The 72,089-nt window shown below is 35.7% G+C and overlaps 1 protein-coding gene across 1 annotated transcript; it reads right to left on the bottom strand.

The window, feature by feature from the left end:
- Nucleotides 1–36,588: 36,588 nt before the first annotated feature.
- LOC125825098 (expansin-B4-like) lies at nucleotides 36,589–39,051 on the bottom strand. Its single transcript, XM_049504444.1, has 4 exons — nucleotides 38,896–39,051; nucleotides 37,906–38,021; nucleotides 37,567–37,763; nucleotides 36,589–36,919 (listed from the first exon to the last, which is right to left on the bottom strand). Exons 1-4 carry the CDS (start codon nucleotides 39,047–39,049, stop codon nucleotides 36,589–36,591), a joined length of 798 nt encoding a protein of 265 aa, XP_049360401.1. The 5' UTR covers nucleotides 39,050–39,051.
- Between the last annotated feature and the right edge of the window lie 33,038 nt (nucleotides 39,052–72,089).

The raw sequence follows: 72,089 nt of genomic DNA, 5'->3' as shown, positions 1-72,089 counted from the left end.
TCGTTTTTTGCATTCGGAACCATAGTCACCCCACCTTTCTTGGGCACACATTTAACAGGAAAAACCTAACTACTATCTGCAATGAGATAAATAACTCCAGCATCCAGCCACTTGATGATTTCCTTTTTCATTAACTCTTGCATAGGTGGATTTAGTCTTCTCTGATGCTCAATACTAGGTTTGTGATTCAGCATGAGTTGGATTTTATGAGAACGAATGCCAAGAGGGATCCCAATAATGTCCGCAATAGTCCACCCAATAGCCCGCTTGAACCTCTTCAACACGGAAACCAGTGCCTCAACTTGTGTCACATTGAAATCTGTCGTAATGATGATCAGTAAACTACCATCTCTCCCCAAGAATACATACCTCAAATGTGATGGTAGAGCCTTAAGCTCCAATTTCGGAGCCTTTCGTCTTACAGGTGGAGAGGCGCGATTCTTCATGTCTAACTCTAATATCTTTGGTTTTGAACGAAATTCGAACCTATCAAGCGCGGTGACCAATTCATCATAGTCTTCAATACCATCACCCTCAAAATTCATCATTATCGCTGCTAGTGTATCAACACCCAATCTCTCTTCAATAGGAACCTTAGAACCACTCTCTACAATATGATTCACCACTAATACCTACTTGAGCTCACTACTCTGCTTCATGGATCTGCAAATGTTGAAAGTTACCTCTTTATTATTCAATCGAAACTTTATCTGCCATTTCTCCATATCGACCAATGCGCGCCCAGTTGCAAGGAATGGTCTCTAAGGGATGATGGGAACCTCAAAATCAACCTCACAATCAAGTATCACAAAATCCGCCGGAAAGATAAAAGACGCCACCTTCACTAGTACATCTTGGAGCACACCAATGGGCGTCTTCACAGTTCTATCGGCTATGAGCAATCGCATCGCAGACGATTTTGGATCTCCCAAATCCAACTTTTTGTAAATGGACAATGGCATCAGATTAATACTAGCACCCAAATCACACAGTGCCTTAGAAAAATGCAACAACCCGATGGTACATGTAATAGTAAAGGCACCAGGATCTTCCTTTTTCTGCACAAGGGACCTTGTAGCAATAGCACTACAATGTTGCAACCTATCATCATCTTCAAAATTCACGGCCCGCTTCTTAGTCATAAAATCTTTCATAAACTTCGCATACCCAGGCATTTGCTTCAAGGCTTCTATCAACGGAACATTGATGCAAAGTTGTTTCAATATACTAATAAACCTGCGGTATTTCCCTTCTTCAGTCTTCTTCAATAACCTCTATGGGAATGGAGGTGGAGGTCTAGGAATGGGAACAACTTTCTGGGTTATCTCCACTTCCTTCTCTGTAGCATTCTCGAACTCTCCAATAACCTCTATCTTATGATCATCTTTACTAACCTCAACTTCAACCTCAAACGGCATGGGTGGATCAATGGTCTGCTTACCCCCTCAAGTAGTGACTGTCATACAATGCCTATCATTCTTTGGATTTTTGATGGTGTTGCTAGGAAGTGTGCTAGGCTGACATGGATTGACTATAGTGGAAAACTGAATCATCTGCTTCTCAAGTTGCTTGATCGACACTTCATCAATACGGTGGTTTGGCACACTTCTTATGAAATCAATGAATCTGTCCCACGAACTACTCACAGATTCTCCAAGTAGTGCTACGAAGTTGTAGAGTTTATCTTTGTGGTTCAGTTCCCATGAACACTTTACGTATTGATCCCATGTGTGAATTGAGTAATAAGGAAGCTTAGAAAACCATACAGCAACATCTCCGGTCAATGATAGAGGGAAGACTCTCAACCCAATGACATCCATGTCAAAATCCAGTCGACCCATGCAATTCTTGCAAAAACTCCTCAACTTGCCATATGCCCATGCAGATCCTTCGATGCCATACCAAAGAACAAACCCCTCGATGTAAGCATCTGCAACAGACTGCTCGTCACCACGAATTATACGCTCAAATTACACCTCCCTAAAGAAGTATAAGCGATCGTTATCAAGTAAAGAACCCAACTTGGAGGTTGGGGTCGATCGCACGAGGAATATGATTTAGACTTAAACTTAACTTACGATTATATTCGTTCAGTCAACTTATTTCCAAGACAAGTAAGTAAAAGGGGCAGGGGGTTGTGTAATAAATAACTAATGGTAGTTTAAAGAACAAGTAAATAGGATTCAAACTTTGTTGTTATCAATCAGAGTGAGAAACTAGGGTGTACGTGTTCCATATAAGCTCATAACGCGGTAATCCTAGTAATAGTAATCATTTCCTATTGTATTACATGCAAAGTGATAAGTTATGTATCTCTAAGAAGATTAAGAACCCAATTTGATATGAAAGATTTGGGAGACTCAAAGTCCCAAATCCTTGGTCCGGTAAATAGAGAATTTCACCCCGCGCCTTGGTCTGGCTACGTGTGTATAATTTACTAACCCATACCTTTACCTCATATTAGACATCACATCAATGTATGACTTAGTTTTCACCCTCGCACCAATTGACATTAGACTATTAGATAGCATCACACTAAATCTATGTTGATAATTCTTTTCTTATTAACAACCTCCTTGGTCCGGCAAGTAGCAACAAGGCGATTTCTAACGTTTCCAACCGCTAAAAAGGCTTTTAAACGAAAAAATTATCAATGCATGCAATAACACTATTCAAGAATTACTTAGTTACTATTCATACTTGGTTAATCGCTCATGGTTCCCACAACCCTAGTTATGGATTTAGTTACCCATAGTAGCAAGAATACAATTCATATTTGTAGAAAAGAATTCATGAAGTTAAATAATGAGAAGAAGAAATCCAAAACCCAACTTGAATCTCAAAGTTAAAATCTTCAAAACGAATTTAGGAAATCAAGAATTGCTAGAATTGCAAGTTAATCTCCAAATCCAAAAACTAGAACTAAAGTAATAGTGTCTAACCACCAAAAACGAGGTTTACATGCCCTATATATAGAAAAATATGTCCCCAATAAAAAGGAAAAGAATTAAGGAAAAAAGTTTATGGAAACGATTTTGATCTACGACACTGACCAACAGACCGTGGAATGACCTACGATCCATGGTTTGGGACTTAGGTAATTTTCCAAAACTCAAAATCTCCAACTCTTAGTAACAATCGACGAATCAGCAGGACGGACCATGGTTCAATCCATGGTCCGTAGATCCTCCTCCGTAGCTCCATACTTAAACTTTCGAAATCAGGTACTGGAACCCCCTTCTCTGAATAATTTGACGGAGCTGCAGGACACCCCGTAGGTCGACCTACGATCCATCATTCGTAATCGTTGTTCCACATTTGGTCAAGAATTCCCTGATTTTCCATCAAGTATTGCCTGTCCATCTACGCCTACCACCTACGGAACGTGACTGGACCTACGGTCCGTAGATCACGTCCGTAAATGTCTTTTTCTGCACAATTCTTCAGTTGTGTCTCTCCACTTCCACTTCTGAACTTATTTCCTGCAAACATGATAAAAACACATTAATACCAATACAAAATGGCTCTAGACACACACAACTCTTAAGTGAAATGTATTAAAAATACCGTAAATTCACGGTATATCAATATCTCTAAATCCTTGGTCCGAAAAATAGAGAATTTTACCCCGCACCTTGGTCCGGCTACAGTGTGTATAATTTACTAACCCTTACATTTACCTCATATTAGACATCACATCAATGTATGTCTTAGTTTTCACCCTCACACCTATTGACATTAGACTATTAGATAGTAATCACACTTAATCTATGTTGATAACTTTTTTCTTATTAACTACCTCCTTGGTTCGGGAAGTAGCAACAAGGCAAGTTCTAACGTTTGCAACCGTTAAAAAGACTTCTAAACGAAAGAATTATCAATGGATGCAACAACACTATTCAAGAATTACTTAGTTACTATTCATACTTTGTTAATCGATCATGGTTCCCACAACCCTAGTTGTGGATTTAGTTACCCATACTAGCAAGAACACAATTCATATTGTTAGGAGAAGAATTCATAAACTTACGTAATGAATAGAAGAAATCCATAATCTCCAATTTAAATTCAAAGCAACAATCTTTATAAACCGAAATTAGGAAATCAAATTGCTAATGTTTGCAAGTTAATTTTCAAGAACTAGAATTAAAGTGGCTAACCCCAAAATAAGAAGAAGAAAAGAATCCTAAAAAGTATCCCCCTTAAAATAATTATTTCTATAAACTATTTATATATATAGAAAAAAAAACCCTAAATAAAATAAATGAGTCCAAATAAAATTAGGAATCCAAAACCAAAAGGAATTGGATTCCTCTTTTTTTTTTCCTCGCGTGAATTATTTGCTATTTCTGTTGCCCCGCCTTCATAATAATAAGAACCCTCCAACTGCTGACACGTGGCAGCTGCAGGCTGTTTGAATTGCACATTACAGCCGTCTATTTCTCTTGGCTGCCAAAAAGTGCCACGTGGCAATGGTTGATTGGCAGATTTTTTATTCTACCGCAATTTAGCATCTTACAACCTTTATATATAAATATATTATTATATGAAATTTAATTAATTAATTTGTCTGCTTGATTTCCTTCTTCAACCTTCCATCTTTAATTCATTTTAGCTACAAACTTCTTCATTTTTCCAACAATTTAATCCTACAAATAAAAATATACTATTTAGCACAATCCATAAAATTCACGCTCAAAAAGGACAAATGTAAATAATAAATGGGAGGCAACTAATGATTAAAAATATGTATTTTGGCCTCACATCAATTACCCCAGGCATGATATTCCTATTCTTACTTCATTCCCAGATTTCCTTTGTTTCAGATAAGGTAACTTCAGAGACAGTGTGACTATGTTCACGACAACATCATTCTTGATTTAGGTGCTATAGATGGTACGCACCAACTCTTGGTATGAATCAGTAGAGCATGTGTTAGTAGGCAAGTTCATGAGTCGGAAGAGATAGTGCGAGTAACCCAGTACCATATCCAGTCTAGCTATCATTCGAGGACGAATGATCCCAAGGGGGAGATAATGTAACACCCTAGAAATTTTTTTAGCTGAGACTCGAACCCTTCTTCGTTGTGAGTGGGATTTTACCAAGGAATTTAAAATTTCTTAAGTGTTAATGTTAGGGAACTAGATATAGCACCTTGAGTTCCAAAAAGAATTAAAGAGAATTCATTCAAGTCATTCCTTAGTTCTTTTAAGTTTTGGGTCAACTTTAAATGACCATAACTTTCAGTACAGTATGCGTTAGGAGACCAATAAGATATTAAATGAAAGATCTCTGAGTCCTCTTTCCAACACAACCAAGTTTGCTAATTTTCGAGCCTGTATAAGGGAGATATGCTCTTTTGAAGTCAGGTTGTCCATTTAAGAAAAGTTATCTGAAATAGGAGGGCTATTTTAGTCTTTTCCATACCCCCCCCCCCACTTATTCAAAACGTGAATTACACCCAATTAAGGGTCTAAACTGATTAGAATCAGTTTCATTCATCCCTAAAGTTTTTACGGTTTTAGAGAAATGATTCAAGAGGAGAAAAAGTTCAATGTTTCAAGCGTTCGTTAAAGAAATTCAAGATTTCGCCAAGAACCTAGTTCTTTGAGGTATGTAAGCTTCCATAGTGTTGGGTTTGTTCGCCCTCACACCAATCATGAGTTTCTTTTATGAATATCATCCATTAGATTAAGTATGTTGATAATATTGTTGAGTTCTTAAGGTTTTGTGCTTCGTTCTTTGATAATGATGTTCTTGTTGAGTTCTTGAGGTGAGAGTTGCGAATGAGTGATTGTTTTAGTAGGTCTTGATTGGGATTTCGACCTAAGTGTGTTTAGTATATGAATCTAAAATATTTTGGAGGAAATTATCAGAGTTTAGATGAGGTACGGCTGGAAAATTGAAGAGGAAATCCGCCGAGATTTTCTTCTGGAACATGGTTGGGACGGCGCACCCTTGTTGCGCCTGAAGTCCTGGTGCCATGTGCCTGCAGTGCACCCTAGACCAGCCTCAATCAACTGAGGGATGGCGCGGCACGCCCCTGCTCGCCAGAGGCGTCAGCTCCTTTTTGCCTCTGTTCTTCGTTCCGTATTCGTTCTTTCAAAACATGTATTCATTCTCTTATTGATTTTTACTATCCAAACTATATCTAATCATCAAGAAATCCTATATATCAAGTCATGATCCTTGAATTCATAATTCAAATTCAAGGAAGAGATAAGAGTAAAGTTTGAGAAAGTCCCTTTGAGTCTATTTAAAGAGTCTTCTACAATAACTTATAAATTGTTTCAAGACTCAAGTAAGTGAGTATGAGAATGAGGAGAATGTATTCATGAGTCTATATTATCATTGAGATCCTTGAGTCGAGTTAATTCATTCCCATAATTCTGCATGAACTCCATAAATAGAGTATCTCTAAGAGGAGTAGTATCTTCAAGTTCTAAGTTCTAGAGTATTGAGTTCCTAATCCTTTATAAACTATATTTCATAATTTTGGATTACTATATGTTATGCAAGGAGATCCTTGAGTTGAGTGGGTCATGCACATAATCCCGCATGAACCCCATGACTCGAGTATTCATGAGATGAATAGTATCATTGAGTTCTTGATTTCTGGATTCATTGAGTTTTGAGTGTTGAGTTCTATATATGGTTATTGAAAACCTTGAATTGAGTTGTTCACGTCCATAATTTGGATGAACCCTATTTTGAGAAGTCTTTTACAATTATTCATAATTTGTTTAAAGGCTTGAGTAAATGAGTATGAGGAAGAGTAGAGTCAAGTTTCATTTTCTTTAAAATGAATATATGGGAACTAAGTTCCCAAGAGTAATATTTTCACATTTAAAAGAGGAGGAAATTGAGATTTCCAAAGGACTTTTAAGCAGTTTGAGTACCACATCTTTTAAGAGAAATATTTTTGAGTAATAATCTCAAAACACATAAATAGTTATTTTTCTTTAAAACATATGAGCTAAGTATATTTTTGGGAGTAGTATTGAGCACCAATATGGGAGAGATTCCTAACTCACAGCCACCATAAACCATGTAGCCAACGTGGGTAGAAAGGGTCATCCTCTTTAGATGAATCCTTGTTGATTTTTAGCATAGACTAGTTGATCCACTTAGTTAGTAGGTTCTATACCCCGACAAAGTATACGATTGTTCTGGCATTGTGGGCTAGATGTTGTATCATCACATAGCTCATAGTGATGGTTGTCGGTTGGAGAATACCCCAAACAGAGTTATTTTGTATCTTTACATACAAATAAGAGTTATTATTGTATTTTCATAAAATTGAGTTATTATTGTATTTTTGCATACAACTGAGTTATTATCTATTGTTTTAAAAAGCTTTCCAGATATTTCATATTTTATTGTTGTTTTATCCTTAAGTATCCAGAGTTGAACTATGTTTCACAGAGTTGAGTATCTTATTGTTGAGTTAAGCCTTATTTCACTGAGTTTATTTGAAATATTTATCATGGAGTTGAGTATTTTATTATTGAGTTGAGCCCTATTTTCTCTAAGTTGAGTTGAACTATGTTTCACTGAGTTGTGTATGTTACTATTGAGTTGAGCCCTATTTTCTCTGAGTTGAGTTGAACTATGTTTCTTTGAGTTGATTTGAGTCAGTTGAGAAGAGGTAAGTATGTTTCTTTTCCATCAGTTCAAGCTTATGTTTATACTTTCGAATTCCCCTTACATGCTAGTATATTCCATGTACTGAGCCATTTGGCCTGCTTCATTTCATGATGCAAATACAAGTATTCAGGATCATTAATAGGCATTTCGTTGAGGTCATGTAATATTTCATTCAACTTTGGTGAGCCATCTTATATTTTGGAGGACTTCACCTTTATCTTATAGTTAGTAGTTTTAAGATGTCGTGGGTTTTTTACTGATATCCTTCTGTGATAGTAGAGGCTTCATAGATAGACAAAGTTGGGGAGTTTCTGTATTTACTTTTATTTTGAGTATTGTACAAACTTTTAAAAAGGTTGAGTATTTCAGTTCAATGATATTTAATTCAGTTTTTATTCTTGAGTTAGTTTTTCGATGTAGTCAGCCAGGATGAGGGTTCGCTTGGCGACCAACAATGGTTCTCGAGTGTCGGTCATGTCTAGGGTGTAGGCTCGAGTCGTGACAAACTTGGTATCAGAGTTCAAGTGTCCTTGGTTGTCTATGAAGCCGTGTCAAGTAGGATCTTATTTATGGTTGTGAGGGCCCCACTTCTATAAATAAGGGACTACAGACATTTAGGAAAAGTTTCCCTTCTTTCATACTCTTAATCATGCAATAGAGGTATGTCATATAGACTCATTCTAACTCATTCATTCTCATATCTATTCGACTACCCCTCACACTAGAATTGGTTTAAAAGAAAAATTAGTTCTTTATCGATGAGTTGCTCTTAGCAAAATCCTGAGGAAGTCATGAGACTCCAGAGAGGCTTGCGAGAAGCCCATGAGTGAGTTAAGTGTTAAATTTCAAGGGAATGCGCTTGTGTTCATATCAATCGTGCGTTCAAGCTGAAAGTGATTTGTACTCTCTTCTCTAAGCCATGTTTCAGTTGGCATCCTTGTGAGGAAGTATGTTTAGAGCTTGGGGTAGTATTTTCATCCCAAAAAGATAGCATGAGTTACAAAATTATGAGCAGTAGTAGTGAAACGACCCAGAGTTAGAGGAAAGTATGCAGAGGTTCAGTAATCAATGAAAAGGAAATAGTGATGGGGCAGATTATGTTATTTCAATCATGCACTCAGTCAGTTATAAGTGACGAGTTCCTTGATTGATTTAAGGAAAATTATCTCCTAAACCTTGTATTATATTAGAATTTGGTACTTTATTTGGTTCTTGTGTGTTGGGAGTAATGGGAATGAGGTGAAAGATTTAATTGTCCACTTGATACATTTAAATGAATAAAATGGGTTTGAAATGAAAAAGGTTATGTGATGAACATGATGATGTGAATTGTCTTATTGTGACCCTTGTTGATTGATTAATGTAATGCTTGAAAATATGAATGTGGACTTGAAATATATGATTGGTTGTCTCTTTCGTGTGGTGTGATATTTCTTGTGTGCATTGATTGTTAAACACCATGATGAGACATGTGATGAATTATGATGTCGAGGTCTTTGTTGGCGAGTACAATTACGTCGAGGTCATTTCTGAAAAGTATTTATAATGTCTATGGGAAATGGTTTCGGCTAGTGATTTGATATAAAGCCAATGGAAAATGGTTCCGCTATTGATTTGATATAAAGCCAAAGGAAAATGGTTCCGACTAGTGATTTTATTTAAAGTCGATGGAAAATAGTTCCGGCTAGTGATATTGTGCCAATGGAAAATGGTTTCGACAAGAGATTGATTATTGTGATTTGATGCATTTGATGCTTATGCTTGATTTGCTTGCTAATTGTGATTGATGTACTTGTTGCATGTGAATGAACTACTTGACTTTGCGATTGACTTATTTGATTCGTTTGATTGTTGATTTGTGACTACGGATTTAGGGATGTTGAGCCTTGTCAGATATGTATTATAAGCCTCCAGGAGAAGTGAAACAACTTTCTAGAATGATTTATAGCCTCTAGGAGATTAAACGTGGATATCAACACACTAATCCTCATGACTCTATTTGACATTTTCTCTTGTATTTAGAGATGAATAATCTAGGCTCTGATACCAAATCGTCACGACCCCAATCACCGTGTTGTATGGTAACACACTATAACACCAAGATAGAAAAATCCTTACACTTATTTAAAATATGAAATGTGAAAATAAATAACTTTGCAATATATTAACTTTTTTAATTTTGAAAACAAATTGTCAAATTTGATGAAATACATTGTCTTGGAAAAATACCCAACTCTCTCTCCCTAGGAATTAGTCTAAACAATTACACGATCTTCTAAAGAGTACAGTTTATGAAAGAATTAAGACACAACTCCCACCATAAGGAAAGAGGAATAGAAGTTGTCGGAAATTGTCTTCGTCTTCTCCTATGAATATCACTCATGCAACCAAACTATGTCAAGTGGAATAACAAGAGTAGTGCCAGTACAAACAATACGTGCTGGTAGGCATCCTCGGCCGGCCCAAAATCACTACATAACATCATGTAATTAATCAGAAGAAACATGTGATTTGAAAATAAATTAGGACTCCAATCCGTTCATTCACCACTCATACTACAAGTACCATTACCTTGAAATACATCACTCTATCTCAAATCACCCCACCTCCTTCCACTATCAACTCCACATCTAGGCCATTCCACCCTCATAAGTGATCATAGCCTAATATTTGCTATCATATAGAAATTCCTTGAATACAAGTTCATTGCTAACTTTGTTAACTAGTCTACTATTCTCTCTCAAGTTATCATGCCAACACCCTAGCCCTAGACCAATTTAGTAAACCAGTGTAAGACACTTACTAAACCATCTTGACTCAAATCCCCCTTATCAGATATGTCTCTGAACACCTAGAGTGACAAAACCATACAAGCCTTGGAATAAGCCAAACTCTCTGTCAACATCATAATTTAGCAATGCTACAATTACACAAAATATGAATAGGTAACCATAACTTAGTAAAACTGATAATATACAATTATAACCCCCGTAAGAAATATAACCCTGACTCCTAGTCCTACACTGGACTTAACATTCACAAATCACATGATTCCTTACATTACAATAAGTTATATTTGATTCACCACACTTTACAATTATCTGAACATTTAAGGATATCTTAAACATTAATACAATATTTAGCATGTAATCCTGGTCCACACAAGGACCATCACAACATTTAAATACAATAATACTGCAACTTAAGGACCAATATGTGTTAAATATAACACAATAAATACACTATGTTCTTTCATGGAATCCACACACAAATTCTTAGTGTACCAGTGTGGTACCCGAGCCAACTATTGTTAGTGTACTAGCGTGGTACCCGAGCCAACCACATGATATCCCATACCATACATGGCATATGAGTCAACCGTTAGTAAATATGTACCGTGTGGTACCTAAGCAAACCAACAATCACAAACATCATACACAATCACAAGTATAACCACACTTGAAGCCACATGTAAATTAAACAGGTTCAATGCATGAGACATTGAGACTTATCAACGTGATGTCATTTCACATTCCTTCCTTACATTTTTCCACATGCATTGTACAAGGAATACTACAAAGAAGTTAACATGCACACATTACATAACTTGGAAAATAAACATCCATCACATATTCGAACGAATTAATTCCTGAACATTCCCTACTCATAACCCAAAATATCCACAATTACCTTTTTTCGGGAATAACACCCAACAGTCACTAGAAGATCAACAATAACTACATAATTTCATCATAGGCCTAAACCACAATTAACCACACATTCAACCTTCTAGACTCTGTGCCCGAAGGCGTAAACATGCATTCTCTAACCACCAACAAGATATAGTGTAAGTAACGGTAGATATACTAATAAGTTTTTAAAAAAAAACTAGTCTACCTGAATGCCAAGTAACTTCTGGCAGTGGCGGAACTAGAATTTCGGCTATGAGGTATCAAAATATAAAAAGTAAAATTGCATAGAAGCAGAGGAGTGTCAATATATATATATATATATATATATATATATACAAAAAAAATTATTCTAGCCTAACTGTCTGACGAAGGAGTGTCGGTCGAAACCGCTCAACAACATGTGGCTCTGCCATTTGTTGTTGGAGAATTTTGGTCATGAGCTTTTGGCTCCATGGGGTGAATCTAGATAGACACAAATTGAAATTCCATGGTGTTGGCCCCCTTTACGCTAAAATTCCTCCCATCCATTCGTCTCAAGCTTTGAGTGGTCTAATAGAGTTCTTAGAATATCACCCATCTATTTTACCACTAAAAGAGGGGAGGTCGATTAAAACAACTCACGTGTTTCCCAAGTTCTGCCTCCGTTGGCTGTAACGACCGATCCCGTTGTTATGTGTAAACTAACTTTGAAAAAAAAAAGTAGTCAATTCAAGTCACTATAGTGGCCTGGAGGCTTTTATAGCAGAATTGCCCAAGAACATTTTGGAGAAGTAAGAGGGTTATCTAGGAAAATTTTAAGTAGTTTTTCATAAGGAATCTTTGTAAAGGTGATAAATTTGATCTCCTAGTTTTTTCGATTCCGAGAACAATTTTGTACTAAAAAAGGAGTTCAATATTGGGCTATATATATATATATATAAATATATATCTTTGTGTGTGTGTATATATATATATGTATGTGTGTTCATGTTAAGTGTTCTATGTGAAATTCTTGTGTAATGCATGTTCAGGAAATAAAAGGTGAATGTGAAATGACGTCATGTTGATAATCTCATGCAATGAACCTCTTTAATTTACTTGTGATTTCAAGTGTGGTTATTAATTATGATTTTGCATCACATTTGTGATTGTTGGTGGGCTCGGGTATCACACTGCTATACTAACATTTTGGGTGTGGGTTCCATGAGAGAACCGATTTAATTCTTTGTAATTTGATGGTTACATGTTGGTCTATGAGTATCTGAGCTTGAGTTTAAATGTTGGGATGGTTCTTCTATAGTACAAGTTTACATGTTAAATCCTTTGGATGATGTTTAGGGATCCTTGATGGTCTGGTTATATTACTTGAAAGTTTTGATGAATTATATATGATTTGTTGTGCTAAGGTTGTTCAAGTTTAGTGTGCATATCAACTCAGGGTCAGGAATGATTCCAAACTATGTTATACTTGTGATTATAATTGTATGTTATCTATTTTGCTAAGTTGCGGTTACTAGGTTAGGCTAATGACTGGGGTTTGGGGAATAGTTTAAATGTTTGGACTAGTCATGGTTCAGTGTTAAGAATATATTCATAAGGGGGATTTTAGGCAATGTGGTTTAGTAAGACTTTTGTACATGGTCTTCTAAAATTGGTCAAGGTTCGGTGTGTTGGCATGAGAACTTGAGGGAGACTAGTAGGTTGGTTAAAAAAGTAGTAACAATGTGTTTTGTGAGGGACCTCTATGTGATAGAAGGGGTTTTTTCTGATCTGATATGAGGGTGAAATGACCTAGATGGTGGAGTTGGCAGCGGAAAGAGGTGGAGTGACTTGAGACAGAATGTATGTGTCCCAAGGAATATTGATTTTGGTAAGAGTGGTGATTGAAGGGTCGAAGTCCTAATTTATTTTCAAATTGCATAGCTCTCCTAATTAATTACATGATTTTATGTGGTGAAATTTGAGTCGACCGATGATACCTATCAGTACGCGTTGTTTGTACAGATACTACTCTTGTTATGTCACTTGACATAGTGTAGTTGCAGGATTAAGTGATGTTTCAAATACAGGTGAAGACGAAAATGATCTCTGACAACTTCTACTTTTCTTTCCTTATGGTGAGAATCATGTCTTATTACAATCATAAACTGTACTTTTTTAGAATCTCTTGTACTTGTTTAGACTGGGGAGGGGGGGAGGGGGCGAGGGGGGTCAATGTATTTTCTTTACAAATGTATTTTGATTTGACAAGTTGTGAGTATTTCAATATATAAATAGGTTATTTAGTTTATTTTAGATTATTTCCCCATGGCCTAATTTAAATTGACTGAAAGGGTTTCCCTATTTAGGTGTTAGAGTAGTTACCCGCACGACCCAATCAGTTGGGTCCTTACCCTAGCCCCCTATAGCATCTTCCTTGCCTCCATAGAAGAAATAACCTTGCTATGGCTGAGGACGTCAGTCTGGCTCAAATTTAAAATTTCACAATTTTTTTGTGTACCTCAATTTTTAAACGGGTGACATATTCCAAAAGATTTTGAAACTCTACACGAGATGCTTTTGAATAACGGCGAATCAGGTCGTTACATTCAAAGAATTGGAGAAATGTTCATGGGCATGAGATGTCCCACAATTATTAGCTCAATTTTAGGAATATTATTTTGGACTTAATTTTGACCAGTTATCTATTTAATCTCATCACTTTTCATATTTCAAAATTATTCTATCAATTTTATACAAATTAATCTTAAATATCTCTCTTTTTCCACACAAATCCAACTAAAGTATCCTTAAAATTTAGCACCATATGTTTCTCCGAATCAATTCTATATTGGTGTGAAGCGTGTGTGCATATAATCTTAATTAAACTTTTCTCAAGAAAAAGAAGACCATGGATTTTGTGGTGAAGTAGGCAGCACTTCGTCAATATGCTTGCTTGTATACCAGGGGTAATATGATAATTTTAATGTTTTCTTCTTTAAGTTTTTTTGCTTTATTACTTTATATAGATAAAAAATATTGTGTAAAAAGTATTATAACTCATAATAATTAATAGCTTAAAATATTTGAAACACATAAAAGTTCCGTTAACTTTCAAAATTCCATTTATACCACATAAATTGGACTAAAGGGAGAAATATATATTATGTAAAATACATTAAATATACTATAATTCACAATAATTACAAGTTAAATATTTAAAAAAATACTATAAATCATAATAATTAGCAATTCAAAATATCTAAAATATAAAAATATATATAAAAAAAATTTGGTTGACTCTCAAGTTCACCCGTGTCACTTAAATTGAGACAAAAAGAGTAACATATATCATGTGAAAATAACGTAAAACGTACTATAAATGGTAATAATTATGTAATAATTAAAAAATTAATTGACTTCAAATTTCATGTATATCACATAAATTGAAACCAAAAAAATAATATATATTGGGCTCGTGCTGGCAAGGGGTCCCGTATCTAGTAATATGATAAGTTCACTTTTTCGAACATTTAATTATCTGTAGTCTAAATCTGGGGCATAAATACGGTATACTTTAAGTATTTTCATGTAAAAAATGGTTAAACAAATTGGTTTAATTAATTTTTATACCAAGTTATATACAAACATATTTTAGTATATATGAATTATGTAATAAATATGAAAAATACAAATTGATTTAACTAATCTTTTTTATATCAAATTAAATACAAACATGTTTTTGTGTATAGATTGTATATATAATAGTATAACTTACATAAATCCATGATATAAAGAGTAAATTACATCTTATCCCATTTTTTTTCTAATTACAATGATCCCTTAAAATTTGTACCTTCTGGATACATAAGTCACCATCCGGATACATTAATTCATCATCCGGATACATTAATTCTAATACAAGAAGAATCATTCTGTTGCGCTAAAAAGGGAATGAAATCTGAAAATATAATTAAATTCCATAAATTACGCTTACGTTTCTTCTTACTCTCAATCATACAGAGGCAAATCCAGAAAGAAGAAATTCAAAATTTCAAATTGTCCCCCCCCCCCCCCCCCCCGTTCAGCGAAGAAACCTTTCAAATTTAATTCAGAAACTTTTGTCAAAATTGGGTTAGCGAGGTGAGTTATGAAGGATACAAAAGTGATGAAATTGTTCTTAGACAATCCTTTTGAATCTTCAAGTTCATCAAAGATCCTTTCACTTTTGATTCAAGTTGTTTGGATTTGCTATGTATACCCTCTATTGTTTTATTTTTTTATTTGTGTATTGATATATAAGTCGTGATACACTACTAATCACAATTGATACAATAATCGTTTGATGTATATGTAATGTGTTTTTAGATCCAAAATTCTTCTTTCTATTCTTCCAAAAAAAATTCTCAATTTTTAAATTAAACTTGTCAACGTATTGTACTAATACTATCACGCCCCAAGCTATCCCCAAGATGCGGACACGGGACCTAGGACCACAAGTGATCCCAAGCTAACCCTGATGGCATGATCATGAGCATACTAAATATAAACTGAATAATAGAAACTGTGCGGAAGCTATAATCATAAACAAAATGAAAAGATGGGGAATACCCATATACTATAACAGATATATATATATATATATATATATATATATATATATATATATATATATGAAAACTGATGAGTTTAATACAAGGAAGATATTAACTCAATCCTAAGGTGAATCTATCTATGTCTGAAAATAGCCTCTAACTGACTAGAAATGTTGGGACAGGCCTCAGCTAAGTCTAGGAAAACTGAAACTGAAGGACAAAAAATTATTGAAAAGAAACTCATGACTATTGTCCTCGGAGGATGAGGACTCACCACTGATTCTGCTGAACTGGAAATTGGAAATTGATCTAAGCGTGATTTTGATGCTGAGAACCTGAACCTACATCACGAGAAGATATAGCACATAATATGCGTCAGTACTTGAAAGGTACTGAGCATACAGGATAGAATACAACTGAAATAACATATAACTAAACAAAGGAAATAAGCAATGATATAATATGAACATGATATAGATACTGAATGTTGAAATAACTGAATGTTGTGACCAATTTATAACATGCTAAAACTGAATACTAGATATACTGATAAATGGTCAATGCAATAGAATTTGACTGAACTATGGAAGCTACTAATAACCAATAATAAAACCACATGAGCTAAATGTGGAGTCCGAAATATACGCCCCATCGAGAGGACCCAATATATCCTGCCAGAGGTATAGAGGCATGCTGGCGTGATCACTGAAATGATGCCCACAGAGGAGACTTACAATCTACGTGGCTAGTAGTTCTGGGACTATTTTGGTATGCTGAACCCTAGTCCAACTCGGTATTATGCTACTACCAATGGATTAAGTAATGAACACATTATGACTGAATTTCTATAAGTTACTGGATAGCTCAAACTAAGCGTGGCAACGGAACCAGGAGGTGTTAGTTTCGATTCTGGTTCGTCCCGATCCATTATCGGTTCCTTCTTGGTTCCGGCTTGTACCGGTTAGGTCTGGATAGTAGCGGGTCGGGAGGGGTAATGGCATGGAAATCGGGATTTATCGATTAGTGTCGGTTCTGGTCCCGGTCTGTCCCGGTCCGGTCCAATTAAATTATTTTTTTTAAAAAAATCTTAATTATTATTATAGCCGGTGAGATTCGTTGGGCAACAGGTTTTGGGCCCCACCAACGGCTCTTTCACCCCCATAACTCCCTTTACACCTCCCTACCCCCCAAACTCTTTTTAATACCCCAACCTTCTAAAAACTACATTTTCATCCTTTTTTTTAACTATATATACCCCCAATTTTTAATTCTTTTCACTCACAATTCAGAAAAATATTATCTTCTAATCTCTACTCTCTAATATCTTATTCTCGTTAAAATTACGAATTTGGATTTTGGTCTTTGGAAATTGGAGCTTCAAAATTCAACTTTCATTTTTCGGCTTTCGGTCATACACGTCTACTTTTTTAAGTAGACGTTTGGTACATTCATTCCAACTCACTTTTCATTTAGTTATTTATTTGTTTGCATTTTATTATTTCTTTTGTGAGTAATTAGTCTCTAGTCTCTACTTATTTAGTTATTTATTTATTTATTTAAAACTTTGCATTACATTTTCTTATTATATATAATTTACTACTTTTTATATTTGAATATGGATTTCGGTAAAAACAATGTTGACAAGGGTAAAACAACCATAGTTGATTCGATCACTAATTTATGGAGCTCAAAATCCAAGAAAAATAAAAAAACCGGTAGTACTTCTAAATCTAAAACTAAAAAAATTTATCAATTAAGAATAAATACGGATGATTATACGCATGGTGATGAAACTGTTTTTAATATTTATAGTAATAGTGGATTAGATCCTTATCATGAACATTTACAAAGAAGGTTTGGTAATTTTGATAAGGAATTACCTGAAGATGATGAAGATGATGATGTTAATTATTATATTGATAGTTTTGATAATAATGTTGATGAATTTGATGATGATGAAACTGAGCCAGCTACTCCCACTCCCAATCCCTCTTCCCCTCCAGCTCTCTTTCGTTGTCATGCTCCCGTTCCCCCCGTGCATCCTAGGACTAAAGTAGAACGCGCTAAAAAATCAATTGTGTGGCAATTTATGACTTAGAAAGAAGATACAACATAAGTTATTTGTAATAAATGTAAACATAGAATGAATCATAAAACTGTAGGAAAATAGGATGGGACGGGACATTTGAATAATCATTTAATGTCATATTGTAAAAATGAAGTTTTGCATGCTAAAGCTGTAGCCGAAGCTAAAAAGAATGGTACCACCCTTCCTGAAAATGTAGGAGTAGAGGGCTCTAATATGGTCCAAACACAATTAAATCCTTCTAATGTTTCTAGCTCTAGTATACCACGGTTATATAGTAGAGAAAAAGATCTTGAAGAATTAGCTAAAATGATTGTTGTTATGGGTTTGCCATTTAGTTTTGCTGAAAATCCCGGTTTTATTCATTATATTCAAATTGCATATAATCCACATTTTAAAGGTTTTACTAGAAATACAATTAAAAAGGCTATCTTTGATTATCAAGCTCAACATTTTCAATATCTTCGTTGTTTATTTTATTATAATAATTGTAAAATAGTTATTACTTCTGATATGGGCCGTAGTGTAAATGGGAATGATTATTGAATTTTAGGTTATAAATGTTGTGAAATGCATAAAACCGGTAGTTATATAGCTCAAATAATTATAGATGTTTTACAAAACTATGGAATTTGGGATAAAATAAGTAGTGTCACCTTAGATAATGCTTCTAATAATAAAACTGTTGTTGAAATACTAAAACCATCTCTTTACCCTATTTATATTGATGGTTTTCATATTAGGTGTGTTGCACACATATATAATTTGATTGTTAGAGATGGTATAGCAATGTATAATGATGGTTGCAGAAAAGTTGAAACTGCATATCATTTTATTTTTAAATGTCAAGTTAAGTCTAGATGCAGAGATTTTGAAAATCGTTGTCGTTAATTTAATCTTTCACCTAGGAAAAATTAATCTTTCACCTAGAAAAAATCCAAAATCAGTGTGTACTAGATGAAATTCTTTATATGAAATGCTTGAAGTCGCTCATGAATATAGGAAACCTTTATAAATGGTTTGGAATGCTCATAATTCAAATATGACATATAGACTTGATGATAATGATTGGAATGACATTAAAGAACTTATAGAATTCTTAAAAGTTTTTTATTTAACCACAAAAAAAATATCTGCACTTTATTATCCAACTATTTTCTCTATTTTACCTAATATTTGTGTTATTTCTAGAAAATTTTTTAAATTAAAAAATAAACCAAGATTTGAAGGATCTGTTAAGAAAATGATTGAAAAAATTTAAAAATATTTTATTCCTATTCCTGAAATTTATTTAACCGCTTGTTTGTTAAACCCACATTATAAAGATGAAGGTGCATCAAAAATGGTTGATAAAAAATAATTTAATTCGGGTATTGATAGTGAAGATGATGAAATACCTAGTTGTCAAGATGTTAAAGATAGTATAAAAATTGAAGCTAGAAAATTGTATGACTTGTATAATTCTAATATAATGAATGTAGTACGTAATGAAGAGCCTCAAAGTTATAGGTGTAGATATAATAATGAAGATGATATTGATGATATGATAGATTGTTCTCTTGAACTTTCTTATAATGATAGAAATGATTTTGATGCATATATTAATCAAAATACAGAACCTACTACTATTGATCTTCTAGAATAGTGGAGCAATCGCGGCCAGGGATTTCCAAAACTTCAACCGGTTGCTCGAGATGTGTTAGCTATTCAAGCATCTTCAGTAGCTTCGGAAGGCACTTTTAGTGCAGCAAGATTTCAAATTGGAGAGCATAGATATTCATTAGCAGCAGATAGCTTGGATATATCGGTACTATTTAGAGATTGGATTAATGGCGAGAGAAGGATTTATGGTCGTCCACCCTTACCGACCAAATTTGAAAATGACGTTGATGAAATAATGCTAGATTTTAGTGACGATGGCATTGATGCAATAGAAGAACTAGCTAATCAACCAATTCCAGAGCATGTTACTAGAGAAATGTTAAATGATTTAAAAAAAGATTTCCTTGGTAGCATGAACAATTAAATTTAAATGTCTATTAGTATGAGTATAATAATTCGAGGTCTAATTCAAACAGAACCCTTCCTAGAAGGTGGCTGTATAGATTAGATTTTTTAATACTCTACTAATATTTTGTAACTCAACTTGTGCTATTTAATTAATATTAATAAAAGTATAGGCTATTCGCCTTAATTTTTTTTTATTATTGTCTTGAATTTAAATTTTCAAACTTTTAAAGTGTAAAATTTATACTTTTATAATTTTATAGTTTTAAAGTTTGAATTTAAATTTTCAAACTTTTAAAGGGTGAAATTTAAACTTTTATAGTTTTAAAGTTTGAATTTCAATTTTCAAACTTTTAAAGGGTGAAATTTAAACTTTTATAGTTCAAAGTTTGAATTTAAATTTTCAAACTTTTAATGTGTGAAATTTAAACTTTTACAGTTTTATAGTTTTATAGTTTTAAAGTTTGAATTTAAATTTTCAAACATTTAAAGTGTGAAATTTAAACTTTTATACTTTTAAAGTTTAAATATTTGTATTTAAAAGTTTAAAGGTATAATTTTTTAACTTTAAAATTATAAAAGTTTTATTATTATTTGAGTAATGTTCCTAACTTTTTAATTTGAATAAATCTTTTTTTAAATATAGCCGTTGGGACCCGGTTTCCGGTCCGGTCCGGGACGGGTATACAATTCTTTTCCAGAATTACCGATTCCGGTACGGTTTCGGCCATGGTGCCCGGTTCCGTTCTAGTTCCGATCCGTCCCAGTCCGGTAGTCCCTGTTCCGGTTCCATTGCCACGCTTAGCTCAAACTGAACATGCAAACTAAGAATGAAACAATTTAAACTGATATTGATGCATTAATAAATGAGGCATGTATAACTGAATAACTGAAATATCTGACCTAGCATGTGTAATTCAAGAACTAAAGAAATACATAGCTAGGGTTCTGGAAATCATGCATTAAACTGAATATTAACGTACTAATCTGATTTGGATCATTCTAACAGCTAAGAACCCAACAATTTCTAACGTTCAAGAAACCCTAGGTCTAGTCATAATAAGGGAATCAAGAAACTGACTGAAAACTAGGGACCTAATGGGTGAAAGGAACCCACTAGTGAAATCCCACATACATGGTGAAGAATTCCACGGAGAAATCCTTTGGTTTCGGGGCTGGAACTGAAGAAAATTTGTTGCGTTCTTGGAGTTAGGTCTGGTCGACTTTTACTCCTCTCTTGCTTCTAATTTTCTAAGTTTTGATTAATGAATTGACTTAGGTAGGTTCTAGTTATGTTTCTAGGCTAAAACTAATTAAAACCACGTAGTTTAGGGTTAAAACGATGTAGTTTAGGAGTCCAACAAAATAAGAAAATACCAAAAGACTCATGACTTAAACTGCTGATGGGGCTGACCACGGCCACCTTCATGGACCGTGAAGGGGACCACGGACTGTGACGTGGGTCGTGGTCTTCACTGGGTGACTACTGAGCTAAGGGTCTGTCTCACGAACCTTACCACGGCCTATGTGAGGGACCACAGACCGTGAAGGGCCTCGTGGTCCTCACTTGGGTTGAGGTCTGGTGGCTCAGGATTTAGGGGGCAACTGATTAGGCTTCACAGACGCCCCCACGAGCCGTCTTTAGGACCACAGACCATGAAGGTCCCCGTGGTCCTCACTTGGGAGATGGGTGTCTGAGGGCTAGGCTATGGAGTCTACTGCCTAGACGTCACGAATGCCACCTGGGCCCGTCGTCAAGGCACAAACCTTGAAGGTGCTTGTAGTCTGACGTCTGGGCCTGGTGACTTCCAAGTCATGACCACGGGCAGGTCAACGGACTGTGGACCCTATCACGGTCCGTGAACCCTGTCGTGGTTCACTGCTTCAGGTAAGTTTTGCAAATATTTTTCCTAGGTCTAGTTTTCGAGGTGTTACAATATCTCCCCCTTTGGATCATTCATCCTCGAATGAAGACTAAACTAGCTGAAATTGAGGGAATTAGATGCAACCCTTCCACTAAACACTGAAGACTAATTTCTGACTGAACTAAGTTCGAAGAACATGCAAATACGCTGAAAATGCAAGTACAAATTGAAGGAACATGATATTAAGACTGAATTCATGCATGAATGACTGAAAAACTAAAGAGGAACTAATACCTCAAGCTGGAGTGGAATCGGAAGGAAAGAGGTGACGATACTTGGACTTCATGGCTGCTTCTGCTTCCCAAGTAGCTCCCTCTACGGACTGACTCCTCCACAAAACCTTGACTGACGTGACTTCCTTTTTTCTCAACCTTCTAACCTGACGATCAAGAATCTCAACTGGCACATCCTCAAATGAGAGATTATATTTCACGGCCAAATTCTCTAATGGCACTATAGATGCTGGATCACCCACAGACTTCTTCAAAAGTGAAATGTGGAAGACTGGATGCACTGCTGCCAAATCTGCTGGCAACTCTAACTCATAAGCCACTTTACCAATCCTTTTCAAGATTCGGTAAGGGCCTACATATCTGGGACTAAGCTTCCCTTTCTTGCCAAATCTCATCACCCCCTTCATAGGTGACACTTTCAGGAACCCACATCAGGAACACATAATCGACCCTGGTAGCGAAGCACACCATCTTCCCCTTGGGAGAAAACCTCAACTCTCTGTTGATGGACTACACCCTTGAGTTCGAGCAATATCGGATCACTGTCTTGCTTTTCCTTAACTTTCACTGCCAAAGAAGATTCTGCCCCATTCTAAACTGTAACACCACCATCTGATATGTTCATAAGACGGACTCCTAGGCGAGCTAGTCTGTGAACATCCTTTGCTAGCTCTTTTCTTTCTTCCTCAACATGTGCTACACTACCCATAGATAATCTGCTAAGAGCATATGCTACTACATTTGCCTTACCTGGATGGTAATGCACGCTCATATCATAATCTTTGAGGAACTCAAGCCACCTTCTCTGGAGAAGATTCAGCTCTTTCTGGGTGATTACATACTGGAGGCTCTTATGGTCTGTGAACACATCTACATGAACACCATACAAGTAGTGTCTCCAAATCTTGAATGCAAACACCACTGTTGCAAGCTCAAGGTCATGAGTCGGTTAATTCTTCTCATGTACCTTAAGTTGTCTAGAAGCATAAGCTATAACTTTACCTCACTGCATCAACACACAACCTAGGCCGACTTTGGATGCATCACAATAGATCACATAACCATCCGAACTCTTTGGTAGAGTCAAGACAAGATTTGTAGTCAACCTAGTTTTCAATTCTGCGAACCTTTTCTCACAATCATCTGACCATCGAAACTTGACCATCTTCTTAGTCAACCTAGTTAATGGTGAGGCTATGGACAAAAATCCTTCCACGAACCTCCTGTAATAACCTGCTAGACCTAAGAAACTTCTAATATCTGTAGCAGAGGTAGGTCTGGGCCATTGTTTCACTGCTTCTATCTTCTGGGAATCTACTCGAATTTCTTCACTAGACACAATATGCCCAAGGAAAGCAACTGATTGTAACCAAAACTCGCACTTGTTAAATTTTGCAAATAACTATCGATCTTTGAGAGTTTGCAGAACAACTCTCAAATGACTCGCATGTTCTTCCTCATTCCTAGAGTAAATGAGGATATCAACAAGACAGAATGGTCTGATGGACCCTTATACTTGTATCAGATTGTAAAGTGAACCCTTTTACTTATGACTTTGTCAAGTGAACACTTAAACTTAATGGAACACAATATTTTTAACCTTTTTTTCATTCAGAGATAGTGCGTGTAATGCACCCAAGTACACATATAGTCCACGTCGTTTTTTAATTACAAGTCAGAAATTAAATATTAAAAAATAAATAATATTTTTTTAAAAAGCTAATTTTCCTGACTAGTTACATGTGCACCTCCTTTCCCGTCTCTTTCATTCTCATCTGTAAACCCTAGCCCCCCCCCCCCCAAAATCGAAACCCACCTCCCACTCCCATCCTTTACCATCTGCCTTAAGCACAAAATATACACTTGTTGCCATAGCTATAGCTTGAGAAGTGGGTGTTCTCGTTTGGCAAGTTTCTAAAAAAGATGAAATTTCTCTTCTTGACCCTTGCTTGTAAAGTTATAAATGAATTTTGCTTCCCCAAAACAATTCGAGATTCAAGAATCCATAGAAAATTGTTGTGAATACATAAATCTCCAGCAACCAAGAAAGTTGCAAGGAGCAGCCGTGGAGATTTTAGCAGTGACTATGACAATTTTCTTCCTGATCTCCAGGCTCCAGCAAAGAGTTGATCGAAATCGAGTAAATGGACCAGCATCAGAATGATTCCTTGAGCTACTGCAATCAATATATTCCTGTCATCTTCGTGTAACAACCCAGGCGACGAGTCCAACAATGAGTTATTTGACTCGGTCGTCTTGATCTAAAGTTGAGTTATCAGATTCCTCAATTCAACTCGTATAATCTTGTTATTTGAGCTTTCATTTTATAGCGAAGTTTTCAATTTAAACATTCAAATTAAAAGCTCAAATTATGTAACCCATTTTAAATTTGAAGACAAATAAATCATCCCAAAGAATCATTCAAATAAAAAAGTTCTTGTTTCTTCTTTCCAATTTGTATGTTTGTTGTGGGATGTTTGAAGGAGAGTATTTTCTTTTAGAAATAGAGAGAGATTACAAAAAGAATTAATGGTGAAAAATATGGGCGGGACCTAATTTTTTCTCTACAGAAAAAGAGAGAAGAAGAAGGATATTTTTTTGTTTTTCCTATTTTTGAATATATATTTTTTTTCCTGATTAATTGTGTCTTTTTAATGAAAAGCATTAATTTCACACTCTTAAATCGCGTGTGCCTCACACATTTTTCCAACTCAACAATTATACTGCCACATAAGCTTGGTCAATGGTCAGAGGTGTTTAAAATGTTGTGTTTCATTGAGTTTAAGGGTTCACTTGACAAAGTCATAAATAAAAGGGTCCACTTTACAATCCGATACAAGTATAAAGACCTATTAGACCATTCTGCCTATCAATAATAAAGACGATAATGAACAAGTCCATGTACTGCTTGAACACTCTGTTTATCAAATCCAAGAAAGTTGTAGGAGCATTGGTTAGTCCAAATGACATAACTATGAATTCATAATGACCATATCGAGTTCTAAAGGTTGTCTTCGGAATGTCACTATCTCTGACTCTAAGCTGATGATAATCTGATCTGAGGTCTATCTTTGAGAAATGACTAGCACCCTGAAGTTGGTCGATCAAGTCATCAATCCTGGGGGATGGGATACTTATTCTTGATTGTGACTTTATTCAACTACCTATAGTCAATGCACATTCTGAGAGAACCATTTTTCTTCTTTACGAACAACACGGGTGCACCCCATGGCGAAATACTAGGTCTAATGAAGCCCTTATCTAGAAGGTCTTTCAACTGCTCCTTCAATTCCTTAAGCTCAGCTAGAGCCATTTCGTAAGGAGGAATAGAGATAGGCTGGGTATCTGGAAGGAGATCAATTTCAAAGTCGATTTCCCTTTCGGGAGGAACTCTAGGAAGATCATCTGAAAACACTTTTGGAAACTCATTGACTACAGGGACTGACTCAAGAGTTGGCGATTCGGAACTAGAATCCTTAACTCAAACTAGATGATAGAGATAACCCTTAGAGATCATCTTTCTAGCCTTAAGGTAAGAAATGAATCGACCCATAGGCACTAAGCTACTACCCTTCCATTTTAAGATTGGCTCATCTGGAAACTGAAAATGAACCATCCTAGTTCTACAATTGACTGAGGCATAACAAGAATGTAACAAATCCATGCCTAGAATAATATCGAAGTCTACCATTTCTAACTCTACAAGATCTATTGAGGTGACTTTTTGAGAGACTGTGACAGGGCAATTTCTGTATACCCGTCTAGCTATAACTGGGCCACCGACTGGAGTAGAGACTGAGAAGGGTTCTGAAAGAGTTTCTGGGCTAACACTGAATTTGACTGCTATATAAGGAGTTACAAAAGACAACGTAGCTCCTGGATATAATAATGCATAAACATCAAGGTCAAAGACTCGTAACATACCAGTGACTACATCAGGAGAATCTTCCTGATCTTGGCGAGCCTGAAGAGCATAGAGCATGTTTTGGCGTTGTTCACCACCTATACCAGACGAGTTACCCTGCTGAGTCGGGCGACCTTTTGGTGCTGCTGAAGTTGTAGACTGAGCTCTACCATTATTTCTTCATTGACTATGTCTAGAAGGACAATCCTTCAATCTATGACCAGACTGACCACACCTAAAGCATCCTTCCTTACCTGCAAGGCACTTGCTCGGATGGTTCTTACTACATTTTGGGCAAGTTGGGTAGGTTTTGGTACCTGTAACACTCCCTTGACACTTAGAGCCTGACGCCCTACCATTCTGATCGTTACAAAGCCTGTGGGGTGGAACACTAGCTGATGAAGGTGCTGAAGTCGAATACTTCTGCTGAAACTGCGAGCAATTTCCATCACCCAATTTATGTTGGGAATACTCGTAGTTACCTATTCTTGCTTTCTTAGTCTCCTTAGCTTGTTCCCTAAGCTTATCACCCTCAACCTGCTGAGCATAAGTCATGAACCTAGAGATGTTCATGTCTCTTAACAACATAGCATTTTTGCACTCTGTTTTCACTAAGTCTGACACTTCATACAGAAACATATTCATCTGAGCCCTGGAATCAACAACCATGTGAGGAGCATACCTGGAGAGTTGGTTAAACTTGAGCCCATACTCTTAGAACTTCATGTTACCCTGCCTTAAGTTCATAAATTCTTGGGCCCTTGCTTCTCTCAACTTTATGGGGGAAAACAAGTCCAGAAAGGTTTCATTGAAACAATCCCAAGTAATAGGAGTTGCATCTGTACCCCTGTTCTCCTTCCACTGAGTATACCATAGATGAGCAACATCTTTCAGTTGGTAAGATGCTAACTCAACCCGATCATTCCCAGTTACCTGCATCACTTCAAAGATCTTCTTGACCTCATCAATGAAGTTTTGGGGATCTTCTCCAACTTGCGATCCTAAGAACTCTGGTGGATTCATCCTAATAAAGTCTCACACCCTGGCTGCAGCTGACCTAACATTGGCATTTACCAGAACTGGAGCCCACTGATTGTTCTGGTTGGCCACACTCTGAGCCAACATCTGAGTGGCGTTCCTAAACTTTGCATTCGACACTTCTTGATCAGGGACTGAAGGAGCTGCATTTGCGTTCCTGGCATTCGCATTACCAGTGTTAGCTCTACGAAGAGGCATAATCACTGAAACATAGAACGTCGAGTTATAATGGAATTAGATCATACATTACGCATGATAAGATTAACAAGAAAATGAAAAATTTTCCTAAGACACTTTGTAGCATCACTCTCATTAGATATGGTGCGCACTACATATCCATGAAAAGGACCCTACCTAGTGCGGCTTTTCAGACATCCTTAAACTTAGTGCTCTGATACCAAGTTTTTCACGCCCCGAGCTATCTCCGAAAGCGGACACAGGACCTAGGACCACAAGTGATACCAAGCTAACCTTATTGGCATGATCATGAGCATACTAAATATAAACTGAATAATAGAAACTGTGTGGAAGCGATAATCATAAACAAAATAAAAAGATGGGGAATACCCATATACTATAACTGAGATATATGAAAACTGATGAGTTTAATACAAGGAAGATATTAACTCAATACTAAGCTGAATCTATCTATATCTGAAAATAGCCTCTAACTAACTAGAAATGTTGGGACAGACCCCAACTAAGTCTAGAAAAACTGAAACTGAAAGACAAAAAAATACTGAAAAAGAAACTCATGACTATTGTCCTCGGAGAATGAGGACTCACCACTAATTCTGCTGAACTGGAGATCGAGAACCGATCTAAGCGTGATCTGGATGCTGAGAACCTAAATCTACATCACGAGAAGATGTAGCGCAGATTATGCGTCAGTACTTGAAAGGTACTGAACATACAGGATAGAATACAACTGAAATAACATATAACTAAACAAAGAAAATAAGCAATGATATAATTTGAACATGACATAGATACTGAATGCTGAGATAACTGAATGCAGTGACCAATTTATAACATGCTGAAACTGAATACTGGATATACTGATAAATGGTCAATGCAATAGAATCTTACTGAACTATGGGAGCTACTAATAATCGATAATAAAACCACATAGGCTAAATGTAGAGTCCGATGTATATTCTCCATCGAGAGGACCCAATATACCCTGCCAGAGGTAATGAGTCATGCTGGCGTGATCACTGAAATGATGCCCACATAGAGGACTTACAACCTACGTGGCTAGTAGTTCTGGGACTATTTGTGTACGTTGAACCCTAGTCCAACTCGGTATTATGCTACTCCAAATGGATTAAGTAAAGAACACATTATGACTGGATTTCTATAAATTACTCGATAGCTCAAACTGAACATGCAAACTGAGAATGCAACAATTTGAATTGATATTGATGCATTAATAATTGAGGCATGTATAACTGAATAACTGAAATATCTGACCTAGCATGTGTAATTGAAGAACTAAAGAAATATATAACTAGGGTTCTGGAATTCATGCATTAAACTGAATATTAATGTACTAATCTGATTTGGATCATTCTAACAGCTAAGAACCCAACAATTCTAACGTTCAAGAAACCCTAGGTCTAGTCATAATAAGGGAATCAAGAAACTGACTGAAAACTAGAGACATAATGGGTGAAAGGAACCCACTAGTGAAATCCCACATACCTGGTGACGAATTCCATGGAGCAATCCTTTGATTTCTGGGCTAGAACTGAAGAAAACTTGTTGTGTTCTTGGAGTTAGGTCTGGTCGACTTTTACTCCTCTCTTGCTTCTAATTTTCTAAGTTTTGATTAATGAATTGACTTAGGTAAGTTCTAGTTATGTTTCTAGGCTAAAACTAATCAAAACCACATAGTTTAGGGTTAAAACGATGTAGTTTAGGGGTCCAACAAAATAAGAAAAGACCAAAAGACCCCTGACTTAAACTGCTGACGGGGCTGACCACAGCCACCTTCATGGACCATGAAGGGGACCACGGACCGTGATGTGGGTCGTGGTCTTCTCTGGGTGACTACTGAGCTGAGGGTCTGTCTCACGAGCCTGACCACGGCCCGTGTGAGGGACCACAGACCGTGAAGGTCCTCGTGATCCTCACTTGGGTTGAGGTCTGGCGGCTCAGGATTTAGGCGACTACTGATTAGGCTTCACAGACGCAGCCACGAGCCGTCTTCAGGACCACGGACCGTGAAGGTCCCCGTGGTCCTCACTTGGGCGAGTGGTGTCTGAGGGCCAGGCTAGGGAGGCTATTGCCTAGATGTCACGGACGCCACCACGGCCCGTCGTCAAGGCCACAGACCGTAAAGGTGCCCGTGGTCTGACGTCTGGGCCTGGTGACTTCCAAGTCATGACCACGGGCAGGTCAACGGATCGTGGATTCTATCACGGTCCGTGAGCCCTGTCGTGGTTCACTGCTTCAAGTAAGTTTTGCAAAAAAAAATTCCTAGGTCTAGTTTTCGAGGTGTTACAAATACAACATGAACATTTCAATCTTGTTGAGACATTCAAGAATCTGAGAAAGTTAGGTGGGTAGGAACGATATAAAAGTGGTGGAATTGTTGTTTGTCAAAATATTAGTCTGTCAATCTCAAATCAGTCATTGCAACTGAATTAGAGATCGATAAGTGTTATATTTCTACTAGATACATTAAATAAGAAATTATTACCCATAAGATGTTATGTTTGAGATCGATACATTATTGTTTTGTAATTGTTATTTATCAAATACATTTATTATAAATTCAAATTTACGTATCATGCCTAAAAAATTAGTGCATGATACATTATTATTTATGTAACTTATTTTGTTTGAGAGCAGAATTCATATGTAGCAGAAATTTGTAGATAAAAGGTTGATACATGATAAATGATACATTTGGCAGAATGTTTGTATCGAGTATCAATACTAATTTAGGTTATGTATCAAAATTAATATTTGAACACGATACATTGTGCATTATAAATTATAATGTATCATAATGTTGAAACGAAGGCAGTATACATTAGTTTAAGAAACAAAATCAATTAGATACATTAAAATTTTGAACATATATGTATCAGAAAGATGAACAACCAAAAAATAAAAAAAAAGTCAACAATCTAATCAACGAAAAACAACGACGATGTATCCTTCTCGGACTAATTGGGTAAGCCCAATACTGAAAGATAGAACTAATGAAATGAAGTATTTCAAGACCGCCTATAGAAATTTTTGGAACAATTCCAAATGCACTCCAAGATGAGCTCTCTGCATTAGCAACGTTTTCCACCCCTCTTCCAGTAAAGAGACCGGGAGTAACAAATTCAATAATTTTTTAAGATTAAAAACTAAAAAAATAAATTAAAAGAAGTTGAAAATTGAAGTGATGGAAAGAAATCCACCTCTTGAATAATTTGAAATCATTAATTGGAAAGAGAAAAGATTTGAAATTCAAAAATAAATTAATGTAGGTAACTGTAGAGAGATTTGTGGCTTGAAAAACGGAAAAACAAATCATGAGTATCAGATTCCAAATTAATGTATCCGGAAAAGAGAATTTTTTATATTTTTTGAAATGGTAGGGAAAATAAGAAAATATAATAATAAATGGTGTGTAGTTAGGTAATTTTTCCTATAATAATATGATAAATTGTGTAAATATGCAATGAATATATAATGTGATATTTTCACCCTTTTGAATGTTTATCTATCTGGAACCTGGCACTAGGGCATACAAAATGGCACGTAGAGGTGTACATAAATCGAACTGATTGATAAGACAAATCGAAAAAGTGTTATTGGTTTATTGTTATTGATTTATTGGGTTAACAGTTATTTAATGGTTTTATAAAACAAAATATTATTGTGTTATTGGTTCGATATTGGTTTTTTAAATATTGGGTTATTAGGTTAACGGATAACCCGTTAAGAATATAATAATTTACTATTATAACTTTTAGTCGTACATAAATATCAAACAAAAAATATGAATATAATCATTATATTAGACTGTAACTTTAATGACCCTAGATAATTAACACTACTTAACTCTGCTCTCTGCATTTACCCTTTAGGTTTTAGTATTACTTTAGTCAGTTCACAGCGTCAAAACTAAAGAACTAAGAACGGTGATGGCTAGGGTTCGCAACGACGACATCAAGGGTTAGGCAACAATTAGGGTTTCGAATTGTAAGTATTTAATATACTTTTACTACACTAATCTGAATTTTTGCACTCAATGAGTAATTTGATTTCTCTCCCTTTTATTTCGCATCAAATTGTTGGACAAGTCATATATTTATTTTGAAAGTATTTTCTTATTGGTTACACTGAAAACAGAACCTTTAAAGACCAAAAACTGATAAACCGAACTGATAATACTTAAGATCGAACCGAACCGAACCGAACGATACACACCCCTAATGGCATGCTTATCATATTTTAAAAAAATAAAATATATATATATATATATATATATATATATATATATATATATATATATATGTATGAATGAATATACAAACTGATTTACTTAATCTTTTTCAAAATCAGATTATAGAAAAATATATTTAATGTATGAATTGCGTATACAATGTGATGAACTTTTACAGTAAATTCCTTAGATTGTTAATAATATTGAGAATTTTTCGTATAATATTACTGTTGTTTTTTCTAGGACAACAATATCATCAAAGTATTCTTATTTTTCTCAAAATATATTTCTCTCTCTTAAAGAGATGTCATGTCACATTATTTTCTTCTATTTTTTAACAATACAATAAAAGCTTGTTTAATGTCTCTATAAGCAACTTCTTTTAGATATTCAATTAAAGTATTTGCCTCATTCTTGAATTTTATAAAATGTAATCAAATTTTAAATTAAAATTAACTAATATTTATTATTTATTTGTTAATTTTAAAAAAAAATTATAAACAGTTATTATCTTATTCATTTGAGTACATTAAATTAATATTATTTGTACACAACTTTTTGTTATGACATCAAAATATTATTTGTGTATATATATATATGTAATGTATTTTTAATTATTAGTATACTTTTAGTTTTACAATGTATTTTGTTGAACTATTATCAAGACGATTCTCTATTTTTAGTTATTTTATCTTGGACAAATCAAATACTTCATTTGTTTCAACTAATTTGTCCTAATTATTTTTTCAGTCCGTTTAAAAATATAGCTTTTTTCTCTTTGCAATAACTTTTTTCAATTTTTCACCTGACTAATTTCCAAAACATGATTGACAATTTAATGAATTTACTCTAAATTTAACTAGTTAAAGGAGTGATTTTATTTTGTATAGAAACTAGTATATCTTCATTAGTACGTTTGTTTTTCAATGCTTGTATGGAGGTAGTGGTGGCAAATGGGCGGGTTGGATTAAATTTGGGCTGATTGAAAATGGGTCAACATAAAATGGGTAATAATTCAATCCATTCATATTTGAAATGGGTAAAAATGGATTGGGTAATAAATGGATTGAGCAAAATACTAGTTTACCCATATTTTTATGAGTAAGTAGTACTCTACTTAAGAATTCAACATGGAGAAAATATTTTAGTCTTTTTTTAGATAAAAAATGTTGAAAATGCTTCATTTAGTTTTATTGTATCGTAAAAGTAAAAAAAATCCTATAACTTTTCAATATAAAATAAATTTATGTATTAACAAGGAGAAAATATTTTTAATTTCAAAGTAAATGAATATTTGCAATTTAGGACTAAAACATGTTTAATGTACTTTAAGCACTATCAATACTAATACATGATTTACTTATTTTACACTATTATTTGTTATCCAATATAAAATTAAACAAATAAAAGAAAATACAATTATAATTAACAAAAGAAATGTACATTTAAAATATATATTTTTGGAGGGCCAAAGACTTCACATTTTCAATTATAGAGAAAAATAATTAATTCTATTGAAGAAGATAAAAAGGAAGAGAAGTTACCATATTTTAGTGATATCATAAATTTTGAGTGAATTAAAGTTAGAAGCTTAACCCATTTGGCTAATCCATATTTTACTCATATTTTACACATAATTTACCCATATTTTACCCATATTTTTATGGGTTGAATATGAGTATCAACCAATTTTTTATCCATGTAAAAAATCACTCACACAACCCACTAAAATATGAACGAGTTGAGCAAATTATCAAAATATGGACTCATTTTGCCGGCACTATAAAGGTTAACTCTTCTTCTTTTTCAGAGAACAATGATACTTTAATGGAGGTTTGAATATATCCGGAAACATATAATGAAAACGTTATGTGAGGGAATGGGTCTCCATAATAACGTGATTTAATGAAAAATCACGGTTTATGATGGTCATACTACATTATTTAAGTCAATTTCATTTCTCTACAATTATATTGCATACATAATTCATTTTAATATATATTATAGATTAATTATAGTATTATAATTTTAGCCATATTTTATTTATTTATTACCGTTTATAGCAATATTATGACAAATCTGTAATATGTATTAAAAGTGAATTATGTATGCAATATATATGTAATATAACTCTTTTTAAATATATTATGTTTGTTTGGTTAGAAATCGACACATTGTATATCAAAATGTGTGATAAATGTATTATCCATCAATAAAACTTGTATTATATATGTTTTATAAATTGTTCTCTGTAATATGTATTAAAAATGTATTATAAATGAATTAAAAGTGATGGATCCGGCACCTCTCCATTTCTCTACTTTCCACTTTCCTCAAGTTCTAGCTTGGATTGGAGACACATGTCATAGTTTAGAATTAATGGTTGAGATCTAATTAATTAAAGCAAAGTCCTAACCATAGTTATTTACTTCTATATATTTCCTTCTTAAATATTTTTGCAATCCATTATATTTTCCCTAAATATATTTAAAACTTTTCTTTAATGCCCTGCATACATTTTTAAAACTTTTATTAAAATAGTTTTACTTTATTTGAAAAAAAATTGTAATACAGTTAAACGTTTTTATTATTCTAATAGAGTATTAAGAGCTACAATATCTATAGAGCAATATTGACTTCATTTAGGGAGTAAGAAAGAATTTAAAATTAAATGACAAAATTTATTTTACTCTTAAAATTAAAAAAAAATGTCAGGTCAGAATTTTTAATTTTTATTTGGTAATGAGAAATGGCAAACGTTAGGAAAAAAAGTAAAAAATCAGCAAAAAATTACTCAAGTAATTAAGAAAAGAAATTCCTTTAAATATATTTAGGAAAAATATAATGTAAATATAGAATTGTTGGATTGCAAAAATATTTAAGAAGGAAATATATGAAAGTAAATAATTATGGTTAGGACTTTGCTTTAATTGATTAGATCTCAATCATTAATTCTAAACTATAACATGTGTCTCCAATCCAAGTTAGAACTTGGGAAAAATGGAGAGGAGCCGGATCCAAAAGTGATCAAGTGAAAAAAATGTTATTTCTATGATTGGTAAATATTTTCTTAATATAGTATATTTATGTAAATTTCCCTATATTTTACCCAGGGCCCAATTAAATATAGAAATCAATTATAATTTATATCTTTCTCCTGTCTCTCTCACATCTCGTTCGCCTCTCTCCTTCTTCTAACATGTAGGAGTTAATATCTTAAAAGGTCATTGAACTATGTAAATTTATCTAGCAAAGTCATTAAACTTTGTTTTATATCAATAAAATCACTCAACTTAAGAGTTTTATCTCCAAAAATCACTCAACTACATTTTTCATTAAACTATATTTGACATGACAAAATAAATATTTTTTATGCCACCTCATCATGGATCCCACCATAAATAAATTAAAATTATAAAGTCAATATATACTTCTATGTCCTGGTATTAGTTACATTTTTCATGTTTGATTAGGATTTGGGAATCGAATTTCATTTTAGCATATATATTTATATAAATTAGTAAATTTGAATTCTAATTCAAAAAACCCTTCAATGCTTTGTAAGATACTTAAAGCCTCAGTTATGCCTCACTGGAACCATTTACATGACTACCAAGTTGAGCTTTTTATTTTTTATTTTTTTTAAAGGATAAATTTGACACACAAGTCACATAAACAGATTTTAGAACATAAAAACTAGTTAGTATAGAAGATTATAAGCTGACCTGGGTGAAGGCAAACAGAAGTGAAGCAGGAAAATAGTTCATTGAAGCTGCAATTCTCCTAAGACCAAAGAACCTAGAAACGCTACTCATTGTTTTGCGAAAAGAAAACCAGGCGAAGGAGAAAAAAGCATAATGACCTGGCATAAAAATAAATAGATTCTATATGAGGTTGCAGTGATTACATGACATAAAAATAAATAAATTTGTTGGGTTCATGATTATATGGGATAAAAAGTAATTTAAATTGTCATATCAAATTTATATTAATGATAAATGTAGTTGAATGATTTTTCAAGATAAAAACCTTAAGTTGAGTGACTTTATTGATACAAAACAAAGTTTAATGACTTTACTAGATAATTCTATAGTTCAATGATATTTTAAGATATTATAATTGAGCCCTAGGTAATTTTAACCAAGTAATTTTTCTTTTGTTAGAACACGTGAGAAGAACACAATAGCATAGTAATTTTTTTTAATTTTTTTTGTATTTATGATAACCAATAAGAAATAGACAAACTGTTTTAATATTTATTTTTATTGTTTTATTTCGTTACACTTGTATAAGTACTAACTAAGGTCTTTAGATGATTACACAGAACCATACTATTCTTGATTGATTTTTTATATAAAACTTCATGTTGATACTTTTTGTTAATCAATTACTTGAAGCTTCTAACATATAAGATGTTCTCAAAAGTTGAATATTTTGCTAGGGCAAATTAAATATACAAATCAATTGTATCTCTTTCGTCTCTCTTATATGTTGCTTGTCTTTCTCCTCCCTCCAACATGTAGCTATGAATCGTAATTAAGCATACTATATTTTCTTTTTGGTTTCCCACCCGGTTTTCGGAGCCCACATTGGATCCCCGACTAAATTTGGATCGCGCATTGCAGGGCCCATTCGGAGGTGGCACTCCCAATAGGATTTTCTCCATACCCAGGACTCGAACCCAAGACATCTGGTTAAGGGTGAAGCACTCCCACCAGTGCACCACAACCCATATTGATAAGTAGACAATAGTTATAGATCTCTAATTAAGCCCAAACTATAATCATTTTTGAAAGTTTTTCATAATTATATTCCAAAGAGCTTCTTAGAACACATGAGAAGCACACAATAGCATAGTAAAAAAATATTTCTTTTTATTATTTTATTTCCTTACACTTGTGTAAATACTTAGGTCTTTGTATATAATATATGAATTACACTGAAGAAATTTTTCCATATTATTGTTAATTAATTTCTATACATAAAACATCATGTTGACATTACTTCTTCAATTGCTTGAATCTTATAATATATAATAAAATAGAAGATGTTATCAAAAGTTGACAAGTGAATGATATGATTTGCCAGGGGCCCAATCAAGTGGAATAACATTGTTTGCAACAAGGGTCTTGTTGGATTCTAAAGTAGTCAACCTAATAGAAAATGGTGGTTTTATTTGTGGAGGCAACTCAATTTTCCAATTTGCACCCCATGAATGTTGCATTGCTAGCCATTTATTATCTGAGCCAGTACCACTTTGAAGCTCTACTAAACCAAGATCTCCTTCTCCATTTTCAAACTCAATCACACAACTAAAATAGCTAGGATTTGAGCCTTGGTCCATCTTGAATGTCACTGTTGTTTGAGGATAATTGCAGGCCACTCTATAAATGATTCATCATAAATAATTAATTAATCATCTTCTAAATAAAAAAAAATGTAGTCATGTTGAAGATATATTATAAATAAATCATTATAAAGTGTGTATTCTTTTTAATAACTGAAGTTTTTAAATGATAGGTCACACTCTATAAGATACGGTTGAAGAGTAGGGAGAAGTCATGTGATTGAATCTCACTATCGTGTATTATTTAAAAAAATTGTTACATGCTTAGATAAGGTTATTTTAGTTTGTTGATCATTTTTTCATAAGACTGATACAAAATACATGAAATCGTCATGAGTCATTTTATCCAATTTAAATGGTTTGTGAGTACCAGAGATCATTTTGGTAAGAAAATACAAAAGTTTTATGTATTTGAGACTATTTAAAGAAGATTTGAGTTGGTTGAGATTGAAAAAGAATCAGTTTGGGAAGAAGATGAATTGTTGCAATGTATAAACAATGTATATGATTATACACTATTTATACAATATCGATACATACAGTCATTTTAGTTGAAAATAATTTTTGTCGTCTGTAAAATTACGTAAGAAGCCTAAATTTTTTTTGTTTTACTATCAAAATCCAAATCGTACTACATAAATTGAGACAGATAGAATATCAAATTAATTAACACATTTTTTTCACCTTTTATATCCAATATTGAGAATTCCATCTCCACGTAATAAATCAGCTTGGCCAGGCTTAGCTAATGCCCCAAAAGCAGTTCCACTTAAATCAAAATGAAAAGGAGCACCATAATTACCACAAGACCCTGGACACTCATCTGTGATTGTCACTCTTATTGGTATCTCAGAACAAGCTGATTTCTCTTTGCACATTACCTACAAATATTTTTTTAGTATTTCAAATATATACACCGACAGTATAAATATTATATAGTTATAGAATTAAATCATGTATATGTAATTATAACCTGATAAAAATGATAAACTAACCTAATATAAGTTTAAAATGAAGTTATACCTGATAGCAAGCTCCACAACCTTTTCCACCTTTAAATTTTTTTTCATTTCCAGCTGATACCATTGCAAAAAATGGAGGGTTCCTTACGTCGTTGCCATATCCACAAGCCCCGCCATCTACATAACGACTAGGTATTTTTTTGAGTTTAACTTTTATAGACCGACAGTTCTTTAAGAAATTTTATAATATCATATTTAGTAAATGATAACTACCAATCTTAGCAATAACCAAGATTATCTATTATAAAACTTCTTAATATTTCGATGGTGTGAAAATCCTATACACAATAAATATGCATACACAATTAATATTATATATATATATATATATTGATTTTTATTTATTTATTTTATTTTATTTTAATTTTTGGGGATAGGAACTGTACTTTTTTGTAAGCGGCCAAATATGTAACTTTTCCAATTTTAAAAGAGGATCACATCTCGTTCACAACTAACTCTCCAACCACATAAAAGTATACAAGAATTAATAACTGAGTAAAACTAAGTTGATACATTTTATCATTCTTTTTTTCTTCTTCTTTGAGGTGATTATACGATTCACTAATCAATATGTATAGTTCGGCCAAAACCATTTATTATTATGATCAAAATATTTAAAATCTATACACTAATTATGTATATTATTATATATAGGTATGCATATTGTATTATATTTAAATATACAAAATTTATACATTTGTTGGTTATTTTGTAAACTAAATTAAATCATCTAGAGACATAATCACCTAAAGACTTTGGACTGCTTAAAACTATTCACAATTATACTAATGGCTTTTTCCTTAATAAGCATTCGTAGTAACCTATAATAAATACCAAGTAACCTGCTCTAACAAATTGAATTATATTGATAACATTAATTGTTTTCATATTATCACTATATATAACTTAATTTTTTTAATAAAATTATGCACTTTATTATATTCATAAATTATTTGCATGTGTAATATTCATGCATGGTTGTGCACATTACCACTACCAGCTCCGGCAGAATCGCCATACCACGTTGCCACGGCGGGTGAGAATAGATCGATTTCAGCCACGATAGAACAAGAAAATATCGATAATGGGAAAATTGTAAGTATGGTAAATAGATAAAAGGAATGAACAAGAGGAGGGTTGGACATTGTGTTTTACTTTTTTTGTTAAGAATAAAGCAAAGTAGTTATTTGCATGATTTTATAAGCAACAAAACCCCTACAATGTTTACCCCAAATAGCACCAACAATCCAACATAACCTCATTGATATTGATTTATGGTTTGTAATGTTTTTATTGTAAGTTCTTGGAATTAGTCCATTTCCTTGAACATGAGATGAATCTTAGTTTAAGATTAGTCTTCCTAAAATGATTATAATTCATGAATAGTTTACAATGTTCTTCATGAATGATTGAAAAATTGCACATGCTAGGCTGTGGAAGTAAATTCTTAATTTTAAATTCTTTTGAGGTTTTCCAACCTGTGACTCTTTGACTTTGGAGTAGAAAAAAGATATATCATGTGAATACGTTTGGTAAAACAAAATCCCTGCTATGTATTGAATTATACCTCTTTCATTTAAAAATAAATGACCTACTTTCGTTTTTAGTTTGTTTAAAAAAGAATTTTTAATTTTCTTTTTTAGCAACACTTTAATTTCAGTTTATCACATGACATGTTTGAGGCCACAAGATTAAAGGACATTTTGATACATTTGACACAACTTTCATTTAGGACCACAACATTGAAAAGTGTCTTCTTTATAAATTTTCTTAAATTTTGTGTCAAATTAAACTAGACCAACCCTTTTGAATCAGAGGAATGACTTTTTATTCTTGTGAAACTATATAATATCTAAGTTAAATCGAGTGTTTTTAAAAAATGAATATATTTTCAGAATAGAATCCTGAGAGGTGTTGTGTATAAATTATGGAAAACACAACAAAGAGGGAGGGGTAGTGTAACGATCCTCGTGGCCGTTTCGTACTTTTAGTTGGTTTTCCCTATTTTTACTCTTTTTGTAGCTTTTGTATGTCATATGCGATTTGCGGGGATGAGTGACACAATTTTTCGAGATGCTCAGATACATGAGTATTTGATGAGACTTTGAGTTTTGAAGGTTCACAAGTTTGACAAAAGTCAATATTCTAGGTTTGTGAGGTTGGATTAAAGTTCAGTCAGTTTCAATAGGTGTGGAAAGTGATTTTTGACTTGGTTGGGTGGTTGGTATGAATTCCGAGACATTCAAGAGTGCTTTAAGTCATTGGTTGTATTCTTGAGTTTTAAGAAAGTTAAATTTGACCATTGTCAAGACAACCTCGGATCGGTAGATTGATAATTCTAATAGATTTAGAACATGTTGTATGGTCAATCTACAGAATGTCGAGGGTCCATTCAAAGTTTTGATTGAAACTTTCACGAAAGATATGCATGATTTATGAAAATGACTGCCTTATGACTTAGGTTGCTTTGATATTAGCATCAAATAAATTGTGACAGGTTTTCTCACACAATAACATCTTCTTTCTCAAAAAGAAAAAGTCGGAACCTGATCTTGACGGCCCTAAACAATAGCAATAGTAACTAAATTATACTTTTCCATGGATGTTGATATGCTTGTGTTTATGACTAATTTTGTTCGGATTTTACGTAGCATCGAAAGGATATTGAGATGAAGAATCTCTCGTTAGTATAGGCCTGGCCCCTAGTAGCAATCTATTTGTCCCTAACTACGTGCCCCGTAGGTAGTCTTGAGTGACATAGCTAGTGGATTCACCTAAGCTAGAAGTTTAAGGTTTTTGCCTTAGAAAACAAGGACATCGATCTCTTTTCAGTGTGGGAGAATGACACTGAATTCGACGTTATAGCTCATGTCATCTATTTCGGTTAGTAGTAAATATCATACAACACGAACTTAAGTTACTTTCAAAATATTTTATGAAGTTTTCCTTATGATTTAAGATGCATTGACCATGTTCAAGTTTTATGATGTCTCTTCATGAGCTTTTATGATGTTTAGCTTGGTAATTAATTTCATTTTTCGATCATGTCGCCTTATTATCATGATTCATGTTTTATGCATATCCCTCATACTTAGTACATTCCATGTACTAATGCATACTTGTGCCTACATTGTTTCATTAATATAGGGTCTGGCGATCTTCCTCCTCCCGTTCGTGGCTAGTTGGCTTGACCATTTTGTTGGGATTTATTCAATTTTTATTATTGATAAAGAAAGATTAAACACATTGTTCAACATGGTCCAAAGGTACACTGCCACGAGCAGTGGAATTTAGGAAAACTTTTAAAATAAATAAGGATAAAAGCTCAGAAATTAAGAATGGATAATTCTAATTTCATGATAAAATCGAAGAAAATAAATATCGGATGAATTAAGGAGAAAGAATCAATGAGTTCGATTTGAAGAAGGAGTCTAAAGAGGCAAGGAATTTTAATTGAATAAGTTACTACTGATTTGAGGAGTTGGAGCTCGACTATAACACAAAAGAATCAATGAATTTGATTTGAAGGAGTCTAAAGAAGCAAGGAGTTTGAATTGAAGAAGGAGTCTCACTTGAAGTAGATCTCTAAGTCAAGAGAGTTCAAGTCAATAAGGAGTTTGAAGTGAACAATAACTCTAAAGAATTGTGCTTAAATAAAGTTGAAGTCGTTCATAATACTTGTGCACTTACAAAGCAAAAAGAGCAATTGAAAAATTGACTTCGCAAGTGCTACTAGTGAATTAAAGGAACACATCGAAGAACTTGGTCCTTTTACAGAGTTTATGTGTTAGAAGTTTTTCTTTGTGATTGAGTCTTGATGTAATATTAGTTCATTGAATTATAAGTTGAATTAGAAGTGTTGTCTTCAGGTTGTGATAGCTCAAAGATTTGGGAACACATACCTTGAAATGTTTGTGTTGAAGTTTAGGATTTAGAGTTAGTTCATAGGATTACAAGAGTTGTAATCTGAATTCATAACTTGAAAGTTAGGAATTAGAGTTAGATCCCAGGATTGCAAGAGTAGTAATCTAAATTCATAACTTGAAGTTAAGGAGTTAGAGTTAGTTCTATAGGTTGCAAAGTTTGTAATCTATTTTTTGTGGAGGTTCAGTGATTTAGTGAAGTTGGAGTTAAATCCTTAAGGGTACATGTTGTGGTTTTTTATACCTTTTGAGATGGGTTTTTCCCACGTAAAAGATTGTGTTTTTACTTATTGTTCTTACTGTGTTGTTGGAACACGTTAGGCAACCTGCTTCACACTTAGACAAAAAATTAAAGTTAGTAAATTACTAGGTTGTGCAGACTATCACATTTGAAGATCAAGAGTTGGTGAGTCCTCATGTTCCGAGAAACATGTCACTTTTATTTCGTTTATGTGTATTTAGTTTTTGGACGTTGTATGTGGTGTATTGGTTACGTCCTGACCACTTCTTTTCATGTATTAGAATGGCTTGTCAAGACTCTGTTAGACTTCCGCTTAAATGTCAAACTTTCTGATATATATGATATTATTTATTTTTTCTATTATATTGTGTGTATGTATGTCAAATGGCTTGTGTAGGGCCACTCGGGGTCTTATACACCATGTCACATCTAGGGTGTACTTTGGGTCATCACAGTTCGAAAGAAGGATAGTTCTTTTCGTATGTGCATTGACTACTGACAATTGAATAAGTTTATCATAAATAATAAGTATCATATTCAAAGAATTGATGACTTTTTTGATCTACTCCAATGTACGAGTTTTTTCTCAAAGACAGACCTTCAGTCGGCTTATCACCAATTGAGGATAAAGCAAAATGACATTCTCAAGATGGATTTCAGAGCTCGGTAGGGTCACTATGAGTTTTTGATGATGTCGTTTCATTTAACTAATGCCCCAACAACATTTTTGGACTTAATAAATTCGGTCTTCTAGCAATATCTTGACATGTTCGTGATTGTGTTTATCGATGATATTTTGATTTACTCTCCGAGTGAGGATGAGCATGTTGAACATTTGAGAATTGTGTTGCAAATTCTCAAGGATCAAGAATTGTATGCTAAGTTTAGAAAATGTATGGTTTGGTTGAGGTCTGTTGCTTTCCTTGGCCACATTGTCTCTGGTAAAAGTATTCAAGTTAATCCAAAAAAGACCGAAGCAATTAATAATTGACCTAGACCTTTGTCCGCTTCTAATATACCGAGTTTCTTGACTTAACCATTCTATCACATAATGACTTTATGAAACCACTGACTTTTCCATCACCAACGTCTTTCCTACTAAATCCATTTCTAATTTTGAATCTACCAACTAACTCTATCAACCCGCATGTTCTCTCTCCTATGACACCTTCCAACACCGGTGATGAGTCCACAAATTGGACTCATTTAGGGGTTTATTTTGATAGGAATAGTGTCCTCAAATGCTTATTTTATCTCAATATCTGATGAAAACTCTTAAGTTTCAGATATTTGAAGTTTTAGTGGAAGCATGGACACTTAGGCGCAAAAAGAAACCAAAAGGCTGAAAAGAATGAAGAAGTTGAAGCTTACGCATCGCCAAGCACACTTGGCGATTCGCCGAAGGGACGCACTCCTTCCCTTGTTCCAGTACGCGAAGCCTTGAAGGAGCAGGATCAAAAAGGTGATGAAAGGAGCAGTCGGCGTTTCACCGAATAATTCCGCGAAGCAGTACTAGGTCGCCCAATGACACAGAGCACGATGATGCTGAAGGATAGTGCAAAACGGCGACGAACTACACCAAAGGGTGAATCGCCGAGTTAATCGACGATTCCGACTAACCTCGCCGAAAGATCCACCAGTACTATTTTCTGAAGTTTATAAATACTAAACTTGTTATTAATTTTTAAGAGTCGAACATATATATTTTATTTTCCAGAATAGAATAGTAATTTTTGGGATATTTTCTCTCAAGTTTGGAGAGGGTTTTTGGGAGACTTGAAGAAAGAAGGATTTCATCTTCCCCAAGTTGGAAGTGGGTCTTCTCCATTCTTCTTCCTTTGCTTAAATCAAGGTTTAATTCCTTATACCCATTTGATTTTAGTATCATCTTAGGTGTATTTTGTTATTTCTTGATGTGTGGCTAAAAACCCCCATTTTTGGGGTGTGATTTAGCAAGTATGTGTTGATATAGTTGTTGGGTTTTGCTTGCTGATAGGATAGATGTATTTTATTGGTGATTTCACCTAGTGGTTGTGGTTTAATTTAATGGGTTTGTAGTTGCAAATACAAAACCACCCATGTGTTTTCGGGTTGCCCGAGAGGGAGGTCGCGAAACCAAGACCGCTAGATTGATGGCCTAAGGAGTGGGTCGACATGAGGTTCAGCCCGAGAGGGTGACCCCTAGAGAGTGAGTGGGGTAAGGCGTAGGCTGGCCTTCATGCGGCAAATGGTGTTCGAGAGGAACGCATTTGAAACAGGGTAAGTTGCCCGAAAGGGAACTTATTTCCATCTAAAGCTTAGCCTAGTCACTAATATCTTGCAAATTTCCTATCGAAAGCATATACCCAACAATTTATCTCAACTTGTATTGCGGTCACACCCCAAGAACTTGTCCCCATACTTGATCTTCTTATTATATTTGTTGTGTTTTTACTACTTATGACAAAACCCCCAGTTGATATTTGACACCTTTGTGTCACCCCTTTTTATTTACAATGTTTTTAATCGTTAATGTCTTTAGCTACGACTAGTTTGAACTAAATTCAATTTTTCTAACTAATTCTCAAAACCACTCCCTTGGGACACGACCCCAACCCTTGGTTGGGTTACTATATTATCGACGATCGTAGACACTCGTACTGTAGGTTAGTGTCGTTGGTCACGATAAACATCAAAATGGCGCCGCTACCGGGGACTGGTGTTATTTGAGAATTTTTAGATTAGTAGAATTTTTGTTCTTCTTAGTTGTAGTTCACTAACTTAATTCTTTGTTTTGTTTTGTGATTTGTCGAAATCTAAACAAGTGAAAGCGAGAAATATTTGGGAGCTAATGGAGTTTCCTCCATTAGAGGTAATGATGTATCGGGATCGTATCCTAACCTTCAAGCAATTGGAGGATGAGCGGATCCATGAGACATGGGCAAGATTCAATGAACTGCTAACTCAACGCCCCACTCATGGAATTCCCGGTAGGATCCTCCTTGATTGTTTCTACCGAAGTCCTGGCCCCAGAAACAAGATGTTGATTGACAAACTCCTTCCTGGCGGGACGTTAAAGCAGCCGTATATAATAACAGTCCAACTGCTTGACAATATGGCTAAAATGAGCCGAAAGATTGAAAAGGATCTCTTGATGACCGCACTAATGACTCAAATGGATAAGTTAAAAAAGAAATATGGTGAAGGTCGAAGCTCATTGCAAAAGGAAGGATAAATACATCCCTCCCCATAATAGAAGCAACAATGAGAACAAGGATATCAAACGCATCGAGGGAATTCTCTCAACAATTCTCCGCAAGGTGACCGAGCAAGACAAAGAGCTGGAGGGATTGAAAGAAGACATCGAAGGAATGAAACAAATTATTTGGACTCATTCTAAAGTTATCCAACTGCTCGAGGACCTGATGATTTATGTGTTGCCTCAACTCCATCCCCAGAAAAATAGGGGGTGGCCTAATGAGGACATGCCCAACCCCAGCAACGAAACTTAAGCAATGACTTGCGTCGTGCCACAGTGGTAAATAAGGCGCTTCTTCAGAGGCAACCCAAGGTCTTAAACGTTTAGGGTTTTACTTTTATGAATAATGGTGTGTTGTGTTGCAGGTTAAAACGAGGAAAGGGTGGAAAATTCAGGTTGGCGAGCAGAAAGTCTATCCCGCGAGTCTCCAAACAGGTCTGCGAGCCTGACTAGATCCGCCGTTTGGCTCAATACAAGAGTTTTACAGAGCCTGTAAAACTCGGTGAACTCGAAAAGCAACTCAGCTTATCGCCAACAAGTTTGGCTATCTCGATGCAAACCGTCGAAATTCACCCTCTGGAAATTGAAGATTTTAAACAAAAGGGTGAGACAAATGACCTCTCGGCGAATTGCCGAGTGGGTTTGCAAGTGCGACTAACATTGCCAAATGAACACAAATTGAACAACATATATTGCCAACAGTCACCCTTCTTCATTCTTTCTCATTTTCAAACTCCATAACTTCACACCAAGTTAGTAATTTACCTTTTCTCACCTTAGAGTAGTACTTTAGTCACGAATTAGCACTTGGAACTTGGATTTTCGTTGCCGCCTAGCATTACAATTTTGTTTACTCAGCAAAAAAGTTAGTTTCTGTAAAAACCCTTTTCGCTTTTGAAAGGTTCAACCTCATCTGCAATCTAGGTGTCCATTAATGCGTCTTAGATCTCTCTAATATGAGTAGAAATTTTCGAATTCCTACTTTTAATTTGTAAATTGGGGCCTATCTGTTTTTACTATTCGAATTCTTTTTTTCACTCTGCTTACCTTGAAACTAAATGTTGTGAACTATGCATAATGGGTGTTTCCATGAATGGGTGTTATGGGTCTGGGGCTGAATTTCATTAATACATAGTTTAATTTTGTTTTTGAGTTTTGTACGATCGATTTTGGAAAGTGAATTGAATCTCAGGCATTAGGTCAGTCGGCGAGTTAAGTTGAGCTCGCCGAATCACTCGGTGGTTCGCCTACTAGCCCTAAATAGCCCTTAATTTCATATCTTAAGCTTTGTGGGCTCTATAATTTCGGCGGACATATTCATGATCGCTAAAGAGGTTCGGCGATTCACTGATTAAATTGGTGAGTCTGTCTGCAATTATGTTCTACAATGTAATTACTTACTATTCTCTCTAACTTTTTGCAGATATGGCCAAACGATCGACCAGAGGAAGGGAAAAAGGAGTTGTGATCAGTGAAAATGCACCTCCACCCAGGGGCAAGGCTACCACAATTTCAAAAAGCAAGGGAAAGGGAAAAACCTTCGAATTATCCGACGCAAGCTCTGACAGCACAGGTTTCTACACCACCGAACCACCCACATATAACAATGAAAGTACGAAGTCTGATGAAGACTACCAGACAGAGGAAATGAGGGCTGAGCTACGTTCCAAAACAATACATGATCCACATCGGATAAGAGATAGTCAATCCATCACTCCAACTCCTTCAGCTTTAGAGCAAGCATTAGTGCTGACACCTCTAGTACAAGGTCGCCCACATGGATCAATGAATAGATCAAAGGTGGACGGTCTGAGAACGATCATTGAGGAGAAACGACTTTCCATTGATGGGGTTATAGATAGGTATCCAGAGGTGATATAGTGCCTGAAACACCACAATTCCAAATCATCACAAGGCATCGCGACTCTTACATACCAAGCTGGGTTAGAGAGTTCTACGACGCATACAGTACATTGGTACCTTAACGGAAAAGGCTAATCTCATCTTTTAAAGCAGTTGACTACATGGTTGTCAGAAAAAGGAAGGTAGCCTGTGATAGTGAGTCTATCAACACAGCTTTGGGTATGTCCGATAAGATTAATGACCACTGCCAGTATTTGATCAGGACACAGAAGCTGGATGCAATGAAAAAGTGGTTAGCTCCGCTAGTCTCAGATGATAATGCTCCGACATGGTTAGCAGAAGGAGTTCCAATTGAGAAGAAAAATCTAAACATAGTTGCACAATACTAGTTCGGATTCATCAGCAGCACAATTATGCCATCACAAAATGAATCAATCCTTCGTCATGCTAAGGCAGCTTTCCTTGGATGCATCATGAAGAAAACCAGGATAAATCTTGGGATGATCATTGCCTCTGAGATCCATATGCGTGCAAAGCAGAGCCAGACATCTCTCCCTTTCCCAGTATTAATCACTGAATTATGCAAAAGAGCACGGGTACCTAGAGATGCAACGAAGGATGTGGAACTGGCTGCCACCACCTCCACTAATATCCGAAAGATCAAAGCTGAATATCTCAAGGACCAAACAGAAAAGAAACAGAAGGAAGCTGTGGCCACTAGATCTATACCTGCAGAGGCATATTTGCCTACTCCAGCCCCTAGGCCTTCAGAGCTGAAGAAAGATGTGGACTACCTAAATTCCACTGATATATCCATGATCTTTGGAACATTGGAAGTTCCAGATGCCCCCGAAATGCCTCAGACTACCACAGGATATGAAACTGGAATGGAGCATACTGCTGATCCTGAATCAGAAGCAGAAACTGACGAAGAGATATTTGAGGAAATTACAGCGGTCGACATAGCCGAGACTGAGGAGATCAAGATAAATGTTGTTGTGCAATCTTCTTTGGCAAAGTCTCCTGCTGCGAGATCCAGTGGAGCTGGTCCTTCTGGTGGTCACTCCGAATACTGATGCCATGACAGATGGAGCAACTGCATAGTCAGGATCACTTATTTACCTCTCTGTCTTTCTTTACTTTGCCTTTTGGATTCTGTATTATTTGCATTTGAGGACAAACTCTCTTATTTGTGGTGGGGTGAGGCCCACCTTGTTTTACTTGTTTCGAATACTTGTGTTTTGGTGTACATTTGGGTTGTCTGTTTTTAATTGTGTTTTTAAAAACTGCGTTGTGATTGTTTGAGCTTGTGGCTCCGTTTATTTTTATTTGTAAAATGATTTTGACCCTTTCGAAATTTTTTGAATTTTTCGCACATTTTTGCCACCCCTCGTGAGTTGATGTGGTTGTTCTTTTGCAAAAAACTTGAGTCCCAATTTCGATCAATACCAAGGACTTGAATAGTGCTCTCAATCGAACGAACTTGTTGCCTACCCGTGAGCGTGTGAAACTATTTTGAACACACTTTGAGCCTTACCTTTCTTTGAAAGAATCTTGATGAACCCTAGACCTTACTTGACCCGCTACCTATAATCTTCTTGATTTGTGGTTTAGTGAATAGCCAACTTAGGCCAAAAGTCTAAGTTGGGGGTGTGGTAAAAAGGAAAAGGAGAAGTCAAGAAGTGCAAGAAAAGTCTCCCTTAACCCCTGGTTTTGCAGAACAATGGAAACCTTCGAAGTAATAAAAAAGTAAAAAATTGTGGGATAAAGTACCAAGGAAATTGGGTTTCCAAGCAATCCATGGAGGTGAATGAAAAGATGACTTAGAAGCACTAGAAAAAGAATTGATAAAGGAAAAGAAGGGAATTCCTTGAGAATACCACATCTCACGAGGAAAACGTCACTGAGCCTAAATGACCATAACTTTGCACTCATCCCCATTACAAGCCTTAGAAAGACCTGTTTGATCTTGAGTAAGCCGAATCGAAAGTAGATTGGAAAATAAGGGCAAACTTATGGGTAAAAACATGCATTGTGTTCCTCTTTTTTAAGTGTGAGTGTTGCATCTGGTTCCTGATCTTGAATTGATTAACCTCTGTGTGTGAATATGGAATCATTCTTGATGTGAATATGGAATCATTCTTAATGTGAGGGCACTTAGATACTTCCTGTTGAGCTTGATTGCACAAGTAGCAAGTATTGCGAGCATGAGAATCTTTGGTAATGGTGTGTCACAACTTGAATCTTTGAGTACACAATTGATTCTTGCATAAGTAAATTTGAGTCTGATTGTGTGCATTCATCATTTAGTCTTTTGTAGCACTATTTGAGACACCTTGTTGAACGGCTGAACTTGAGTTTGCTTGAGGACAAACAAAAGTTTAAGTTGGGGGTGTTGATGAGTCCACAAATTGGACTCATTTAGGGGTTTATTTTGATAGGAATAGTGTCCTCAAATGCTTATTTTATCTCAATATCTAATGAAAACTCTTAAGTTTCAGGTATTTGAAGTTTTAGTGGAAGCATGGACACTTAGGCGCAAAAAGGAACAAAAAGGCTTAAAAGAATGAAGAAGTGGAAGCTTGAGCATTGCCAAGCACGCTTGGCGATTCGCCGAAGGGACGCACTCCTCCCTTTGTTCCAGTACCCGAAGCCTTGAAGGAGCAGGATTAAAAAGGTAATGAAAGGAGCAATCGGCAGTTCACCGAATAATTCCGTGAAGCAGTACTAGGTCACCCAATGACACAGAGCACGACGATGCTGAAGGCTAGTGCAAGACGGCGACAAACTACACCAAAGGGTGAATCACCGAGTTAATCGGCGATTCCGACTAACCTCGCCGATAGATCCGCCAGCACTATTTTCTGAATTTTATAAATACTAAACTTGTTATTAATTTTTAAGAGTCGAACATTTATTTTATTTTCCAGAATATAATAGTACTTTTTGGGATATTTTCTCTCAAGTTTGGAGAGAGTTTTTGGGAGACTTGAAGAAAGAAGGATTTCATCTTCCCCAAGTTGGAAGTGAGTCTTCTCCATTCTTCTTCCTTTACTTAAATCAAGGTTTAATTCCTTATACCCATTTGATTTTAGTATCATTTTAATCTGGTGCAAAGTCAGTAGTACTAGGGCCTTTGAGTAGGAATTTGTTCACTTTGTTGAGATACCAATTGGAATCAGAATATACCAATTGGAATCAACTCATACCATAAGCGACAACCCACATAAAAGAAGAAAAGAAATAGAATGACTTCCTAGAATGCTTCATAGCTTCCTGAGGGTAAGATGTGGACGTTAATACACCAATCTGCAGGAGTCTATTCCACATTTTGCTCTTGTACTGGGAGACTGGCAACCTAGGCTCTGATACCAATTTTTCATGACCTAACCCACCGGGCCATGCAGGCACCTACTCTAACACCTAAGCAGAAGAACCCTTAATTCCCAAACGGTTAAAATATGCGAAAGATTAAGAAAACTAAAGATAAAAGGATTTTTACGAGATTTTTTTAAAAATAAAGTTTTTCTAACGATCTATAATTAAACTTGTAAAACAATTAACACCTCCAGGGATCTAGTCTAAAAAGGTACAAGAGATTCTAAGATTACAAGTATAAAATACAATACTAATGACACAGCTTCCACCAAAGGGAAAGAGGAGTAGAAGTTGTTGGAGATTGTCTTCGTCTTCACCTATGAAACATTACTGACACTGCAACCAGACTATGCCAAAAGGCATAACAAGAGTAGTATCAGTACAAACCACACGTACTAGTAGGCATTATTGGTCAACCCAATGTCCACCACATAATATAAAGAAATCAACTAGCAAGAAGCATGTGATAAGACAGTACACTTCTCAACCCTCATCCTCCTACCTTTACCATTCTCGAATACCTTAAAACATACTAGTACACTTGGCTCTAACCCCTTACTCACTCCATTTTTTATCGTAACTTAACCATTCTATCTCATAGAGGAGACCCCCAATTGCAACTACCTCCAATCCGGCCAACCACTCACGACATACCCTTGCTCCCTCTACATCACCAATCAGCCTTTGACCACGTAGTATATTCTATCAAGGCTCGCTAACCGCTTCGAATATGAATTCCCAGCCCAAGGTAGGACCTAACCACTTTTGCCTCCTGGACACTACCCCACTTCTCACTATTAAGGACACAACCCTTCTCTCTAAAGTAACCAATAATAACACTTGGATCCTCCATCCCCACTTACCAGACCTCATTCCAAAAATGAGATGTAAACCAGTACTTACGACACTATAACACAGATAAGCCATATGCATAGTTCAATATACTTTTAGGAGAAACATACAAATTCACAATATCAATAACAAGCAAATATGAATATAGTAATTACCAATAGTTCTCTCATAGAACCCACACCCAAACTGTTAGTGTGTCAGAACGTGACACCCAATCCAATATATATGTGTCGAAACATGACACCTAATCTAATGTATGTGTCGGAACGTGACACCCGAGCCAATGTACGTGTCAGAACGTGTCACATGGTCCAGTCAGCACAACCACAATCACAATCACACATATAATGAACAATTCACATAGTCACACAAATCAAGTATAAGGTTCATGGCATGGAATTATACATACTTAGTCGTTTCATTGAGTTCAGTTCATGATTCTCTATCCCCATATGCGTATGCATGCGATGAAGCAATTAACTGGCATATATCACACAAACATGAAAAGATCTATCACCTACCCCTAGATCACAAGACGAGGCTTTCCCTCACAATATGCACCTTATTTATCAACTAAGAGTACATGTACAATCATCCCTTTCTCTATGCCCGAAGGCCTACGCATAAATCCTATCGTCAATTAGCAATATACTATTCAGTAAGCACGGATTTACTACTACTCAATTAAATAAACCTAGCCTACCTGGATGCCAAGTAGCTGCAGAGGGATTGTAGCTCCAATCCTGGCTTTCGAACGATAAGACGGTGGATTTGGTTGGGAATCAACAAGCTATCATCATCCTTGCGCTAGAAATCTCTTCCTCCTTCCTTCCCAAGCCTAGAGCAATCTTTTGAAGGTTTCTGGGGTGATTCTCTCGTCTTTAAGTTTTTCCCCCCGACCCTCCCGCTCTTGTGCTCCCTGTCCCGCTGGAGCGCCGCCGCCTTAGAGGCATCATTCCGCTCTGGCGGGAGAGTGGGGTCCTGTTACTCCCAATATTTTTCTCTCCATGAATAACGACAATTCGGGTTATTACAGAAGGGTTGTTTAGGGTAGGTGATAAATGAATTTGGTTTTCCATTCATGTTATGTATATATGTTAACTATTTCGCTAGTATTACTTATACAATATGTGGTTAAGGAGTTGGAAAGGGAGGAAGGTGAAGTGATGTCTTGCTGTCAATCTCATGCAATGAACTTGTCTTGTTTGCTTGTGCTTGTTTGCTTGTGGTTTTACAAGTATGATTGTATTCATTGTGAATTTGATTGTATGATGTGCAATACCTGGTTGGCTTGGGTACTACACCTGTTATATATTATCAGTTGGCTCGGGTATCATCCTTAGTAAATATTATCGATTGGCTTGGGTACCTGCGTGGTACATATTCTTGTATTAGCTCGTTACCTTGACAGTACGTGATATCTCTTGGTTGGCTCAAGTACTACGACTGGTTTATATTATCAATTAGTTTAGGTAACACACATGGTATTGAATATCTATCAGCTGGCTCGAGTACTACTATTGATATAGGTTTCATATCATTTGACTTGGGTACCGCGCTACATACATATTTGATTATTCTCTATGTGTTGGTTCTGTGAGTGGACCGAGTTTATTTATTATATTTTATGTATCACATGTTGGTCTATGAGTGGCCACATTGATGTATTTAAATATTGAGATGGTTCTTGTATAGACTGGAATTGAATGTTATATACCATAAATGATGTTTCATAGATCCTTGGGTGGTCTGGGTTATTTGAGGGGTGGGGGTGTTGAATCACGAGTATGTTATGTCAAGGGGAATAAGTAAGATATTTTTTGGTAGTATACTATATGGCTAGAGGGCCGGTTGATGCTTATCATGACCAATGCCACTATCCTACAGTAGTAGCGTCTACGATCCTCGATAATATAGTAACCCAACCAATGGTTGGGGTCGTGTCCCAAGGGAATGGTTTTGAGAATTAGTTAGAAAAATAAAATTTAGTTCAAACTAGTCGTAACTAAAGACATTAACGATTAAAAACATGTTAAATAAAAAAGGGTGACACAAAGGTGTCAAATATCAACTGGGGGTTTTGTCACAAGTAGTAAAAAAACAACAAATATAATAAGAAGATCAAGTATGGGAACAAGTTCTTGGGGTTTGACCACAATACAAGTTGAGATAAATCGTTGGGTACATGCTTTCGATAGGAAATTTGCAAGATAATAGTGACTAGGCTAAGATTTAGATGGAAATAAGTTCCCTCTCGGGCAACTTACCATGTTTCAAATGCGTTCCTCTCGGACACCCATTTGCCGCATGAAGGCCAGCCTATGTCTTACCCCACTCACTCTCTCGAGCTGAGTGTTAGGATATAGTGCACTTACTTGAATTCTACAATGTGATCCCTAAATGAATTATGTGTGTGTGACAGGATATACTTATGAGAAGGGATGCAACTTTAGTTGTGCATGGACTTACCATTTATAAAAAGGGTAAGGGAAAAGAACAACTACTGACTGTAGGGAAACTTTAGTTTCATGGTAGTCGAGATTGGTCGGGAACCATGTAATAAAAGGGGCTATTATTGCATAATAGAGGAAATTGTTATTATGAAAGGTTCCCTTGACGTGTGTCACAACAGATTATAAACTGTGTGATTAATAGGCATATTATGGGGATGTGCATGCTTATTATGTTAGATTAGTGGGAAGGGGTTCGGATGTGTGTATCGCTGAGTTGACTCGAGGTGAGCAATGACAATCTTAGCTAAGAGGGGTTATCCTAAATACTTGTTATGACCTTGGGAGTCAATGAAAAACTCTAAAAATGGGGAAAACCCCAGGAAATTGTTGTCTTGGAAACTGGTCCCATCGGAGCCACTGGCGCGGCATCATTCCCGCCAGGGCGAGACCACCAGAGAGGGAAGTCCCCCGCTAGAGCAGTAAGGTCCCTGCCAAAGAGGGACACGACGAGACAAAATCTTAGCCCAATCTCCCCTATTTTTCCACTAGTTCCCCTATGAACCCAGAATCACGCATGGACTAAATTTCGCAATTTCATCAGTACTCAGGCAATATAACAGTGAGTTAAATCACCTAGCATTTAATTAAGGCTATGAAAATAGCAAACCAAGCATTTTTGTGCTTAAAAAAATGTAAGGAAAAAGAAAAAGAAAAATATAAATATTGTTCATTACGTGCCCGAGAGGGGCAAAACAAAATCAGGGACCATGGGAATGGGAAGTGTCGCTACCGGACTCTAGGTCCTCTAGGCTGTCTCGTCAGGCCACGCTTGACTCAACCAGGGGAACTCCCAAAAGTCCTCCGACTCGAGCCTGGAAAGCTCCATCTAGGGGGTGACGTAAAAGAAAATGACATTAATGGCCTTCCACATCCAACCCATCAGACGGTCCCTCTATAGACCCTTTTACCTCTTATGTTGCAGCTGGCGGCAGAGCATCTCAACCTTGAGGTTAATGGAGAGTGGAAATTGAGTCGAGGCGCTAACATAGGAGCTTCACAATCTCGTTCGGACGGCTGCCAGCTCCTCCTCCACACGAGCACCTGATAGTGGGAACTAAGACTGGGTAGGAAGGGTGTCGTTGGCCTCATCATCTTCCCCTCATTCGTCATCCCCCTCAGCAGCTGCTTGGCTGCTACCATCTCCGTTTGTCTTCCTTTTATTTCTTCCTGAGGTGGAATCCTACCTGATCAAAAGGGGATCCATAGGAAGTACCTCATCGGTGTCCAAGAGTGGCAGCCCCGCCTACTTGCACATCGTTGTCACCAGTCCAGGAAGGAAGAACACTTTTTTGTTGCCTCTGTAGAACTTCTTCCACTCAGAGATGATCTGAGTACCCACAGCTTGGCCTCGTACTCTGCATTAGGAACCTCTGGCACCTCGAGCACCTCATTGATGAACTGAGTGCTCAGGGGGATGTCAACTCCTCGGATGCAGATAGTAGGGTGAGGATCGTCCCAGCGAACAATAGAAAGAATTGCATAAAACTCCCTCACCAAGCCAAAGCGTGCAGCAAGGGGAGCCTCTTTCAGTGGACCCCAACTAAATTCCATCAACCGGGCTTGGAAGGAGGGTGATTTCTCCGCTAGGCCCAAGATGTGGAAACCCCTCTCACACAAGAACTTGGTGTTCTGGTGATCATGGTGCCTCTCCCGACTTGCAGCATCGGGAAACCAGAAGAAAGTCAAGTTTTCCTCATTTATTTCAGCCACAGTAGACAAGCCTACAAAAATTCATGAAATCGTACATGTTAAGACTTCATAAAATTAGTCAATCCCGGGCTAAGGAATAAGAAAAATCTATTTTGAAGTGGCAATGAGGCAACTGTTCTACGAAATCCCGCCAGAGCGGCCAGGACCCCTCCACAGTGGCATGAAGGAGGCCGCCACAGCGGGAAGGAGGCTGCCAGAGTGGACTTCATCTGGGAAGAACTCCAGGATGCGATCATAGCGCCCTTTCACCCCAAACCTCGTTTTTAACAGATTTTTCATCAGATCAGAGTATCTAAAGTACCCTAGTACCTAAATATACAACTATTCTAGCAATACAACCCATAAATGATGCCTGAATCTGAGTTTTACACCAAGAAACTATTCAAGTTCCCCTACCCATTTCGAAACCATTTCGATAGTATTTCCATAAAATCCTTACGCTCAGAACGTTGTGGAGAATTAAAGGAAATGTCCATGCTACATTTTTCTAGCAAATCAAGCAACATAGTTTCACATTTTGAAAACTACCCCAAGGCCATTCTAACCAATCGTGTAGTGTCATGAAATCGTAGTTAAGTAAGTAATGAAGTAATTAGAGCGGAGAACAAGAACTTTACCTTAAGATCGATGCTCGGAGTGAAGCAAAGCGATTGAGAGCATTTTTTTCACGCCCCGAAGCTACCCCTTTGGCGTAAACACGGGACCTAGAATCATGAGTGACCCCAAGCTAACCCTGAGGTGGCATATCATAAGCAAACTGAACATATCTATGAAAATAAGAACTAATGCGGAAGCTAAAACATGAGAAAACTGAATATGGGGAATACCCAATATTGATCCGAATATAAATAATATGATATAGTTTAGTGATACTGAACAATCACTCAAATACTAAAGCTGAATCTAATACTATGTCTGAAAAAGCTTGTAACTGACTAGAGTTGGTGGGACATGTTCCCAGCTAACCCTAGAAAAACTAAAACTGAAATGAAGGACTAAATCTGAAAACATGTCTACTGTCCTCGAAGTATGAGGACTCACCACTGAACCTACTGAACGTGGATCGGGAACCGATCTATGCATGATCTGGATGAGTAGAACCTGAATCTACATCATGAAAAGATGTAGCGTAGAGTATGCGTTAGTATTTGAAAGGTACTGAGCATTTAGGCTATGGATAAAAGCTGAACAAAACATATAAGCTGAACAAACATAACTGAGCAAAGACATAATCTGAAATGATGGAATTACTGAAATATGCTGAAAAGAACTGAATTGAATGCAATAACTAAGTACATAACATGTTGAGACTAAATACAGAAGCATAACTGAAAACCTGGTCAAATACACTAGAGTCTAACTGTGGGAGCTACTAGTAACCGACATAACCACCACGTGAACTAACCATGGTGTCTGATGTATACACCCCATCGAAGGGCCGATATACCTTGCCAGAGGTATAAAGGCATGACTCACGTGATCACTAAAACTGATGCCCACAGAGGGGACTTATAAACCTATGGGGGCATATAGTTCTGGGACTATACGGGTACGCTGAACCTTATTCCAACTCGGTGTTAAGTCTACTCCCAACTGAATATGTACATAACACATTATGACTGAATTACTGAAATACTGAATAGCTCAAAATACTGACATCCAAAATCTGAGAATGTAACAATTATAAACTAATAATGAAACATTTGAAATATGAGGCATGTATATCTGTTTATCTAACCTAGCTAGTGTAATTCATGAACTAAACAAATCTACACAACTAGGGCTCTGAGTTTCATGCAAGGAACTAAGCAATGATTTCACGAAAACATGATAATCTGATTAAGAATACTATAACAGCTAAATCACAACCAATATCTAAGGTTTTAGAAACCCTAGGTCTAAGCAAGATATAGCGAATCAAGAAAATGACTGAATTCTAGGGACCTAGTGGATGAAAGGAACCCACTAGTGAAATCCCACATACCTGGTTATGAAATCTACAGAGAAATCTTTCGATTTCAGGGTTGGAACTATGGAAAACTTGATGCGTGTTCTTGAGAAAGCTATGGCCTATTTTCTCTTCTTTTGTTCTAAGTTTGATGCATTTTTAGTGAATGAATCACTTAGGGAAAGATTTGACTAAGTTACTAAGCTTAAATTGATCAAAACTCCATAGTTTAGGGATCAAACAACATAGTTTAAGTTCCTAATGTATAGGGGAAAGGACCAAAATGACCCTGACTTAATTCTGACGAAGGCCACCCACGGAGGGACCTACAGTCCATGGGTTGACCTACCAACCGTATGTAGGGGTCGTCGGTCAAGTATGCCCAATAGGGATTTACTAAAATGAGCATAACGTTTTATTCGAAGATGGGATTTTACCAAATTTGGTGGTGTTGGAAAGAGGATTCAATTATCTTTCATTTGATAGGTCATGGGCCACCTAATTCCTTTTGTGCTAAGAGTTATGACCGTTTAAAGTTGACCCTTCAGCAATTTCCCTCTAACTGGCTACTGACCCTCACCTATGGTCAGACCTACGGTCTGTAGGTCCAACTACGGGCCGTACTGGTCGAATGTTTGTGGGATCAGAGACTATAAAGATTTGGGCCTTAATGACGGAACCCCACCTATGGTTCGTGGGTGGTTCTATTGGTACTGACACCAGCTTTTCTGAAAACTAGGATTTTCTTCATTTTGAGACCCGAGGTGTTACATTATCTCCCCCTTGGGAACATTCGTCCTCTAATAAAGTCTAAACCAGTTGAGTATGGAGGGAAGGAGTTGCAATCCCTACCACTAAGTACTAGAAACTAATATCTAACTGAACTGAGTTCTAAGGACATGTAAATATGTTAAAAGTGCAAGAACAACTGAAGGAACAAGGTACTAAGACTGAATTTACGCAAGAGTAAACTGAGAGACTGGAGAGGAAACTATTATCTCAAGCTGAAACAAAATTGGAAGGAAAGAGCTGAGGATACTTGACCTTTATGGCTCCTTCAACTACTCATCCACCTTAGGAACACATAAGAGACCATCTCCCTCTTGGGAGAAAACCTCTACTTTCTACTGTTGAACTGCACTTTTTAACTGAAACAATATAGGATCACTGTCCTGTTTTCCCTTAACTTCTACAACCAATGAATGTTCTGATCTATTCTGGACTATCATACCTACATTTGATATGTCCGTAAGACCAACTCCTAAGCGAGCAAGACAATGAACATCTTTTGTTAATTCCTCCCCGTTTTCCTCAACATGTGCTACACCCTATAGAGATCATCTTTCTGGCCTAAAGGTAAGAGATAAATCAACCTATAGGCACTGAGCTACTACCCTTCCATTCTAAGACTGGCTCGTTTGGAAACTGAAACTGAACGATCCTAGTTTTACAATCGACTGAGGCATAACATGAATGTAACCAATTCATGCCTAGAATGATACCGAAATCTACCATTTCTAGCTCTACAAGATCAGATGAGGTGACTTTCTAAGAGACTGTGACAAGGCAATTTCTGTATACATGTCTAGCTATAATTGGGTCAACAATTGGAGTAGATACTGAGAAGAGTTCTAAAAGGGTTTCTGGACTGACACCTAAGATTACTGTTATAAAGAGAAGTTACAAAGGTAGGAGTAGCCCCTGGATCCATAAATGCATAAACATCTGAGGAAAAACATGAAACGTACCACTGATCTGAAACACAAAACGTCGAATTAGAAATGAGAAGTTGGATCATACCTTACACACGATAAAAGTAGAAAGAAAGTAAACTTTTTCCTAAAACACTTTGTAGCTTCCCTCTGATTATATGGGGAGCTCTTCACACACATAAAAAGGAATCTACTTAGTGCAACTTTCAGACATCCTAGGACTCTTAAACCTAATGCTCTGATACCAAGTTTGTCACGCCCTGAGGCTACCCCCTTGGCGTAAACACGTGACCTAGGATCACGAGTGACCCCAAGCTAACCCTGAGCTGGCATATCATAAGCAAACTGAACATATCTATGAAAAGATGAACTAATAAGGAAGCTAAAACATGAGAAAACTGAATGTGGGGAATACCCAATACTAATCTAAATATAAATAATATGATAGAGTTTAGTGATACTAAACAATCACTCAAATACTAAAGCTGAATCTAATACATTGTCCAAAAAAACCTCTAATTGACTAGAGTTGTTGGTACATGTCCCCAGCTCACCCTAGAAAAATTGAAACTGAAACGAAGGACTAAATCTAAAAATATGTCTATTGTCCTCAAAATATGAGGACTCACAACTGAAGCTGCTGAATGTAGATCGGGAACCGATCTACGAGTGATATGGATGCGGAGAACCTGAACCTACATCATGCAAAGATGTAGCACAGAGTATGCGTCAGTACTTGAAAGGTACTGAGCATGTAGGATATGGATAAAAGTTGAACAAAACATATAAGCTGAACAAGCATAACTGAGCAATGACATAATCTGAACACGATGGAATTACTGAAATATACTGAAAAGAACTGAACTAAATGCAATGACTAAGTACATAACATGTTGAGACTAAATACTGAAGTATAACTAAAAACCTGGTTAAATACACTAGAGTCTAACTGTGGGAGCTGCTAGTAACCAACATAATCACCATGTGTGCTCACCGTGGTGTTCGATGTATACACCCCATCGAAGGGTCTGATATACCTTGTCAGGGGTATAAAGGCATGATTGGTGATCAATAAAATTGATGCCCACAAAGGGGACTTATAAACCTACGGGGGAACGTAGTTTTGGGACTATACTATACGGGTAGGCTGAACCCTAAACCAACTCGATGTTAAGTGTACTCCCAACTAATTATGTATGTAACACGTTATGACTGAATTACTAAAATGCTGAATATCTCAAAATACTGATATCCGAAATCTAAGAATGTAACAATTATAAACTGGTAATGAAACATTCGAAATCTAAGGCATGTATATTTGTTTATCTAACCTAGCTAGTGTAATTCATGAACTAAACGAATCTACACAACTAGGGTTATGAGTTTCATGCAAGGAACTAAGCAATGATTTCATGAAAACATGATAATCTGATTAAGATTATTATAACAGCTAAATCACAACCAATATCTAAGGTTTTAGAAACCCTAGGTCTAAGAAAGATATAGCGAATCAACAATCTGAATAAATTCTAGGGACCTAGTGGATGAAAGGCACCTACAGAGAAATCCTTCGATTTCGGGGTTGGAACTAAGGAAAACTTGATGCGTGTTCTTGAGAAAGCTATCACATGTTTTCTCTTCTTTTGTTCTAAGTTTGATGATTTTTTTAGTGATTGAATCGTTTAGGGAAAGATCTAACTAAGTTACTAGGCTTAAACTAATTAAAACTACGTAGTTTATGGATCAAACGACGTAGTTTAAGTGCCCAACGCAAAGCAGAAAGGACCAAAATGACCCTGAGTTAATTTTGATAAAGGCCACCCATGGAGGGGACCTACGGTCCGTGGGTTGACCTATCAACCGTAGGTAAGGGTCGTTGATCAAGTCTGCTCGACAGGGCTTCACTAAAATGAGCATAACGTTTTACTAGGAGATGGTATTTTATAAATCTTGGTGGCATTGGAAAGAGGATTCAATTATCTTTCATTTGATAGGTCATAGGCCACCTAATTCCTTTTGTGCTAAGAGTTATGAGTGTTTGAAGTTGACCCTTCAAAAATTTCCCTCTAACCGGCTACTGACCCTTACCTACAGTCCATAGGTCCAACCACGGACCGTACTGGTAGACCATGGGTGGGATCAGAGACTATAAAGATTTGGGCCTCAACGACGAAACCCTATTTATGGTTTGTGGTCCTACCTACGGTTTGTGGGTGGTTCCATTGGTACTAGCACCAACTTTTCTGAGAACTAGGATTTTCTTCATTTTGAGACTCGAGGTGTTAGAGTTTTGGGGATTTTGAAAGTAAGGGTGGAAGGAAATGGGGAAACCATTCCCATTTCCCCTACTAAACTGACCCCGATCACCCGCCACAGCGGGAATCCCGCCGCTCTGGCGGGATCAGGCCATGCGAATGGGCGTGTCACTTTTTCTTCGTGTGTTGCCTCGTTTTCCTAGCCGGTTCTCGAGGTAAAGACCATTTTTTACTCACACCTTGGAAACCGCTATATTGCATTGTTTCATGACAGACCGACCCATCATTTCCAAAGTACTCCAAATTGACTCGTACTAACTCCTTCCGCTTATCGTTTAGGGACAAACGAATGATAAATTGGTATCTATTGTAATGACATGAACCGTCGTTATTCATGGAGAGCAAAACGTTGGGAGTAACTGAACCCCACTCTCCTGCCAGAGCGGGATGACGCCGCTAAGGTGGCGGCGCTTCAGCGGAATAGAGAGGGTCGAGGGGCAGAACTTAAATGACGCTAAGTCTTATTTTTCTATTTTTCCGTAAGTGCCAAAAAGAGGCGAGGATCACCCCAGAAACCCTCAAAAGGTTGTTCTAGGCTTGGGAAGAAAGGAGGAGGAGATATCTAGTGCAATGATAACGATAGCTTGCTGATTCCCAGCCAAATCCATCGTCACGTTGTCTGAAAGTTAGGATTGGAGCTACCATCCCTCTGCAGTTTCTTAGAGTCCAGGTAGGCGAGGTTTATTTACTTGAGTAGTAGTAAATTCGTGCTTGCTGCATAGTATATTGCTAATTGATGGTAGGGTTCATGCATAGGCATTCGAGCATGGAGAAAGGGACGATTGTACATGTAATCTTAGTTGATAAATAAGGTGTGTATCATGGGGGGAAATCTCATCTTGTGATCTAAGGGTAGGTGATGGTTCAATTTCTTATTTGTGTGATATATGCCAGTTAATTGCTTCATTGCATGCATGTGCGTATGGGGATAGGTAATCATGAACAGAACTCAATGAAACAACTATGTATAATTACATGTCATGAACCTGATACTTGATTGTGTGACTATGTAAATTATTCATTATATGTATGATTGTGATTGTGATTGTGATTGTGATTGTGCTGACTGAACCAGGTGTCACATTCTGGCACATACATTGGATCAGGTGTCATGTTCTAACACATATTTATTGGATCAGGTGTCACGTTCAGACACTCTAACAGTTTGGGTGTGGGTTCCATGAGAGAACCATTGGTGATTACTATATCCATATCTCTTTGTTGCTGATATTTTGAATTTGTATGTTGCTCCTAAAAGAATATTAAACTATGCATCTAGCTTATGTGTGTTACAGTGTCGTAAGCACTCATTTACTTCTCGTTTTCAGAATGAATTCTGGTAAGTGGGGACGAAGGATCCAAGCATTATTAACGGTTACTTTAGAGAGGAGGGTTGTGTGCTTAATAGTGAGAAGTGGGGTAGTGTCCAGGAGGCAAAGGTGGTTAGGTCCTACCATGGGCTGGGAATTCGTGTTCGGAGCGGTTTAGCGAGCCTTGATAGAATATACTATATGTTTAAAGGATTATTGGTTATATAAAAGGAGTAAGGGTATGTCATGAGTGGTTGGCCGGATTGGTGGTAGTTTTAATTGAGGTCTCCTCTATGAGATAGAATGGTTGAGTTACGATCAAGAATGGAGCGAGTAAGGGGTTAGAGCTAAGTGTACTAGTATGTTTTAAGGTATTCAGGAATGGTAAAGGTAGGAGGATAAGGGTTGAGGAGTGTACTGTCTTATCACATGTTTCTTGCTGGTTGATTTCTTTAGATTATGCGGTGTGCATCGGGTTGACCGATGATGCCTACTAGTACGTGTGGTTTATAATGATACTACTCATGTTATGCCTTTTGGCATAGTCTGGTTGCAGGGTCAGTGATGTTTTATAGGTGAAGACGAAGACAATCTCCAACAGCTTCTACTCTCTCTTCCCTGTAATGGAAGTTGTGTCATTAGTATTGTACTTTATACTTGTAATCCTAGAATTTCTTGTACCTGTTTAAACTAGATCCCTAGAGGTGTTAACAGTTTTACAAGTTTAATTATGGATTGTTGGAAAAGCTTTATTTTGTAAAAATCTCAAAAAATTCCTTTTATCTTTAGATTTCTTAATCTTCCGCATGTTTTAACCGTTTGGGAATTAAGGGTTCTCCTACTTAGGTGTTAGAGTAGGTGCCCGCACGACCTGGTGGGTTGGGTCGTGACACCTTCCTTGACAGTTATCCAGCTCAAAATCATCTTACCACCAATAGGATAACACCCAACAATTATCAAAAGGTCAACACTAAGTAATCAATATCCTACCATCCCAAACAAGAATAATCAATGCATTTAACCATCTAGACTCCACTCCCGAAGGCCTAAGCATGAGATATCTCGACAGACTACAACGTATTATGCATTTAGGGACAGGTCTAACTACTCTGTTAAGACTAGCCTACCTAGACGCCAAGAAACTTCCAAAAAAACTCTAGATACAAACTTCTGGCTCTGTGGGGCAAATCATACGAAAGAAGGCCTGAAATCTATGGGTTTTGACCCCCTTTGTGTTGAAATCCCTCGTCTCCATTGTTCCCAAGCTTGGAGCAGCTTAGAAGGATTTTTGGAATAACCTTCGTATATTATATCATTGAAGAAGAAGATTTAAATTATAAAATCTATGTTTTCTATGTTCTGATCTCATCAGTTACACTATAGCAACTGACATGCCGCTACAGCGGTGGTGCCATAGCAGGAAAATTCTCATTATGGCAGGATGAGCCTAGTTAAATTTAAATTTTAAATTTTTTGTTGTATAGCCCTAATTTAATTTAGCTGCGTATTTAAAAAAAAATTGGTGTTCCACACGAGGTGCCTTTTGAATAACGATGGAATAGGTCATTACAATTAGCATGGATTTGAGACTACCAACTCCCATCTAATAGCTTGAGCTAGAGATAGGATAGCTAACTTGAAGCATATGATGATGAACAAATTATTTCGACACACAAGTGTTGGAAGGACTTAGGGTGAAATTATTCTAATTAGGTCGGAAGGCTTTGATAAACTAATAGATTTGTTAGTTTTGCAATGAACATAACTGAATGAACTGATGGTAAATTATCTACTTGAATTTTGATATATAAGAACCATAACTCTAATTTGTCTTTAGTCTTTGATATAAACAATGGAGTATACTTTAGTTAATAATTTCTCATTTAAAACTCCCAATTAAAGTAGTAGTTGGTGGATTGATAATTCAAAGTTGGAGTATGAATCTTAAGTTACTTAGGACTTGTTATTGATATTTATTTAATTCATTTATAGTTAAGATTTTTGTTTTTCCTAATTCTTATTGCAATAAATTTTCTAGTCCTAGTTTAATATGTTTCTTAGTATTATAAATACGGGTACCTTTTCACATATTTTCTAGCATTGAGATTTAAGAGTGTTTGAGTTTATGAATAAAATATTTTCTTTCTAATTGGCATCGAGGTTCTATGATCTTAATAGAGAATTAGAGAGTTTTCGCTACCGACAGACGATTACGACCCATATATATCGTCTGTTTGGCCAATGGTTGTATGTTCCCAAATTTATTAGGTCAATAATGTATGTATTATAAACAATCATGTTGAGAAAGACTATCAAGAATATTGAAAATTTAAAGAGGTGCAAACAACTATAACATAACGGAAAATAATTTCTTCTCTCAAAAATAAAGAGAATAGGGAAAAAAATGATTGAAAGTTGATTACAAGTGAATTAATAAAATTGGATATTGGTGACAAAGTGCATCAACAAAATTGGGTGTTGGTGACAAAGTGCATCAACAACAGAGAGAAGTGTTCTATTCTATCTAACAATAGAATGTTGATGAGAACCGTGCATCAATTATTGAAAGTTGAAGAGAAGTGCTCTAATATAACCAAAAAAAAATTGAGTTGGAGAGAAACTGTTGCAACACCTGAAAGTTGGAGAAAAGTGTTCCAACACAATCAAGAAAAAAAAATGTGAGTTGGAGAAAAGTTCTCCAACAATCGAAGGTTGAAGAGAAGTGTTTCAACAACTGAAGACTTGAGAAAAGTGCTCCAATACAACAATGACAAGAAGTAAAGGGCATGAGTATATAACTTTGAATTATGAGAGTGTTGGAACAATAATTTAAAGTTGTAATAGGAATCCTAAGTTGCTTAGACTTGTTATTTGGTATTTATTTAATTTATTTCTGGTTAGGATTTGTTCCTAATTCATATTGGAATAGATTTTGTAGTTATAGTTTAATTGATTTCTTAGAATTATAAATATGGATACCTTATCACATATTTTATAGGAATAAGATTCAAAAGATTTTTAGTTTATAAATAAAATATTCTCCTTCAATAGTCATTAGATTGCATTTCTTTCAGAAATGGTAAGTTCCCTCAGCACTCTTTGTGGGATTCTATCCTAACCTAGTTGGATTTGACCACTTTATTTTTATTTGAGGGTGTAATTTGGGTGACATCAATCACGAGACTAGCTACTCGGTAATTTATCCATCTCGCTTCAACTTTCGGTGTCAAATCATTTGGATAGTCAAATGGCTCTGATATTTTATGAGAGGACGAAACATGTTGAGCTCAATTTTCACCTGTGTCTGACAAAAATACCAATGTGGTTTGAACTCTCTTTCTTTTATTCCATCCAAAGATCAACTTGTTGACATATTCACCAAATTTCTATTTGGACCACTGCATAGTCAGATTCTTGACAAATTGAACATCACTTTGTTCCTCTCCTTTGGAAGGAGGGGGGGGGGGGGAGGTTTCACAACAGAAATGCAAAAAAGAAACAAAAAATTGTACACAAATTTGTATTTTCTTTTGATATTTTTATTTATACTTTTATAAATGGGATAGTCTTGTACATTGGAAATATTGGAAATACACAAGAAAGGTATTCCCAAATATTTGATTCCCTATGAATTAAGACCATAATCTTCAACAGTCTTACTTTTAATAAAAATAAGTATGCTATATTTTGTGGTTCACACAATTTGTATGAGGTTTTATTTTGTTTCACAAATTAATGAAACTAAATCTTACATTTTTTAAAGTTTTCAAAAAAATGTATCCATCAATTGGTAAAACATGAAATAAAAAAAATCAAAATACAAACTTATGTTAATTGTTATGTGATAAAAAGTATAATACCCATCATTAGTGTACAACTTTTAGCCTTTATGCTATGTTTTATGTATCTATATTAATCTTGCCAAAAACATTATTGTGGCACCTCAATTTCTTCAATTGTCATTCGATCACAGCACCATGGAAATACATGTTGCTCAGCCAAGTTGATGGAAAGTTGATAAAAAAAAATAAGCACTAAATATTTTTCAACAGATCTCCTCCAAATCACTGGTATAAAATTTAGGTTAACTCTAATTGGCAAAGTACTGCAAATTCGTAAGGGCATGGGTGTGTTTGGTACGGGAGTAAAATCTTTTCCTAGAATTTTTTTTATTAGAGAATAAGTAAGTTTTTTACTTATTTTTTAATATTTGGTAAATAAATTTAAGAAACTATTATTCCAAGAGTATTTATATATAATCTAACAAAATACTAAGTTGGTGGAATTAGCATAGGAGGATCCAGGATTTAGAGTCTTATGGGTGCCAAGTAGACTCATTGACTAAATCAACTTTAGGTTTGGTTCAAATTATTCGTCTTTTCGGTCTATGTGACAAATCAATCAATAAAATAGGAATAAACAACAATTACAAATTTCTATATGGTAGCGGGATTCAATCCCTAGACTTTAGGCTCAAACATTAAGCCTTTTACCATAGGCACCCCAGAGTACTTCTATTTTGTTGGTGGCATGCTTATTATTTATATATATGTTGTATATATATACCTATATATACATAGAATCTCAGTTGGAACTTGTGGATGATATGGCACCCACACCGGCCTGAATAAATCCGTCCCTGGTAGAATAAGGTTTGAAATGAGGGTTAGGGGATGGTGAGGTATAGGATAGTCAAGGGGTGGGTTTTGGGGATGTTTGATGAATGGAAGGAAAAGAAATAATAAGCTTGGAATTCAGTAATTCACTTATTATATAACTTATTTTTATACTTTTATTTGGACAGTCATTTTTTTCATTCTGAGGAACTTATTTTCGTATAAAGAAATTATTTTTCAAAATATTTTAACTAAATCAAACATAACAAAATTCAAAAATAATAATCAAAATATACCAAAGTTCCCAAATAATCTTTTTCCCTTCACTCTACTCTACTATATGACAAATGACAACTAAAATTTTTCCAAGAAAATAATAAGAAACTTTAACTTTGAAAAATACAACCGTTACTTAGAATTGACAATTGCTGAGATCTGACTGGTTTGCTTTGTTTTCTAGCCAAGTTCATAGATTTTTTCTTTTGGTTAGATTATCATCATGAAGAGTGGGGGTTTATTTATGTATATCATATTATCATGATTCATTATCATCATCATATATTATTAAAATAAAAATTCTAAAATAAAAAGTTGAATTATCATTTTATCATATACTAAATTAGAATGTTATAAAAATATTTAATTAATTAAATATCAAATATATAGTCTTATTGTATTTTATGTACTAAAAGTAAACCTACGAATAATCTTAACGTGGGAATTAAAATAAAACAAAAATTTCACTTTAATCAAGAAATATTTTTTTTTATCATCATTTATACAACACAACAAATAATAACAATAAATAAAGCAAGAACAGATTCCTAGCATGCATACAAAATTTTCATTCATAATTATGATAAGGTTATTGAGTTTCTTGCATGATTTCGTTAATGGATATTTAATAATCCATAACTCGATATAGAGATTGATGAAAAACTTATACGTTTTTATCGTGTCAAACCTTGTAAGTATATTTATGAATCTGACATATGAAATAAGTTGAGCAATGCTCTAAAGGAAATTAATCTTTAAATTAAATTCATCAGTAATTTAATTTATTGATTAGTATATGTAATCTTAACATGAAAATTATATAAGTATTTAATGGGGAATTTCGAAATATAAATGGAGGCGTACAATTACAAATTTCTGGTGGAATAATTTGTAATTTGTTATGGTAAAAATAATTCAAATTAATTTTTGGAATTACTTCCATAATAGAAAGGTTCAGTAAGTAATTTTGTAGTCTCTGCAGTGCTCATATTAACTAGAACTCGGAATTATATTTCTAAGGAAAAAAGTGAAAAAATTAATAGGAAAACATAGTATAGAAAATAAATTTCTTGCATTTCGTCTTGTCCTCTGCTAAACAGTGTATCCTATATTTATACAAGCTTGGCTAGAAACCCTATGAATCAAAAGGAAAATTATATCCTAACCAACTCTGTTAACAAACTATAAAAATAAATACAAAAAGATATTTATTTACAACTTACTTTACAAAAATATCCTTTCTGGAAACATCTTGTATTTGGATGTGGTCTAACTCCACGTGTCTATCTTTTTTTTTTCTTCCACGTGTTCTATTTGAGTGACTCAACCATATTCTTCTTTATTTCATTTGAACAACTGGGAATTTGATCTTCTTCTTCATCTTTACACTCATCAGAACTGTGGAATTTAATTTCTCTGGCAATACCCCTTCTCAAGTTGGAGCCCGTTGTTCGGACACCCAATTTGCCTAATAAATATCGATGTAAAGGTCTTGCAAGAGCCTTTGTGAAAAAATCTACTAATTGGGAAGAGGAAGGCACAAAGGAAAGGGAAATTAATCCTTCCAGCAATTTTTCTCGCAAAAAATGACAGTCCAATTCGATATGTTTCGTCCTTTCATGAAAGACCAGATTTTTTGCTATGTGGATGGCTGCCTGACTATCACAATGAAGAGGTACTGTTAAATATGGTTCTGCAGCTAAATCATGTAATAATATTACTCTCCATGCAATTTCTGCTACTAATCCTCTCATTTATCGATATTCTGCTTCTGCAGATGAAAGGGCAACTACAAGCTGCTTCTTTGACTTCCAACAAATTGGACATCCTCCCATGCTTAGAAAAAATCCACTCACAGATCTTGAGTGTCTGAGCAAGATGCCCAATCTGAATCACAATAACCTAATAGTTGGAAGAATGGATCTGGTGTCAAAAATAATCCCAAATCTGGATTTTGGTGAGATATCTTAAGGTATACATTGCAACTTCATAATGTCTAGAGCAGGGGGAATGCATATATTGGCTTAGCGTTTGGACGGTGAAAGAAAGATTTGGTCTTGTATTGGTCAAAAAGTTTAATTTTTCGATGAGTCTTCTATATTCAATTGGGTTTGTGAGAGATTCTCCACAATTGAATGTGAGCTTGAGAGTGTGATTTAGAGGAGTGGAAGCAAACTTTGAATCTAGACAGTCAAACTCTGTGAGAAGCTCAAATGTGAACTTGCGTTGTGTAACAACCAGTCCACCCCCTCATGAACAAGCTCCAAACCCAAAAAATAATGGGAAGAGAGTGAAACAAATTTGATATTTTTCATAGCATTGTAGGGTAAATGTCCGAGTCTGTAATACACAATTTATCAGAAGACACAATAGTAGGAATAGAAATTCTTTTATTGATAGAGGAAATCGTATTGCAAACAGGATTCAAAACATTGTGACATAAAGTCCTACGACAAACAGAGTGTTGAAAAGAAACATTAGACATAGGACTAGGAACATTGGCTACGACATTGGAATGTTGAAGAGAAATAACAGGTTGTTGGGAGGCAAGATGCTTTTGCGAGGTGTTTCTTCTCATCACATAGAGCCTTATATTGGCTTCACCAAAAAGAGGTTCCTTATTCATTGAAGAGGCCTCAATAGCACAACAGAGTTTAGAAAAAATGACGTCACAATCAAATTCATCACAAAGTCTATAAATAGAGAGAAGATTATATTTGAATGAAGAAATGAAAAACACATTGTCTAATTCTAAATATGTACTCAAATGCACACTTCCAACAATATGGACCTTGACTTTGAAAGAATTAGGCAGAGTGACAAAAATAGGATTGTTAAGATGTCTAATATTATGGAGAAGTGACTGATCAAAAATCATGTGTTGTGAAGCCCCAATGTCAAGAATCCAAATGTTGTTATTGGTTTTAGAGAAAAAAGTTTTGAAAATGTTACCATCAACCTTAGTATGAAATTCAGAGAAAAAGGAAAAACAAATTGACAATTAGTGGTTGTACCAGTTAGATTTGCACTAGCAGATGCCTCAGAGTGTGCTGAACCAGAATCTCCACCCTGCATGGATTGAAACACTTGTGCCAATTTATCACATTGCTCTTTAATGAGAAGATGACTCTTCTGAAGATTTTCCAAATTGTTTCCCCCATTTCATGAGTTGAGTACCTCATCTGAGTTGACAGCATAAGCATAAGAATTTGAATTTTCTCCCTTCTTCTACTTATTAAACTTATAGTGTAGTGGATAACCTATCAACCTATAGTATTCATCCTTTACATGATTAGTTTTCTTGCAGTACCTACAATATAGGTCAGTCCTCTTACCTTCTAGTACACCTGGTTGTTGTCCTCTCCTGTTTTCAAAATTCTTTTTCGGTGGTGTCCATTTTTGTGGAGACCTCACACTCGCAAGAAAGGCAGTAGAGTCAGTAGATACCAGAGTGTTAAAGTGAATTTGTCGGTGACATTCTTCATGCATACAAATAGAGTAGGTCTGGGAAGCACATGGAAGTGGCTTCATCATCAAAATATGTCCTCTTGTGGCATTAAAACTTTCATTTAGACCCATTAGAAATTGGATTAGTTTCTGATCTTCATTCATTTTGTGATTATGTGTTTTAGCCCCACATTTTCACTCACAGTTGGAGGTCGAAGGTGTTTAGTTCCTTCATTTGATCCCAAAGTCTCTTCAGCTTGGTGAAATAGCTAGCTACATCAATCGCGCTTTATGTTGTTAAGTTCCTTTTGTCGCTGAAATAGTTTTGTTCCATTAGCTTGTCCATATCGTTCCTCCAATTCTTCACATAGCTCAGCTGTTGTTTGAGAGTATAAAATACTCTCTGCAATTTCTTTGCATAAAGCATTAAGGAGGCAAAAGATCACCATGTCATTACAATGCCTCCATTGTACGTACATAGTGTATTCATTTTCTAGGCATTTGCAGGTACCATTGATAAATCCAAGCTTATTTTTGGCTGAAAGGGAAATGAGAATTCCTCTTTTCCAACTACCAAATTTAAAGCCATCAAAGGTTGTGTCTATCATATTAATTCATAGAGAATCTGATGGTGAAAGAAAAAGTGGATGTGAGGCATCAATTTTCTCTACTTGTGCAGCAGTACTCTTAGAAGATTAATCTGTCACTTCATCCATTTTGTTCAAATTGAAGGAACCAGAAAACTTCTTGGTATATAATAAATTAGAAAGAGGGGAAACAAGGGGAAAATGGATCTAGTAATGCTCTGATACCATGAATTAATAGGAAAGCATAGTTTAGGAA

Source organism: Solanum verrucosum, unplaced genomic scaffold (assembly GCF_900185275.1).
Source record: "Solanum verrucosum unplaced genomic scaffold, falcon-dt-bn FXZP01000206.1, whole genome shotgun sequence".
Taxonomy (NCBI): Eukaryota; Viridiplantae; Streptophyta; class Magnoliopsida; order Solanales; family Solanaceae; genus Solanum; species Solanum verrucosum.
The sequence above is the reverse complement of the archived record's forward strand: the minus strand, read 5'-3'. Positions and strand labels throughout refer to the sequence as shown.

Bases quoted from the DNA above. Each gene is read 5' to 3' on its own strand.
- LOC125825098 (XM_049504444.1), bottom strand. From the start codon at position 39,049: ATGTCCAACCCTCCTCTTGTTCATTCCTTTTATCTATTTACCATACTT. The intron at 38,022-38,895 runs GTAATGTGCACA...GTCGTTATGTAG, and splicing joins TTCTGCCGGAGCTGGTAGTG to ATGGCGGGGCTTGTGGATAT. The intron at 37,764-37,905 runs GTATAACTTCAT...AAATATTTGTAG, and splicing joins GTTGTGGAGCTTGCTATCAG to GTAATGTGCAAAGAGAAATC.